General features: G+C 34.9%; 3 protein-coding genes across 4 annotated transcripts in view; 1 reads left to right on the top strand and 2 right to left on the bottom strand.

Moving 5' to 3' along the window:
• Positions 1-21,471: 21,471 nt before the first annotated feature.
• On the bottom strand, positions 21,472-29,473 carry LOC132550407 (PR domain zinc finger protein 4-like). Its single transcript, XM_060214469.1, has 10 exons — positions 29,431-29,473; positions 28,523-28,639; positions 26,612-27,532; positions 26,019-26,234; positions 25,456-25,590; positions 24,845-25,006; positions 23,726-23,838; positions 22,950-23,160; positions 22,441-22,722; positions 21,472-21,932 (listed from the first exon to the last, which is right to left on the bottom strand). Exons 1-10 carry the CDS (start codon positions 29,471-29,473, stop codon positions 21,472-21,474), a joined length of 2,661 nt encoding a protein of 886 aa, XP_060070452.1.
• Positions 29,474-37,008: 7,535 nt separating this feature from the next.
• Positions 37,009-50,767, top strand: LOC132550395 (uncharacterized). Its single transcript, XM_060214457.1, has 7 exons — positions 37,009-37,964; positions 38,287-38,413; positions 45,105-45,270; positions 45,763-46,774; positions 47,199-47,316; positions 48,386-48,540; positions 49,105-50,767. Exons 1-7 carry the CDS (start codon positions 37,009-37,011, stop codon positions 49,208-49,210), a joined length of 2,640 nt encoding a protein of 879 aa, XP_060070440.1. The 3' UTR covers positions 49,211-50,767.
• Positions 50,768-65,395: 14,628 nt separating this feature from the next.
• The window catches only part of LOC132550383 (pyruvate dehydrogenase E1 component subunit alpha, mitochondrial-like), a 9,739-nt gene continuing 3,045 nt past the window's right edge, over positions 65,396-72,089 (bottom strand). Inside the window, exons 2-10 of one of the 2 annotated variants that reach the window (XR_009554217.1) lie at positions 71,245-71,313; positions 70,710-70,883; positions 70,114-70,240; positions 69,151-69,242; positions 68,048-68,296; positions 67,505-67,641; positions 67,030-67,138; positions 65,679-66,798; positions 65,396-65,600 (exon numbers count right to left, since the gene is read on the bottom strand). Coding sequence is in view for 1 of the 2 variants with exons in the window: in XM_060214443.1 (XP_060070426.1) it covers positions 66,634-66,798; positions 67,030-67,138; positions 67,505-67,641; positions 68,048-68,296; positions 69,151-69,242; positions 70,114-70,240; positions 70,710-70,883; positions 71,245-71,313 (1,122 nt within the window). In the remaining variant the exon portion in view is untranslated. Of the gene's footprint in view, positions 66,799-67,029; positions 67,139-67,504; positions 67,642-68,047; positions 68,297-69,150; positions 69,243-70,113; positions 70,241-70,709; positions 70,884-71,244; positions 71,314-72,089 lie in introns of both variants that reach the window. The other variant, XM_060214443.1, reaches the window with a different exon arrangement.

Below are 72,089 nucleotides of genomic sequence, written 5' to 3'. Positions count from 1 at the left end.
ACAGATCTGTGTAATACAAATAGCTTTGTCTACAAATTGTTTTTAAAAACTTCCTTTTTAATGAAAGCATTTACCAGAAATTCATATCGCCAACCTTAACCAGACTGTAAAACAAAAAGAGAAAAAGATCAGAGATTTCCTGAATGCAGGTCTTTGTAACATAAATGAGAACTTGATACATCTCAGGGTTTTACAAAATGATAATTTAACTTATGTTAAATTATAGTTTATATACAACTTTATTTTGTACCTTTCATCATTTTAATCTTACTGATATATATTTTGTTTTAGTTTATTTTCCTTGTTTTCTTGGCTTTACACATCTTGTGCCTATTTTTTCATTTGTATCTGTTTAATTCTTGAGGGGTTTGTTTTTGCCAGGGCCTGTGTAAGTCTATCTAATGAAGCTAGGTTTACATTTATATGCTAATTAGGGGATTTTGGGGATTATTGACCAATCACCATTTACCCCTAGAGGGGTATGCGGTATTGCAGTTTTCAGACTTCAGTATTGTTTTTCTGATGAATGGTGGTGTTTGTTTGTCGCTTATATCTTCAATTATTCTACTCTTTAAGAGTTACGTTGACAACGTTACTGAGGTGTTTTGTATACTGACACTAATCATCATAATCTGAGGTGTTTTGCATACTGACACTAGAATTATAATCGTCGATACTCACTGTGTCTTAAAGTGTAACTTTCAAGGAATGAAATAGGCCTTGGCGCCATTATTCTCGACGACACGAAGTTTGCTTGGACCTACCTCATCACAGAACTTACGATGAATTGTTCTAATTACGGTATTTCAATGTGATTGTGTCTCAATCGTCGTTTTTCGAACTTTTACTTTGATACGGACTTACATTTCACCTATCTGCGTTTATACCGTTCGTGTGTGTTTGTTCGATCCCAAATGTGTGTTACTCGGACTCTGTACTAAGAACCACACTGGCTTTGCTGTCCTACGAACCAACCTTTGTGTGCTCAAGTTTCGTATTTCGCCTCTTCGCTACTTTATTATGTGTTGACTCATACCAACGGAAACCGTTCATGTGTGTTTACATACTTGCGTATGTGAAATAGGCCGTGACTTTTGCGTGGGTGTTTGAGCTATATTAGGCCTAAGATTTGTATTTTGTTTGTGCAATATGGGGCCTAAACGCTCTTCTCGTAGAGCTGCGCCATACGATCCCGAACTTTTGGAAAACTGGATGCTTTCACGTTTAAGAAAAGAACTTAAATCCCGAGGAATCGTATTCAAAACAAGTGACAAGCGCATGGTTCTCGCAAAAAAATTGAGAGACGCTATAAATTCTACGGGTCGTGTGCAAAGCATCACTGGAGCAGGTGCGCGATCCCATAGTTCAACGGGCCAAGATGGCGGCACACAAGATGGCGGCGCCCATAGTAACTCGGGAAATAATACTGACAGCAACAGCCATTTATATCGTATGGTGTCCAGTTTAGCCGACAGTGTCGCTACTCTTCAGGAGAGTTATTTACGGTTGGAAAATACTTTCAATTCGTCTAGAAGTGGTACGGGGCTGTTAACGTCTCCAGCGGCAGCGGCAGGTAGCGAGAGTCAGCTCATTCCAGCGCATCGACCTCACACTTGGATAGGGCGGCATCCACAAATATGTTCGACAGAAACAACATGCTCCCATCGGGGGCACTCACTCACTAGTAATTTTGTTATTCCTAGTTTCGTTCCTTTTTTGGGTCTTAATTCCTGGGGAATTTTTCCCCCAATACTTTTTTAGACTTATGTTTTATTATGATTGCTTATCAACTTTGTTTTGATAGCATTTTCATTTTTACTAAATTTACTAGCCTCTTGAATCGCTCAAGAGTGCTGTCTTACCAGCTCTTAAATTACTTATGTCTATTTCTCTTGAATCGCTCAAGAGGTATTAGTATACCAGTTCTTAAATCGCTTAAGTCTGGTTTTCTTGAATTGCTCAAGATGCTCTTAGCTTTTAAATCACTTAAAAGCTTCTTATACTGTATATAGTTAGCTTATTGAGTGAGTAGCCCCTGATACGCCAAAGTTAAGTTTTGATTTTTATTTCCTTTTATGCTATCATCTACGGCATTGTATATTCTTCAAGTGTAATAAACAGGTAACTGTTTTCAATGCGTTTTGGTTGTGTATAAATACCATCACCACTTGTCTTTGTGGGTAGCTGCTTTCTAACAAAAGTGTGATATTTTTTAACCAAAACCACAATCTGCCTGTCATGAAAGAACAAGAAAAAAATATCCAGGGTAACCTTAATAAAGGTCACAATTTGGTTGTTAAGGACAAAGCAGATAAAATCAAGGACACTTTGTGTGAAGAAGGAAGTAAAACAAATCAGGGATATCCTCAAACAGATTGCACCACCAGGAGAAAAGACAGAACTACAATAATGTACAAATTTCAGTTGACAGGTAAGTCTTAATTAATTTAATATTTTTTTTTTTTTTAAGTTTTGGTTCCTTACAGCTTTCTAAAGAAAGTGTGATATTTTTTAACCAAAACCACAATCTGCCTGTTATGGAATAAAAAGAAAAAATTATCAAAGATATCCTCAATGCAGGTCTGTGTAATACAAATAGTTTTGTCTACAAATTGTTTTTAAAAACTTCCTTTTTAATGAAAGTATTTACCAGAAATTCATATCACCAACCTTAACCAGGCTGTAAAACAAAAAGAGAAAAAGATCAGAGATTTCCTGAATACAGGTCTTTCTAACACAAATGGGAACTTGATACAGCTCAGGGTTTTACAAATATCATCGCCACTTGTCTTGGCAGGCAGCAACCCTACTAGCATGGAAATTTATTTTATTTGAGTTTATACACAACATATCGTCATCCTTATTTGCTGGCTGGTGTATGTAAGCATGGGTGTATAGGTTATAAATTGATGTAGGTTATTAGTACAGACTTATTACTGACGATAGATATTAGTTTGTTTACATTTATGTAGGGTATCTAAATTTAGTATGACGTATAGGTTCACGTGATCAGAATCAACCAATGAGAGCAGTTGTTTGTAAGAGAGAGAAGTGTTGAATGTGTAGAGAGAAGCAGCATGTGGGCAGGTTTATAGTGGCATTGGACAGTTATAAAACTTTTTCTTCGTCGGTTTTCCTTTGGTATATGCAAGGACGAGAACTACCATTCAGATTGAATTACGGTAATGCGATAGCCAGATGCTGTTTCGTGGTGACCTCCTTTCACAGGCTCATCCAGCTTCAGCTTCAGCATCGCCATATTCACGCCAAGTGTTACGATCCTTTAGTCTATGATACGGCATATATTCTGTGATATATTTATCCAGCGGGCTCAGGTTTGGATAATTTAGACTGTTTCCTCGGCATTGTTTTCATCAGACTCTTAGGCCTATTATGGCGCCCAAACATCGAGCATCTCGCCGCAGTGTACCTTACGACCAGTCTCGTCCAGAGAATTGGCTTGAGGCCCAAGCAACAGAGCAGGCCTGCTATACCATACAATCGGCTATGACTGCCTTTAACGGCACTGCCAACTGTAACACTATAGTGTTAATGGTTATTTTTATGAATATTATTCTAAATATTAATTCGTTAGCAAGCTAATTTGTGATGCTAGGGTATTCCTCCTACTTGTGTATTTGTGCAGGTGTAGTACTATCATCAAGTTGCATAAATGTTGATCAAGACGTTTATCGGGATGAAAGGGGGCCGCGACACTTGTGCTCAAAATTGGATAACTCTATATTGACATAATCACCTGTCGAACCTGTGATATTTGATTTACCGTTAACTTTGTTTACAAGTACTAAGATTAGTGTATCGAATGGTATGGGCTAGTTAGATTGTAGGTACTGCGTGGTATGATAAGCACGGGGAAACACAACGTAATCCTATTATAAAGGTTACCCCGAAGTCATATGACCAGGTTATCTTATTGACTGTTAAGCAAGAGACCGATAGGGATGTTGATAAAAAGAGGATGTTCAGAGTAGGGTGGGGAGAGAGGCCCAGGACGACTGACTTGACAAGATCTTGCACGAAGCCATTAAAAGTTATAGTACCAACAAGAAGCTCTTGGTCGTTTTGTTACACAACGTTCCCCCTCAGCCTTCGTTGTCTTCAGCATACGTGAGGACAGCGTATGGATATTCGGCGGAGTCATTGCCATTCGTGGAGACGATTGCTCCAAACTTAAGAAAACAGATTATAGACGGTAAGGATGTCAACTTGGCCAGTTTACTAATTCCTTATTTTCAAGGCCCATCTATAGCAGTTACTGACCCATGCATCAATAGATCACTTACCATTGGGGAATTCATTCAGGCATTCGGGATTTATAAGAACATTTTGTGTTCAGCACACCCCACTAGGAGGGTAGAGATGGACCTTTATGAACGGGATATTATTGACATGGCCACACGATACAACGGTAAAGGATTTTATGAATACCATTGTCAATTTGCAAAGCGGCCTGCTGCACAACTGAAATACCAGAACATTCTTGTTGATTGGTCTGTTCGGAATAACACATTGTTTTGTAACATTTTTGCTAATGTTAAGCCCAACAGCTGTCAACGTTGTTATCTTCTTGGGGCTCTCACTTATTGTTGCTGTACACATAGCAAAAATTTTTTGTTTGGCCAATAGAATTCCAGGAAATTCTCTTCCCCATTCAGATAATAACTAAATTTTACATGTTCAATCGGATAATAACATGTTATCATTTAAGTTTCGGATCAGGTTAAATTACTAGGAAGTTAAGGTGTTATGTGAATGTTTTTATAAGGTATACACATGGTGAGTAGCCCCAAAGAAGAGCCAAATGTATTTCTTATGACAAATCTTGTTATGTAGTGTTTTAAATAATAAATAATATGTAAACCTTAAGTATGACGTTTCTTATGTTGTGTATAAAACCAGAAATAACTTAATGGAAGAGTACAAGCAGCATTAAAATCTCCACAAGAAAATCGTGACATTATTATTAAACTATTATTTATTTCGTTGTGAAAGAACAGGAAAAACAACAATATACTGAATGAAGGTCTCAATTCGGTTGCTAAGGAAGAAGATAAAATCAAGGACACGTCGTGTGAAGAAAGAAGTAAAACAAATCAGGGATATCCTCAAACAGATTGCACCACCAGGAGAAAAGACAGAACTACAATAATGTACAAATTTCAGTTGACAGGTAAGCATTTACCAATAATTTTTTTTTAACCTTAACAGCTTTAAAAAGAAAGTGAATATTTTTTAACCAAAACAAAATCAGGTCTGTTATGGAATAAAAAGAAAAAATTTTAAAGATATCCTTAATGAAGGTCACAATTCAATTAAAATTGGTTTGTGGGAAGAAGAAGATAAAATGGACACTTTGTGTGAAGAAAAACCAAAACAAATCAGGGATATCCTCAAACAGATCTGTGTAAACAAATAGCTTTGTCTACAAATTATTTTTAAAAACATCCTTTTTAATGAAAGCATTTACCAGAAATTCATATCGCCAAACTTAACCAGGCTGTAAAACAAGACGAGAGAAAAATCACAGATATCCTAAAAGCAGGTCTTTGATCGTGAAAAGCAGGTCTTTGTAAACACAAATGGGAACTTGATACAGCTCAGGGTTTTACAAATACCATCACCACTTGTCTTTGTGGGTAGCAGCTTTCTAACAAAAGTGTGATATTTTTTAACCAAAACCACAATCTGCCTGTCATGAAAGAACAAGAAAATAATATCCAGGGTAACCTTAATAAAGGTCACAATTTGGTTGTTAAGGACAAAGGAGATAAAATCAAGGACACTTTGTGTGAAGAAGGAAGTAAAACAAATCAGGGATATCCTCAAACAGATTGCACCACCAGGAGAAAAGACAGAACTACAATAATGTACAAATTTCAGTTGACAGGTAAGTCTTAATTAATTTAATAATTTTTTTTTAAGTTTTGGTTCCTTACAGCTTTCTAAAGAAAGTGTGATATTTTTTAACCAAAACCACAATCTGCCTGTTATGGAATAAAAAGAAAAAATTATGAAAGATATCCTCAATGCAGGTCTGTGTAATACAAATAGTTTTGTCTACAAATTGTTTTTAAAAACGTCCTTTTTAATGAAAGCATTTACCAGAAATTCATATCACCAACCTTAACCAGGCTGTAAAACAAAAAGAGAAAAAGATAAGAGATTTCCTGAATGCAGGTCTTTCTAACACAAATGGGAACTTGATACAGCTCAGGGTTTTACAAATACCATCACCACTTGTCTTTGTGGGTAGCAGCTTTCTAACAAAAGTGTGATATTTTTTAACCAAAACCACAATCTGCTTATCATGGAAGAACAAGAAAAAAATATCAAGGCTAACCTTAATGAAGGTCACAATTTGGTTGTTAAGGACAAAGGAGATCAAATCAAGGACACTTTGTGTGAAGAAAGAAGTAAAATAAATCAGGGTTATCCTCAAACAGATTGCACCACCAGGAGAAAAGACAGAACTACAATAATGTACAAATTTCAGTTGACAGGAAAGTCTCAATTAATTTAATATTTTTTTTTTTTAAGTTTTGGTTCCTTACAGCTTTCTAAAGAAAGTGTGATATTTTTTAACCAAAACCACAATCTGCCTGTTATGGAATAAAAAGAAAAAATTATTAAAGATATCCTTAATGAAGGTCAAAATTCAATTAAAATCGGTTGCTTAGGAAGAAGAAGATAAAATCAATGACACTTTGTGTGAAGAAAGAAGTAAAACAAATCAGGGATATCCTCAAACAGATCTGTGTAATACAAATAGCTTTGTCTACAAATTATTTTTAAAAACTTCCTTTTTAATGAAAGCATTTACCAGAAATTCATATCACCAACCTTAACCAGGCTGTAAAACAAAAAGAGAAAAAGATAAGAGATTTCCTGAATGCAGGTCTTTCTAACACAAATGGGAACTTGATACAGCTCAGGGTTTTACAAATACCATCACCACTTGTCTTTGTGGGTAGCAGCTTTCTAACAAAGTGTGATATTTTCTTAACCAAAACCACAATCTGCTTATCATGGAAGAACAAGAAAAAAATATCAAGGCTAACCTTAATGAAGGTCACAATTTGGTTGTTAAGGACAAAGGAGATAAAATCAAGGACACTTTGTGTGAAGAAAGAAGTAAAACAAATCAGGGTTATCCTCAAACAGATTGCACCACCAGGAGAAAAGACAGAACTACAATAATGTACAAATTTCAGTTGACAGGTAAGTCTTAATTTAATATTTTTTTTTAAGTTTTGGTTCCTTACAGCTTTCTAAAGAAAGTGTGATATTTTTTAACCAAAACCACAATCTGCCTGTTATGGAATAAAAAGAAAAAATTATTAAAGATATCCTTAATGAAGGTCACAATTCAATTAAAATCGGTTGCTTAGGAAGAAGAAGATAAAATCAAGGACACTTTGTGTGAAGAAAGAAGTAAAACAAATCAGGGATATCCTCAAACAGATCTGTGTAATACAAATAGCTTTGTCTACAAATTATTTTTAAAAACGTCCTTTTTAATGAAAGCATTTACCAGAAATTCATATCACCAACCTTAACCAGGCTGTAAAACAAGACGAGAGAAAAATCACAGATATCCTAAAAGCAGGTCTTTGATCGTAAAAGCAGGTCTTTGTAAACACAAATGGGAACTTGATACAGCTCAGGGTTTTACAAATACCATCACCACTTGTCTTTGTGGGTAGCAGCTTTCTAACAAAGTGTGATATTTTTTAACCAAAACCACAATCTGCCTGTCATGGAAGAACAAGAAAAAAATATCAAGGGTAACCTTAATGAAGGTCACAATTTGGTTGTTAAGGACAAAGGAGATAAAATCAAGGACACTTTGTGTGAAGAAAGAAGTAAAACAAATCAGGGATATCCTCAAACAGATTGCACCACCAGGAGAAAAGACAGAACTACAATAATGTACAAATTTCAGTTGACAGGTAAGTCTTAATTAATTTAATAATTTTTTTTAAGTTTTGGTTCCTTACAGCTTTCTAAAGAAAGTGTGATATTTTTTAACCAAAACCACAATCTGCCTGTTATGGAATAAAAAGAAAAAATTATTAAAGATATCCTCAATGCAGGTCACAATGTAATACAAATAGTTTTGTCTACAAATTGTTTTTAAAAACTTCCTTTTTAATTTCAAGTATTTACCAGAAATTATATCACCAACCTTAACCAGGCTGTAAAACAAAAAGAGAAAAAGATGTGTTTCCTGAATGCAGGTCTTTTAACACAAATGGGAACTTGATACAGCTCAGGGTTTTACAAATACCATCACCACTTGTCTTTGTGGGTAGCAGCTTTCTAACGAAAGTGTGATATTTTCTTAACCAAAACCACAATCTGCCTGTCATGAAAGAACAAGAAAATAATATCCAGGCTAACCTTAATGAAGGTCACAATTTGGTTGTTAAGGACAAAGGAGATAAAATCAAGGACACTTTGTGTGAAGAAAGAAGTAAAACAAATCAGGGTTATCCTCAAACAGATTGCACCACCAGGAGAAAAGACAGAACTACAATAATGTACAAATTTCAGTTGACAGGTAAGTCTTAATTAATTTAATGATTTTTTTTAAGTTTTGGTTCCTTACAGCTTTCTAAAGAAAGTGTGATATTTTTTAACCAAAACAACAATCTGCCTGTTATGGAATAAAAAGAAAAAATTATTAAAGATATCCTTAATGAAGGTCACAATTCAATTAAAATCGGTTGCTTAGGAAGAAGAAGATAAAATCAAGGACACTTTGTGTGAAGAAAGAAGTAAAACAAATCAGGGATATCCTCAAACAGATCTGTGTAATACAAATAGCTTTGTCTACAAATTATTTTTAAAAACGTCCTTTTTAATGAAAGCATTTACCAGAAATTCATATCACCAACCTTAACCAGGCTGTAAAACAAGACGAGAGAAAAATCACAGATATCCTAAAAGCAGGTCTTTGATCGTAAAAGCAGGTCTTTGTAAACACAAATGGGAACTTGATACAGCTCAGGGTTTTACAAATACCATCACCACTTGTCTTTGTGGGTAGCAGCTTTCTAACAAAGTGTGATATTTTTTAACCAAAACCACAATCTGCCTGTCATGGAAGAACAAGAAAATAATATCCAGGGTAACCTTAATAAAGGTCACAATTTGGTTGTTAAGGACAAAGGAGATAAAATCAAGGACACTTTGTGTGAAGAAGGAAGTAAAACAAATCAGGGATATCCTCAAACAGATTGCACCACCAGGAGAAAAGACAGAACTACAATAATGTACAAATTTCAGTTGACAGGTAAGTCTTAATTAATTTAATAATTTTTTTTTAAGTTTTGGTTCCTTACAGCTTTCTAAAGAAAGTGTGATATTTTTTAACCAAAACCACAATCTGCCTGTTATGGAATAAAAAGAAAAAATTATTAAAGATATCCTTAATGAAGGTCACAATTCAATTAAAATCGGTTGCTTAGGAAGAAGAAGATCAAAATCAAGGACACTTTGTGTGAAGAAAGAAGTAAAACAAATCAGGGATATCCTCAAACAGATTGCACCACCAGGAGAAAAGACAGAACTACAATAATGTACAAATTTCAGTTGACAGGTAAGTCTTAATTAATTTAATAATTTTTTTTAAGTTTTGGTTCCTTACAGCTTTCTAAAGAAAGTGTGATATTTTTTAACCAAAACCACAATCTGCCTGTTATGGAATAAAAAGAAAAAATTATGAAAGATATCCTCAATGCAGGTCTGTGTAATACAAATAGTTTTGTCTACAAATTGTTTTTAAAAACTTCCTTTTTAATGAAAGTATTTACCAGAAATTCATATCACCAACCTTAACCAGGCTGTAAAACAAAAAGAGAAAAAGATCAGAGATTTCCTGAATGCAGGTCTTTCTAACACAAATGGGAACTTGATACAGCTCAGGGTTTTACAAATACCATCACCACTTGTCTTTGTGGGTAGCAGCTTTCTAACGAAAGTGTGATATTTTTTAACCAAAACCACAATCTGCCTGTCATGAAAGAACAAGAAAATAATATCCAGGCTAACCTTAATGAAGGTCACAATTTGGTTGTTAAGGACAAAGGAGATAAAATCAAGGACACTTTGTGTGAAGAAAGAAGTAAAACAAATCAGGGTTATCCTCAAACAGATTGCACCACCAGGAGAAAAGACAGAACTACAATAATGTACAAATTTCAGTTGACAGGTAAGTCTTAATTAATTTAATGATTTTTTTTAAGTTTTGGTTCCTTACAGCTTTCTAAAGAAAGTGTGATATTTTTTAACCAAAACAACAATCTGCCTGTTATGGAATAAAAAGAAAAAATTATTAAAGATATCCTTAATGAAGGTCACAATTCAATTAAAATCGGTTGCTTAGGAAGAAGAAGATAAAATCAAGGACACTTTGTGTGAAGAAGGAAGTAAAACAAATCAGGGATATCCTCAAACAGATTGCACCACCAGGAGAAACGACAGAACTACAATAATGTACAAATTTCAGTTGACAGGTAAGTCTTAATTAATTTAATGATTTTTTTTTAAGTTTTGGTTCCTTACAGCTTTCTAAAGAAAGTGTGATATTTTTTAACCAAAACAACAATCTGCCTGTTATGGAATAAAAAGAAAAAATTATTAAAGATATCCTTAATGAAGGTCACAATTCAATTAAAATCGGTTGCTTAGGAAGAAGAAGATAAAATCAAGGACACTTTGTGTGAAGAAAGAAGTAAAACAAATCAGGGATATCCTCAAACAGATCTGTGTAATACAAATAGCTTTGTCTACAAATTATTTTTAAAAACGTCCTTTTTAATGAAAGCATTTACCAGAAATTCATATCGCCAAACTTAACCAGGCTGTAAAACAAGACGAGAGAAAAATCACAGATATCCTAAAAGCAGGTCTTTGATCGTAAAAGCAGGTCTTTGTAAACACAAATGGGAACTTGATACAGCTCAGGGTTTTACAAATACCATCACCACTTGTCTTTGTGGGTAGCAGCTTTCTAACAAAGTGTGATATTTTCTTAACCAAAACCACAATCTGCCTGTCATGAAAGAACAAGAAAATAATATCAAGGGTAACCTTAATAAAGGTCACAATTTGGTTGTTAAGGACAAAGGAGATAAAATCAAGGACACTTTGTGTGAAGAAGGAAGTAAAACAAATCAGGGATATCCTCAAACAGATTGCACCGCCAGGAGAAAAGACAGAACTACAATAATGTACAAATTTCAGTTGACAGGTAAGTCTTAATTAATTTAATAATTTTTTTTTAAGTTTTGGTTCCTTACAGCTTTCTAAAGAAAGTGTGATATTTTTTAACCAAAACAACAATCTGCCTGTTATGGAATAAAAAGAAAAAATTATCAAAGATATCCTCAATGCAGGTCTGTGTAATACAAATAGTTTTGTCTACAAATTGTTTTTAAAAACTTCCTTTTTAATGAAAGTATTTACCAGAAATTCATATCACCAACCTTAACCAGGCTGTAAAACAAAAAGAGAAAAAGATCAGAGATTTCCTGAATGCAGGTCTTTCTAACACAAATGGGAACTTGATACAGCTCAGGGTTTTACAAATACCATCACCACTTGTCTTTGTGGGTAGCAGCTTTCTAACGAAAGTGTGATATTTTCTTAACCAAAACCACAATCTGCCTGTCATGAAAGAACAAGAAAATAATATCCAGGCTAACCTTAATGAAGGTCACAATTTGGTTGTTAAGGACAAAGGAGATAAAATCAAGGACACTTTGTGTGAAGAAAGAAGTAAAACAAATCAGGGTTATCCTCAAACAGATTGCACCACCAGGAGAAAAGACAGAACTACAATAATGTACAAATTTCAGTTGACAGGTAAGTCTTAATTAATTTAATGATTTTTTTTAAGTTTTGGTTCCTTACAGCTTTCTAAAGAAAGTGTGATATTTTTTAACCAAAACAACAATCTGCCTGTTATGGAATAAAAAGAAAAAATTATCAAAGATATCCTCAATGCAGGTCTGTGTAATACAAATAGTTTTGTCTACAAATTGTTTTTAAAAACTTCCTTTTTAATGAAAGTATTTACCAGAAATTCATATCACCAACCTTAACCAGGCTGTAAAACAAAAAGAGAAAAAGATCAGAGATTTCCTGAATGCAGGTCTTTCTAACACAAATGGGAACTTGATACAGCTCAGGGTTTTACAAATACCATCACCACTTGTCTTTGTGGGTAGCAGCTTTCTAACGAAAGTGTGATATTTTCTTAACCAAAACCACAATCTGCCTGTCATGAAAGAACAAGAAAATAATATCCAGGCTAACCTTAATGAAGGTCACAATTTGGTTGTTAAGGACAAAGGAGATAAAATCAAGGACACTTTGTGTGAAGAAAGAAGTAAAACAAATCAGGGTTATCCTCAAACAGATTGCACCACCAGGAGAAAAGACAGAACTACAATAATGTACAAATTTCAGTTGACAGGTAAGTCTTAATTAATTTAATGATTTTTTTTAAGTTTTGGTTCCTTACAGCTTTCTAAAGAAAGTGTGATATTTTTTAACCAAAACAACAATCTGCCTGTTATGGAATAAAAAGAAAAAATTATTAAAGATATCCTTAATGAAGGTCACAATTCAATTAAAATCGGTTGCTTAGGAAGAAGAAGATAAAATCAAGGACACTTTGTGTGAAGAAAGAAGTAAAACAAATCAGGGATATCCTCAAACAGATTGCACCACCAGGAGAAAAGACAGAACTACAATAATGTACAAATTTCAGTTGACAGGTAAGTCTTAATTAATTTAATGATTTTTTTTTAAGTTTTGGTTCCTTACAGCTTTCTAAAGAAAGTGTGATATTTTTTAACCAAAACAACAATCTGCCTGTTATGGAATAAAAAGAAAAAATTATTAAAGATATCCTTAATGAAGGTCACAATTCAATTAAAATCGGTTGCTTAGGAAGAAGAAGATAAAATCAAGGACACTTTGTGTGAAGAAAGAAGTAAAACAAATCAGGGATATCCTCAAACAGATCTGTGTAATACAAATAGCTTTGTCTACAAATTATTTTTAAAAACGTCCTTTTTAATGAAAGCATTTACCAGAAATTCATATCGCCAAACTTAACCAGGCTGTAAAACAAGACGAGAGAAAAATCACAGATATCCTAAAAGCAGGTCTTTGTAAACACAAATGGGAACTTGATACAGCTCAGGGTTTTACAAATACCATCACCACTTGTCTTTGTGGGTAGCAGCTTTCTAACAAAAGTGTGATATTTTCTTAACCAAAACCACAATCTGCCTGTCATGAAAGAACAAGAAAATAATATCCAGGGTAACCTTAATAAAGGTCACAATTTGGTTGTTAAGGACAAAGGAGATAAAATCAAGGACACTTTGTGTGAAGAAGGAAGTAAAACAAATCAGGGATATCCTCAAACAGATTGCACCACCAGGAGAAAAGACAGAACTACAATAATGTACAAATTTCAGTTGACAGGTAAGTATTAATTAATTTAATAATTTTTTTTTAAGTTTTGGTTCCTTACAGCTTTCTAAAGAAAGTGTGATATTTTTTAACCAAAACCACAATCTGCCTGTTATGGAATAAAAAGAAAAAATTATCAAAGATATCCTCAATGCAGGTCTGTGTAATACAAATAGTTTTGTCTACAAATTGTTTTTAAAAACTTCCTTTTTAATGAAAGTATTTACCAGAAATTCATATCACCAACCTTAACCAGGCTGTAAAACAAAAAGAGAAAAAGATCAGAGATTTCCTGAATGCAGGTCTTTCTAACACAAATGGGAACTAGATACAGCTCAGGGTTTTACAAATACCATCACCACTTGTCTTTGTGGGTAGCAGCTTTCTAACGAAAGTGTGATATTTTTTAACCAAAACCACAATCTGCTTATCATGGAAGAACAAGAAAAAAATATCAAGGCTAACCTTAATGAAGGTCACAATTTGGTTGTTAAGGACAAAGGAGATCAAATCAGGACACTTCGTGTGAAGAAAGAAGTAAAATAAATCAGGGATATCCTCAAACAGATAGCACCACCAGGAGAAAAGACAGAACTACAATAATGTACAAATTTCAGTTGACAGGAAAGTCTCAATTAATTTAATATTTTTTTTTTTTAAGTTTTGGTTCCATACAGCTTACTAACAAAAGTGTGATATTTTCTTAACCAAAACCACAATCTGCCTGTCATGAAAGAACAAGAAAATAATATCCAGGGTAACCTTAATAAAGGTCACAATTTGGTTGTTTAGGACAAAGGAGATAAAATCAAGGACACTTTGTGTGAAGAAGGAAGTAAAACAAATCAGGGATATCCTCAAACAGATTGCACCACCAGGAGAAAAGACAGAACTACAATAATGTACAAATTTCAGTTGACAGGTAAGTCTTAATTAATTTAATAATTTTTTTTTAAGTTTTGGTTCCTTACAGCTTAAAGAAAGTGTGATATTTTTTAACCAAAACCACAATCTGCCTGTTATGGAATAAAAAGAAAAAATTATTAAAGATATCCTTAATGAAGGTCACAATTCAATTAAAATCGGTTGCTTAGGAAGAAGAAGATCAAAATCAAGGACACTTTGTGTGAAGAAAGAAGTAAAACAAATCAGGGATATCCTCAAACAGATCTGTGTAATACAAATAGCTTTGTCTACAAATTATTTTTAAAAACGTCCTTTTTAATGAAAGCATTTACCAGAAATTCATATCGCCAAACTTAACCAGGCTGTAAAACAAGACGAGAGAAAAATCACAGATATCCTAAAAGCAGGTCTTTGATCGTAAAAGCAGGTCTTTGATCGTAAAAGCAGGTCTTTGATCGTAAAAGCAGGTCTTTGTAAACACAAATGGGAACTTGATACAGCTCAGGGTTTTACAAATACCATCACCACTTGTCTTTGTGGGTAGCAGCTTTCTAACAAAGTGTGATATTTTCTTAACCAAAACCACAATCTGCCTGTCATGAAAGAACAAGAAAAAAATATCAAGGGTAACCTTAATAAAGGTCACAATTTGGTTGTTAGGGACAAAGGAGATAAAATCAAGGACACTTTGTGTGAAGAAGGAAGTAAAACAAATCAGGGATATCCTCAAACAGATTGCACCACCAGGAGAAAAGACAGAACTACAATAATGTACAAATTTCAGTTGACAGGTAAGTCTTAATTAATTTAATAATTTTTTTTTAAGTTTTGGTTCCTTACAGCTTTCTAAAGAAAGTGCGATATTTTTTAACCAAAACCACAATCTGCCTGTTATGGAATAAAAAGAAAAAATTATCAAAGATATCCTCAATGCAGGTCTGTGTAATACAAATAGTTTTGTCTACAAATTGTTTTTAAAAACTTCCTTTTTAATGAAAGCATTTACCAGAAATTCATATCACCAACCTTAACCAGGCTGTAAAACAAAAAGAGAAAAAGATCAGAGATTTCCTGAATGCAGGTCTTTCTAACACAAATGGGAACTTGATACAGCTCTGGGTTTTACAAATATCATCACCACTTGTCTTAGCAGGCAGCAACCCTACTAGCACCAGAAATAACTTAATGGAAGTGTACAAGAAGCATTAAAATCTCTACAAGAAAATCGTGACATTATTATTAAACCTTATTTATTAAACCATTATTTATTTCGTTGTGAAAGAACAGGAAAAACATATCAACAATATCCTGAATGAAGGTCTCAATTTGGTTAAGGAAGAAGATAAAATGATCCTGTCATACAATTCTCCAACAAGATGGAGATTTGATCTAATTTGCCAACAAGATGCAATTCCATATCATTTGCCAACAAGATGCAATTCCATATCATTTGCCAACAAAATTGGGATTTTCTATAATTTGCCAACAAGATGTGATTTCATATGATTAGCCAACAAGATGTGATTTCATAGGATTTGCCAACAAGATGTGATTTCTTAGGATTTGCCAACAAGACAGGGTATTTATATCATATGCCAACAAGACAGGGGTTTTATACTATTTGACAACCAGACAAGGTTTTTTTATCATTTGCCAACAAGACAGGACATTTATATTATTTGGCAACAATACAGGGGTTTTATTTATATAATTTGCCAACAAGATGCAATTTCATATGCTTTGCCAACAAGATGTGATTTTCTATAATTTGCCAACAAGATGGGGATTTTCTATAATTTGCCAACAAGATGTGATTTCATGTAATTTGCCAACAAGATGGGAATTGGATATTTTTTGCCAATAAGTAAGAGATTTTATATTTGCAAACAAGAGTTTTATATAATTTGCCAACAAGATGGGGAATAGGTATAATTTGCCAACAAGACGGGTAAATCATATGATTTGTCAATAAGATGGGATATTTATATCATTTGCCAACAAGGAGATTTCATATTTGTAAACTGAATATTACTTGCCGATAGGACAGGGACTTCATATGATTTGCTAAAAAAGATGCCAACAAGATGGGATTTCATATGATTCGCCAACAAGATGGGGATTTGATATCATTTGCCAACAAATTTGATATTATTTTAAAGAACATGGGGATTTCAGATGATTTGCAAACAAGACAGGGATTTTATAATATTTGCCAACAAGATATGATTTCTTATAAATTGCAAAAAACACCAGGATTTCAAATATTTTGAATTTATAACTGTTAAATCCTAGTTCATCAAACTGCGATGATGTTGTACATCTATTCTTCAAACTTTCGATAAAAAAATTAAGTCACATACCAGACCAGATTTAGTTGGTGTGGATAAACCAATGATTTGCACACTACTAATATTTTCTTAAAGCCTGGTCATGCTAACTTTCATAGATGGTTAACTAACCAGGTAGCTCACTTGTAACCAGAGCTAAGTCAATCTTTTAGTCTCATTTTTCATACTGACATTATAATCACATGATCAGTAAAAGTTTTAGATTTTATACATTTGCTGCATCACTTTCAAAAATGGCAGTGACCTATACAAATGTAATCCATCACGTGATTACACCTTCATAGTAATTTTCATCTTGACTAAAACTATCATTTCACCAGTACCTTAAGTTGGTTGTCGGAAATTAAGAGACAATGAGCTGTTAAACAGTTAAAAGACAGGAAGTTCATCCATAAGACTGAACAAGAGAATGTTGTCTCCATCTTTGTCATCAGAAGATCTCCCACCTAAATCATGGGAAATACTGGATGAAGAGAACCCAGAATACTTGACAGATGACCAGTTAAGACAAAAGTTAATGCCTCATTTGGTATTAAAACAGCTGTTGGAGATAACACACAAAAAGTGATGTCAAAGCTGTATCAATTGAATATTGTCTCCAAATCAACAGACAACCTGACACCAGTTCCAATCCAGTCATATTGACTAACATCAATCCATCAATATGGCAGACGTAAATCAATTAGTACAACAGGTTGAGAAACTCAAGAACATCATCGCAATCCAACAGGGAGGACTCTTGTAACAAAATAAGGGTAAAAATTTCATAACCAGTAATTTTTATAATTGATTGTGTATTTGTATTCCATAATTGATAATGATTTCAATCAATGTAAGTGGGATACACTATGTCCATTTAATGTGTACATTTATAAATCACATTTATAAATTGTATATACGCTGCAAGCTGTAGGTCATCCTTTGCGACCAGCTAGTTGCGTCAAAAGATAAGTCAATTAAGACCACTTTGACCATCGGTCAAGTCAACTAAGACCACTTTGGCCATCTGTCAAACTAGCTTTCATTGTAATGGGAATTCCACAACGCAATTCCCGAATGCTATAAATAAGGCGCCCTGACCAAGCTAAAGGAGTGCTGGTAGGGAGGTGCCCACAACAGGTCCAGAGTGCTGGTAGAAAGGTGTCCAACGAAAGGTACTATCCGGAATCAAGCTGATGTCCATTTGAAGTACTAAGCCACGAGACTGTTGCTTGGACAATACCAGTGCTCCGCTTCTCAAATACCACCAGGGAAGCGTAATTTTGTAAAACTGTTATCCTGTATAATGAACTCACTAAAACAGACGAAACGAACCTGACATTCCTTACTCTTGTCAATATAACAGTGTTATACTCTACCAGATTTGGAAAAAACCCTTTTAAAAGTAATTATACCCCTCAATATACATCCATTGACTGGTGATAAGAAGATAGACTAAAAAAAGCAGATAATCATTCAAAATGAAGGTTTTGAGGGGTAAAACCTCTGTTTAAAAAGTGTCTATACCTACCCGCATCATTAAACATTTAGGCAATATGCTCTGACTACCATCACAATAGACCATACCAAAAACTTTTCCCACAACAACACACCCTGTTCTACAGGAAGTACCTGCAGCCGTGCCTAACCAATCAAGTATGTTTTCAGGCAGCATTTTTCACCACCACAAACCTTTTTTGATGAGGAAAAATTTGGACAGTCAAGTTGTTTTGTAACGACAGATAAATTAAAAAAGTGACGGAAATGCGACAAGGATACAAGTATTATTTACGATCATGATGAATGCTTCAGACGTCACATGTGCAATGCTAAATTCATGCTAAATGCCCAAGTCTGTACCATACAGGATGAGATTGGGAAGTCCGACAAACAGATAATCAATCAAACAGTGCCTTCCAGCAAAACTACTGAAGTATGTCTGAAGCTTTAGAAAGAGCAATGCTAACCAAAATCATTGAAGACAAGATACAACTAGATTATACCACAGTGTGAAACACAAAGCTTTCATATACATTATTCAGTTCATATTTGTTTTTTGATTTCTAATTCGTGTTATTATAGCATATTAAACATGGACTTCAGTTGTGCGTCTCTATACCCATGTGTAAATGTGTGAACAATCTAAATACAATTGATTCAGGGATAAATGAAGAGTCATTTCTGTTGTAGGATACAAAATACCATGGAACTGCATCACTATCATTATCAGTTATTCCATAATCTAAAGGTTTCCTTATCATGGCAGTAAATGTCATGCTTGATTCTCCAATGGGTGATGTGTTTTATGAGCAGCTCAGAACTACCAAAGCTACCACTGATAGAATGACTGTGTGATTCAAGTTAATCCTTGTAACATTTAAAGCTGGATGCAAGATCAAAACTAAGCTGAAAAGAATGAACCTACCTTAATTTGAACTTCCACTGTTTCAGAAATCTAACAATGACTTAAATTCTTTTGGCTGATACACTTGGCTGTCATCTTGTTATCACAAGTTCACCGATGTTCTCTTCAGAAATCATCACTAACACAGCATACTAACATACTTCATTCATACACAATTTTAACAGAAACTCCTCACATTTCACTTTCAATCACATCACACACTTTTCAACATCGACATTCTGAACTACATTCGTTACAAATTCTTTCATAAAGCTACAGAGCCCAGTCTACCAAAAATGTACGTTTTTCACAGAGAAATACTGCATAATTTAACAAAAAGTGATTTCCTTTTTACCAAAACCAGTTTCATATGTTGTTTCTAAGCAAATTTCAATTTAATTACATGTTATAGACAAGAAAATGAATGTTATTCTACTCTTAAAAACTTCACAAGAAAAGTGAGATTTTTCATAAAATGGTGGAAATTAAATTGTATCTATTCATAAAAGATACAGGTTTCTTGAAGCTTGACAAAACCACTGGTAAGATAAGCTCTCAGCCAATACTTAACTACTTTCAGATCATGTTCTGATTGTTCAACACTACTCATCCTTTTAAAGAGTAATATCTAAACAAATGCAAATTTCCAAAAAACTACAAGATATCATCGTAACAGTGGACAACCCTTTTGGATGTGGATGGTGTGCTGAACAACAGATGTATATTGTGTATAGAAACTTTTGTAACTTTTGCCTTCTTTTTGCTGATCCAAAATTTGTAAGTTTTTAACATTTACTGATACATAAAATTTAAGATTAAAGTTTTAGTATCAATAAATATATTCCCTGTATAATACAAGCACGGACTCTGTTGCACATAGGAAGGGTAGAATTTAGTACCAAAATCAGCTTTAGTACCAGGTACAGCTATAATAAATTTTCTTTTGTGATGCCTTTTTTAAATGTCATCACACGTTGTAAATGATGAAACTTGGTTCAGCAAAATAAGGAACATAACAGTCAACACCAACATATACCCGGACATTAACATCAGGTAAAGAACCATAACAACATTACTTTCCTGTCTGTCGCTTGTGTTTGCTCATGCATTCAATCACTTTTATGATCGCTGTAAAATCATAGAATCTTCTCTTAGTCTTGTCATGTTTTTGATGCTCTAAACAACACTTTCATTTTGCTGTTCTATTGTTCCATGATTAACAATGTGCTGCTGGAATTCTCCATTGAATAACTTTCCACCAAACAACATCCTGTTCTTGTCCTTGTGCTGCAACTTTTCAAGGACTCTTCTCAAAATCTAGAAAATAGAACAATCATACTATTTTTTTTTTTTAAATTGCAAGTTTTCCCACAGTACCATTATTTACTGATGTTCTTCACAATAAGTGATTTAATAACATATAAGCAGATCACATGACACACACAACTTGTACAACTTGTAGTACATAGTCACAATAGAAAGATTAATGTTGGCAACCAACACCTTACCATCTTTGGTACACATAATAATTGACACATTAGACAAAAATCAAAATGTTACCTTGGGGGACTACTTAGTTGTGAATATAACAGCTGAATTTGCAAAATGAGTATTCACTGTTGTTAACACTTTATATCATTTTGTATTCTGACTTCTTCATATAGATACTAAATCTTACCTTAGCAGATATCATTTAACATATTGCTTTGAAGGAAGCATGGAAACTTTTCCAAGACAGCCAGGATCAACAACCATGACCTGCAAGTCAAAAGGTTTTTTAGGAATATACAGCAGGGAAAGTATTTACTTTTTCATTCAGTAATTCAATTTCAAAATAAAAACAAAAAACTATTTATCAAATCTTCAATACTGCTCTGATAAATCATAAATTATACTTATCAAATGAAAATTCAGATCATAATCGAGTATTGATTAGTTATGAATGAAATGCATCCAGACCTTATCTGATGACTGCTGCATATGTAATGATTCAAGAGGAAACTATACAACAAATATATATTCATGCTTCCATTACGAAAAGCACATTTATTTGTATCAAAGAACTTTTTATATATAATTACCTTCAGTAGCGATGAAACAGCTTTTCTCTTAACATGAATATTGAATCATTTTTTTTTTATCTACCACAGGTTTCATATAGGGAATACAGAAAAGCTGGGTTGTTAACAAAGTAGTTTGGATATTGCAGCAGGTTCCATCCATACAGAATCATCTGAAAACATTCCATAAGAGGTAGCAAGAACGTTCCAGCTCCATTGTTACATAAGATCATCCAAAAACAAAAGCTGAGAAAGTGGATATCTACGGAGTAGCAGTGTTGGTTCCTAATGTCCTGGAAGCAGAGGGACCTGCTGTTAATTCATTAGCTATTTCTTCCAAGTTGAGATTTTTCTCATGTTTGTTGAGATAGATTTTTGTTGTTGCTCCTTTACAGATTTTAGAGTGTCGCTGTAGGTGGTATTTGGTATAGAACCGCTTCTGACATTTCGGGCAGGCATGATTCTTCTCCCCAGTATGCATAAGTGCATGCCGTTTATAGTTCTGAAGTTTGTAGAATATTTTGTTGCACTCAAGACACTGGTAGATCTTCTCCTTTGTGTGTTGATACTGATGCTGTTTGCGATCAGATTCACGGGCAAATTTTTTTACGCAGAAGTTACACTGCAGATTTTTCTCTCCTGTATGTGTTAACATGTGGGTCTGCAGATGGATCTTCTGTCGGAACTGATTTCCACACTGGGTACAGGAAAACCTCTTCACATCTACAAAACAGTCCAGAAAAAACAAATCTCTCTAAATTACATCTCAAATCAAAATATTAAAACAAAATGCATACATCTACAGAAAAACCTTGCACTTTAAAAGAAAATAAATAAAAACCTTTAACATGTTAGTATTAAGATCGCTATTGATATCACAGTGGATATACCAGTGATCTGTGTAAGTTTGTTTTTGCCGTTATTCATAATTTCAACCTGAATAAACAAAAGATTCTACCTCATGATAAAACCATAATAATTTTAATTGTGCAGCAGTATGTCTTTAGAGGAATTGTTCTTAGTAAAACAATAAAACTTGTAAAGCTAATTGATTATTGTGGCTGTAAATATAGTACTTCTTTACTATACTTACAGCCAATTATCAATTTGCTTTACAAGTTTTACAATATTTTCCACATACAGTGTTTGTTTCTCTTTCCCAATGAAAAATCACAGGAGTAGTTTCCTCTCTTGTTTAAGGTTGTTTACTGAGAATTATTTTGTGACTTACTACTGTGGGTGAGCAGATGTTGTCTGAGATTACTTTGGTCTGTGAACCGCTTCCCACAGTATTGACATGTATGAGGCTTGATCCCCATATGAATATTCATGTGGTCATTCAGTTTAGCAGAGGATGTGAATCCCTGTTCACACATGTTACAGTTCCACTTCCTTTTCACCACATCCGCATGTAGGAGTTTCTGGTGAGCTCGCAGGTTTAGACGGCCCACAAACACTTTACCACATACGTAACACATTTTGATTTTCTTGGTCTCTGGACTTACAGGCACTCCTTTAACATAAAACATATCTGAAATTAACATTCTACTGTATGTCAATGCAAAATAATCACATATTTTTCCAGATCAAAAAATAATATTGTTAATTAACTGTCAAAAGATTGTTGTCTCCTCAATGCAGTATACTACAGAATTATCAGGAGTCATCAATGCAGTGACGAATATATATGTAATGTTACTGAAGGGACATGATTCCAGCAGCTAAAAAAAAACATTGTACCTAGAAAACGAGCGTAGTCCTTGGAGTACCAGAAAAGTAACTCTTCACCAGGATAAACCTGTTTTGTGGTGAAGAAGTATATCTCAGAACCTAACTGTGTGACAACCATGTTCTGGGAGGCCTCTGTACGTGCCATTTGTACAAACTTGAGCCAGTTACACTCCTGTTCATCCTCAAGGTCATACTGGTCTACCTTGTCACTGTAGATCACCTACAATGTAATACACTATTTTATAGAAATGTTTTTCTGCCATCCATTTCTACATTCAGATGTGCCCTAAATTTGTAACCTTCACAGAAACACTGACAACATAAAATTTTATTTTTCTACTAGTATTTATTAATTCACTGAAGATATTGTAGGATAAAAAGATGTACATTCCTCGACAAAAAACACAAATAATTGTCTCGTCTAGCCTCCTTTGTGAATATGGTATTTTAAAGCAAACAGCAAAATACACTAAAATCTGCCTTTTCCCCCCAAAAAAACTCCAATTGCAAAGTCGATCATAATCATTAGCATATCAATGCAATAGATATTATATTTACAGGGAGCACCATCTAATGATGAAGGCTAGAATTCTACCTGATAACAATCTTGTTTACCTTTTCAATAAAGACCACATGATCGTGTAAGGATTTAGGACCCACAAGTCAAGCCAGGTGACATACATAGCTTACATGTCGCTATATAATGAAACATCAAAATTACACCATTGAGAAAATATAACTACATCAATAATTTTGATATGACAATGGTTGTGTTTGCTGATCACCTTAAACTCTGGAAGAGAACCAAGCTTGGATTCACCAGGAGCAGAGGAGCTCACTTTTCCCACCAGAGGCCCAAATTTGCTTTTGGCTTTTAGTGCCACCTTTGACCAAACACCTGAAATAAAATTATTTTTAAACATCTCTGAACAAGCACACATTAAATACTACAAAGACGGAGGCCAGGTTAGAAATGGTAGGATTTTGTTTGATGTGCTATAATATATCTGTTCTAACCTGAATAAAAGCACCTGCATCACATCACTAAGTCTGCAAAATTTATTTTTCTCAATGATTGTACAAAAGACGCACAAGTGAATAGCATCTTCCTATACCAATTTTGAATTAAAGATAGTACAGCCAAATTATGAATTTAACTGCATCATAAAGCTTTTTGGTCCTACTGCGACTTAGTGATGCTAAGGGTGTGAATTTGGAAACCTAGTAATAATCCATTACAATTCAATAAATTTCATAACAATGGCAGTGATTTACTCAATTACCAACGAGCATTTAAATATGGATTGAGTTCAAACCCCTATCATTGCCTCTGAAGATTTCAGGTCAAGACAGGTTAGTAGCGATACCTGTACTCCACTTGTCTATAACATTAGTAAGTATTGTCTGAAGTTTTCAAGCAGACAAGTTGGTAGTGAAACCTGCTCCATTTATAACATTCTTGAGTATTATCTTTATAAATTTCAAGTAGAGAAAGATTGGAAGCCATGCTCAGCATCTCCTGACCGACAACATTCTGAATATTGTCTCGGAATAGTTCAGGTATAGACAGATTGGAAGCAATGCCTCGCTCTGCTAGCTTAACTAAAACATTCTTCTGAAGTATTGTCTCTAAAAATTTCAGGTAGAGAGAATTAGGCAATGATACCAAGGTCCTGGAAGAACTTCTTCAGAATGTCTCAGGTAGAAACAGCTTGGAACCTATATCTGGGCTGTGCTCACCTACAGCATTCTGAAGTACTGTATCTGAAGATTTCAGGCAGAAACAGTTGGGAGCAATACCCAGGTTTTGTTGGTAGAAATACCTGGGTGCTACTTTTTTTTATAACATTCTGAAATATTGCCAGGTAGAGACAGCTTGAAATCTATACCTTGGCTCTACTCACCTATAACATTCTGAAGTATTGTCTCTGAAGGTTTCAGGTAGAAACATGTTGGGAGCGATGCCCGTGCTCTGGTGGGTATAGGACTATCTGCGATGGCAGTGTACTCTGTGTCATGGATCAGACAAGGGTTAGCCTCTGATGCTGAATTACATCCCACACAGACTACAACACATTCAAAAAAGTTCATCTCAAATATACACTAAGTTAATAAGCAGACATCTTTGACTGATGTTGTTACATATAAAATTGTTTTCAATCAAGCATTGCTGAAAGACATCAAAACATGGAACTTTCACCTACATTTTTGTATTATTTGGTCCATTTTTTCATAATTTGTATCCCAAGTGCACTTTTTTAATCTTTTCAACTACACTCACTACTACACAAAACATGTCGGTTTATGTAAAGTTTACCATTTTGAAGATGATCTGCATTTCTCATAACAAAATTGAGGTTTCAGACTGTCTTTTTTCCCCAATCAAGTCCTTCACACACTGATTTTAATCACAGGTCCTATACCCTACTCTGAAAACATCCTCCTAAACACCCCAAAGCTTTATTTCCATTTGACAGGTAATGTAATTTCAAGTCTCCACATCTATTAGACTTACAGGAAACAAAGACCTCTGGGATTGCCAGGCCAGCCCCTATCACTGGTTCTACAGGGATGCTGACAGCTACAGGAGGAGTTTCTCGTTGCACATTTGCATCCCGCTTCCCTGCTAACTTCAGCACCAGATCTACCACTGCAACAACAGTCATAAAACAAGTAATAGCTGTATGAAGTAGACATATTTACAAATGTCTTTTGATAACATGGCATAAAATAGCAATTTCTCTTAAATATGAAAAATATAAAATCTTTTGGCTGAAAGACTCTGTACACTGCCGAGCAAATGGGGTATTGGATTATCTTGTTTGTAAGAGGAGTCATGCTTTCCTCAACAACACATTTACAGAAATCTGCAAAAGGGGCAGCTTGTAAAAACTAATATAGAAAAAAAAGCTTTAAACATAATATTTGGGAGCAGATTCATTTTGTAATATTTTTCAAGTTCAAAACTGAAGAAACAGAGATTTTTTAAGTATTACTTTGCATAATGTGTCATTTATTTCAAAAATTTTAAAGTGAAAGCACCATATAGCATTATATTGTATCATAAACTTGACTTACAATGACTGGGACATTGAGGATTGGGTCCTGCGGTTGGTAGTTGTATGAGCCCACTCTGGTTATTGATAGCACTGGAAATGGCTTCAATCTGACTGGCTAAGCTGGCTGCAACTGTTGAAGGGTCCTGATTGGCCAGGTCTTCTCGGATAGGTATATAAGCAGCTGCTGTTGCCAAGCTTGTCTGCATTTGCAAGTAATCCTGGGGGTTATAGCCAACTACAATAGATACAATACCAACAGCTGCAGTATTTCAATAATTTCATCAATAAAAAGTGATCATTCCCATGTTCACTCTTAACACCACTATGAAGCAGACGCAATGAGGATAAGCCAAACATTCCAAAGACATGTTTCTACATACTTGGGAACCAAACTAAAGTATGTATCTGCACACAAAATTGACAATTTTAATTTTTTACAAACCAAATTGCCGAATTTGTCATCATTTTCTAGAAAAAAGGGTTTTAAACAAAATCAAATGTGATATCACAGCACAAATATATTAAAAGTTAAAAAAAAAAAAAAAGAATCTTAAATGCTATCACTCTGAAGTAATTTTCAGGGAATCACCAGGAACTTCATCAGATATTTACCTACTGTCATCTCATTTCCAATGGCTACATCATTACACTTCTGCTGAGTGTTGAGACTAATGTCCTCCATGTGGTTCTGTGTCAACTGTGATGTCTCTACATGTTGAGAGGACAACTCTGTCCCATCTGTTTGATGGCCCAGAGCTGTGCTTGAACACAACATCTGGTTCTGAATGTTGGACTGCAATGTTGAGCTTTGTAAATCAGAAGGCATTTGGCACTGATCACCTACAGACATCAGAGGTTCTCCTGCATGTTGTCCATGCGTCTGAAGGGCATCAGCTGACTGATGAATGGTGAGTTGAGGGGCTGCATTGGTTGCATACTGACCACTGGCCAGGTCCTGATTGCCACACTGCTGGATGAATGTAGCATTAGACACTAGGGCTTCCAGATGTGGGCTTATGAGGTCAGGCCTAGTAAACTCATTACCACCAAGATGAACTGCTATTGCATCATGTACAGACAGGTTTTGTAGAACTGCAGGTGCCTCAGAGGAGGAAAGTGAAGATGACGGATGAACAACATCATTCTGTCTGTTATCACTGCCCTGTTCAGTGGCACTGGTCAGAGTCTGTGTCTGTGGTAACACTTGGGAATTGGTTGACTCTTGTACTACATTAGCAAGGCTATTGAGCGAATTGTTAGCAAGGGATATTCGATTCTGAATTGACACTAAATCATTTGGATTTTGTAGTTTGAGGAAGGATGACAGATCAAATGCAGGTTTGGCTGGTGGTTTTAGTGAGGCTTCTGACAAGTCTGTCTCCACATTAGGATGGGCTGGACTGGGTGTAGTATAATCCTGGATAGACGTGGCTTGAGAGGAATTAGTCAGAGGTGGTGCAGCTTGTGGAAAGATCTGCGATAGCGTTTGTAATCCACTCTGCTGGATTAACTGCAGTACAGGGGGCAAAACACCTAAATGATGTTACAAAAATATGATACAACAACCACATATTTCTCCAAACAATACATGAAATGAAATAGTAAAATACAGCAATGTGTATGTGCCTCTGGTACAACTTGAGAATTTGTCAACTGCTGTACTGCATAAGCAAAATTTTTTAGTAAAGTGTTGAAGTGGGGTTTTTTCCACATTGAAATTTATGGTCTGATAGATAGAAATATAAAAAAGAATTAAATTTACAACTGCATTCAAGTTAAGGTTTACACATATACAACTCATCAACCAAACACCTTTAATGATAGGACTTTCTATCAGAAGAGAATAATAGAATCGTTCACCCCCTTTAGGAAATCTCCGCCCGAGGGAGAAGATTATTAAGTTGTCAAACACAAGATTTGTTGAGTGTTTGATAGCTTCATAATCTCCCCCCTAGGGTTGGAATCCCTCTATCTCATCCTAAAGGGAGTGAATGATTATTTTCTTTTTACACTGTTTTCCATGTCCCAGTGTAAGATGAACTTCAAACAAAAACATGTGGATGGCTAATGAATAGTGACAAGGTTCACAGCTCAATACACTTAAAGCATTGTGATTTAATCTTACACAAAAACTAATTCTGTTATACTTGACAATAAGACACCAAATCAAAAATACTCTTATTTTAACATATTTATGTTTGATATAAATAAATTTCAATCTTGATAACACAGGATTTTCAGTTTTGAGGATAATACAAGACTTCAGTAGCAGACCAACTAGAGTAATTGTGACTACATAAAAGTAGTTCCACTTTCAGGTAACGTCACTTAAGCCGTTTTCAGAATGTGCAAAGAGCATGTATAGCGGTCTCAAACCTGGGGTGAGAAAAGTAAATCTCACACCGGGAAAAAATGATGATTTCCTGTCAAGGGTAACTGAAAAATTCCTTTCATCAAGTGTCTATAAGTTGGACATATTAAAAAAGAGCTTTTACAAGTGTCAAAAAATATGTATTTATATACCCATTTTGTTATCTCCTTTGTCCTTTTCAGGAAGGCTGACTGACAACATTATCGGCATAGTCTGGAGCCCCATTCCCTGTGGAAGAGTCAATGAGGCAGAAATCTGCCCTCCTGGGGCTAAAATAGAAAGTTTTACATGTTATTTATAACAAACTATATATATATGTCAGTAGATGGGTGATTATGCTTTTGGAAAGCAAAGTCCAGAGGAGGTGGTTATCTGGAAATGACAACACCTACACCACAATGTAGAGTCATGATGGAAACTAATACATTTATATGTATGACTACACTGACCATACACAACAAGTAGATGTAAAATGATTGGCTATTCTATCATCCAATTTCTATTGTTTGGGTTCAGGTCTCTACATCATACCCATATCTTATATACAAGTTTACAGACTCAGCTTGGGTTTCCTCAGACATCAGGGAATAAAACCTTACTTCCCTTGAAAATGGAGTCAAAACACATGCATGCAATGTTAAATCATGAAGACATGTGACAAGGGTGGCAAAATTCATTTCACTAAATACACAGCATAGATTTATATTCCTGTATCTTGGACATGAGGTGACCAGACTTTCATTTAATGGTCATCTCATCATATAGACTAAAATCTAATACAGAGAGGATAAGAAGTCCTGATTACACTATTTTAGTATTATTCCACTTTAATAGCTATATTTAACTATGCAAAGCATGCCCAAATCCATTAAATTTAGCTAATTATGGTACACACAACTAAAAGCAAGAGTAAAGCTTAGTATGTACATGTTCACAATACTGTTTTTACGATGCTTCAACAATTTTTACTATACCCCATTTACTCTTTTTGATCAATTGAAATCATTAGCAATGTATCATAACTTTCCTTCCAAAATGAATATCTTTGATATATACTTACCAGACATGTCCAGTGGGTTAGATTCAGAGTTTGGTGAAGTCATGGCCAAGCTTGACTTTGGTACCACAAGTTAAAAATGTAGACAGTTGAAATTTCACATCAAAGCATTTCAGCGACGTCATAGAATAAACTGCAAGAAATAATCAAGCGTGTTAAAATTATCAGTGATATTTTGAATACCAAGCATGTCTGCTGGTAATTTATTTATGTAGAGGTTTTATGCAAGTCTCCAATCTCAACGTCGGAAAGACAAACTTAAAAAACACAATTTTGTGTAGTTGATAATTTTCTGGTCATGTTTAAATTTTCTTCATATCAATTTTGTTACCTTGACATCGATAGGTCAGTTTGAATGGATTATTTCATCTTGATATGGGTTAAAGGTAAAACTTATAGATATGAAGTTGTCACAAAACATCACAATATACTTCAATACGGCATAGTGAATTCTAAACTGCCAAATCTAAATCATCCTCGAGAAGGCGGCTTTCATGTCTTGATTTTTGTTAACAGCTTTCATACGCATAAAAAAGCCATGCTGGTAACTGGGTACCTGTACACTTCTCAATCAGTGATATTACTAATAACAACCAGACAAAACTGATACTGTAATTGAGAAATGGGTGAAGGAAGTCTGTGGCCAAACTGCATAGTTATCAAATCTCATCAGTCTAGCCAAACTTTACATCATTAGGTAGTAATACAGTGTAATGAAGTATCGAAACTAGATTAATTTTTAATGGCAGTTAGTTGGTAAATTATCTTCATGATTACTAGTCAGTAATTGGAGCTGCTGTTGGAATTGTATAACTGGGCATAGAATGACTTGTATTAACCTTACACCTGATATCATTGATTACAGAAGTAATTCAAAATAATAATGTTTTGTTGTTAAAAACAGTCTGAACTACAATTAAATTTCATCATTTTTGGAAATTGGGCAAACCAATTGCATTGATTCTATACAGGTTTGCAATGTCAATTAAGAAAGTAAACTCATAGTAAAACATTAGTGATTTATCATGTTAAATAGAGACATCAAAGATTAAATCTGAATTGACCGGATGATGGGACACTTCCTCTTCTGCAAAAAGTTAAAGTTAAAGGCGTCTGAAAGATTGGTAATGATTTAGTCAATTCTTTTAATTACGAAGTATTGATAAAGTATACATCGATCTAAAGAATTATGCATCCAAGTTTAGCTTTCCAACGGACTTTCGACTGGTAACACGGAACTCTTTACCAAGTTTGAAACACGTGGTAGTTTGTAGAATCTTTTTAAAACATGTGTACAGGTCAGTAAATGGCTTTCAATCCAAAGAAATAGTTTCTTTTTGTCCCAAATGATCAGCTTACCCAAAGGTCTGGTAGATATAAGGCAGTTGTTGAGATGTGCATGTTTACTGTAAAATACCCATTATCCATAGGGCAAAATGGCCGCCATGTCGAAGCTAAGATAACACCTAAACAAGACGCTCTAAACTTTTACACGCTTCCGTAGATTCGTTTAAATACATAAATATATATTCGATTAGCTAACAATATTGCACATGGAAAATTTAATCTAGGAAAACTAACTTTTTAACTTATATTTTTGAAAAATGTTTCCAAGGTTCCGCCTATTTTTTTTTTAAAAATGTGCAAGCCTAGGCCTGATCCTGTTCACAGTCTCATTCCTGTCGTTGGTTCTCTTGCAGTTTAGCGTACCATCAAAATATTGTCAATGGCTGAGCATTTCCCCCCTTTCTTGCTTAGCGTTGCTTCGGTGCTCCACTCAATCTACCATTCTGCATACAATTTCCGAATTTGCAGTTTTATCCCAACTGTATCAATACTTCCGGTTACTGCAGAATTTAACTTCCGGTTAGCCTATCGTTGATTCTTGTCAAAATTATTGGCGTATTATTCATAACTATTTTTTCCGGATAAAACAATTAAATTATATTTGTGAGTGTGCGTTTTTTTTTAAATCGAAACCCGAAATCCCTCAAAATGGAAAAATCGTCGTGCTCATTTTTCTTTCTTAATAAAGATTGCTTTGACCACTTTTTAAGCCTAACTGTTATGCTTGCTGTAGCAGTACTATATATGTCCGGTACTGTAATAGGTACTTTTGGACTTTTGAGTCGCCTTAGACAACTATGGATAGAGATTATGTACGGTGACCGACATGTTTGCTTTTTCTGACTTTCACCAAAGACGTATATGTCACATATGTCTCTGCTTTCACTCAGGCAAATACTTTCGCATTGTGGATAGAACAACACTTTTATAATGATTTACTATAAACTAAATATGGTGTATTTAAGATCTAAGATGCAGATTTCAACGACAATCTTCTTCCTAAGATATAAACTTCATAGTGAACATACACCAAACAAGGGTTTCAATTTCGCCTGATGTTGATATAGCAGTAAACCAGAGGTTCCAAGTTAGAATCCTAGCGAAAGCAATGATAAAGATAATTTGATAAAAATAATAAAAGTAATATAATAAGTAATAGAAACGGTCTATAACTGCAGGAGAATGCGCATTTAAAATTCCTGCCCAGATTGTCACAGGTTTACATGGATCATTCAGACCGGTGACATACAAAATCATGACCTCTGGTGCAAAAGAAAAAAAACTGCAAATGTCAGTTTGTACTTTTATCAAATTTACAGTATTCGAAAACAGAAATACAGCTTTTTCCGGTTATATTCATTTGTCATGTTGATATATTTATATGCACATATTCTATTGTCGACGATTTTTACATATTTTTTATTATGTTCTGTTGAGATTCTAGCCAACACGTCAAGCTTCACAGAGCTTTTTGTGGTGCTATTTTACACATAATACATCATTCAAAAATATCAGGAACAGTTAGAGAGCGATGACAGGGCCTAGAGAGTTCACTACTAACAGGTAACTGTTTGACATTGAATAATTTCTTTAATCCAGCTGATAATTTCTCCTCCATACTATGTTTGTCCAGTTTAGGTATCAGGAACCGACAGGGGAAAGTTTGTCAAAGTCTAGATACGCTGTTCACAACATCTACATCAAACGTCCCCAGCGAGAAACATGAACTGTGTTCCGTCAGGTCTGAAAAAGTTTTGGTGTAAAACAAGCCACTCGCTGTCATCCTTGTGTTTAAATTGTGTTTAAATATTTCATCTCTGTAAGTCGTTGCAGTTTTTTTATGTCATTAACGTTGGGCTGGTCAGTCTGTAGTTGTTCCGAGTTTCTCTCTGTTAACTTTATTAAAGAATTGGATAACAAGAGCCTTTCCCTATTTAGTCGGTACGCCGATTTGTTAATTTCTAGATAATCTTAATTAGTTCCAGATCGCCATTTACCTTGTCCAAAACACAGGGGCCTGAGAACTTATTACAGGTGTATACTGACCCTTGCTGCTTCTATTTTAACAGTGTTGCAATTTACGGTCAATTTGGCCACTTGAAACCACACGTAAACGTATCTGTTTTTGTTGTATTTTTTTTTTACAAAAAACAAACATTTTATTGTAGGTTTGCCGTTGCCTACATCACTATTGAATTTTTCATATTAAAAAAAATCTACAAATTTTGGAAATAGAGCTCAATATAGTTATCACATATAACGTGTCTTTATAGCTATAGTGTAGGGTTCGAGAGGAAGATGGTACTGGACATGTATGATATTAATCAAAATGACGTTACTTGTGAAATCTCCACAGTATTACTGAAGAAGAAAGATCCGATGTAATAAAACGACAGTGATTGTCTTATCAGTATTCAAATAATTCAGAATGGAGTCATGACATCATACCACATGATATTTTACCACTAAAAACGTATATTTGTTAATACTAAAAAGTGTCAATATTCCTTACAAACTGTACCATATAGACGTTTCGTCCTTCTACAACTCACGTAAGTGCTAACGGTCTGTATAACGTTGGGACCTAGGAGGTGACTGGAAGATGCTGGTTTAACTTTTGATTTCACTTTGAGTTAAAATAATAATCATATGTCTTATGTTATATATCTATGTATAAATAACCTCTGTATTTTAGTAACATCCCAGTAGTACTTACGTAGAAGTGACAGTTCAAGGCAGAGACAGGCATTGCCTCTCTATCTACTTTGTTCCGATCGACCGAACAGCACGTCAAAACTGGACGAAAGTCAATTTTATCGACTGGTTTGTATGGTGTCACGTGACCCTGAACAACACGCACCCACCTTCGTTTTAAATGCAAAGCACGTGCAATAAAAAGTGCATATGTATTTGGTTGATTTCTGTTATAGGAGCTTGGCATGAATCTAGGCAACACGAAGCATATACAAAAACAATGCATGTGATCTCAAATAATTATATTGTCGAAAAGTAAAATATCCCTTGGGTGTTTACGAAGGTAATCACTGATGTAGTCAATATGTCTGATGGTAATACAGGTATCATCTTATTTGATCTAATTTTTATTTCAATTTTCAAAATCATCGCCGAATTTTTACAATTTGACGATGCAAACAATTAATTCTGCTCGACCCGAAACTCAGGAAGTCTATCGTGGTTAATTATTCTATAACTGTTAAAAATAACAGCATTTGTCCCCAAACCACGTGTTGATCTCCCAGATTTACTGTCATTCGTTTCATTCTGTCAGTACAGAGTAGGTACAGTGGTAAGCTGAACAGACTTTGGGGGCTGACAATGTGAAAACTAATGTGACATCTGATATACTATTAGGATCACCAACAAGATATCGAATCTCAATAAGCCCCTTTCTCGTCAATATTTTACAATATAAATAAAACAAGATGGACTGTTTAAATAAAATACAGCATACACACACATATACTGTAATACCCCTCCCTTTCTCTCTCTACATATATATATATATATATATATATATATATATGTGTGTGTGTGTGTGTGTGTGTGTGTGTGTGTGTGTGTGTGTAGAGAGAGAGAGAAGGGGAGGGGTATTACAGTTACAAATATCAAAACTTTTAAGTTAACCAAAAAGTATATGAATTTCATATTGTCTACCCCGAATCAAGTCACAATCACCATTGTTGAAACTAACCACTATTCATAACATTTCAAGTTATCAAAATCTATCACATCCAGTGTCATGAAATCCATCCTGGTATAACACATATCACACACAATTACCGCCCGAACCAGGAAAAAAAACCCAGAATTCAGATTTTTTTTTTCAATGTATACATTACTTGTAATTTAATATATTAACTGTCAGTCTTAGTATGATAGAAGAGAGAAACATATGTGGAACTGAAGAGAGAAAGTAATCAATCAGTATTTGTAATAAACTGAAGGGTGGATTGGATTACAGGTTCAACGGTATGAAATCATTTATCTCGTCAGTTAAAACTTTGGTCAGTGTAATTGTTACAGGGGAGGGGGGATATATCTTCAACAGGATGTCTATAATTAATCGAATTAGCATGAAATAAATCTTGATTTCGTGTGCTAGACCCGTTCCTTACTCTGTCCATACTCTGTAGAGGGAAAGAAGGACTTACCTATGAGTCGCAAACGGTAATTAGGTATTGGATAACTGTTGGCATGCCGAAGGTTAAATTGGTGAACTGTTAGGTAAAGAAGTGTCTCCTAGATCAAAAGTGGTTCCCATCCACTGAGCCCATCTCATACCTGACAACAACAATGGAACGACATAAAGTTTGAATACTCTATATGATGATTTACTCATTAGCAACTTCTGTCCACTTGAACTCTCATGTGCCTACACATTTTACCTTCATAAGTACCGCATGGCCGAATTCATAATTACAAGCATTCTGATCTCTTAGAGTTACTGCCCTTAGTTTCACTCTGTCAGTACAGTATGGTATTTCGATAAGCCGTGACATCTGATGAGTGCCAAGAATGGATAATAATTTTGAATCTGTTCTAAGTGTAAGAAGATGGATAAAAATATAATAAATATGTGTCATCTGCAAGTAGTTTTGAGAGGCTCGGTAAATTATGAGATACTTGTATGTCACTGATACATAATGTAAATAATACAGGACCTATGACAAAACCTTGACGAACACAGGCCGTGATTAAAAGTTTGAAGAGAATGTTTAGTATCATCTACCAATACTTGCTATTTTCTTAACAAACAAAATTTTAAAGTTTCCCACTTACACCATGGTTTGTTAGTTTCACCTCCAGGCCCTTGTGCCACACACGATCAAACGTTTTCGAAATGTCACAATATGTGAAAGATATATAGGATGTTTTACCATTCTAATAGTGTCTGATGAAGAATTGAGATAAACAAACCGGTTGTTAATTGGCTTGCCTAAGGACACAACTACGACACCACAAGATTGTCCGTAATGTTAGCTTCCTGAGTGTAGCCTTTAACTTGGTTACTGTGGATAGTACGCGGCAGGCCTTCCGCATGATGGTCATCTGATTTTTTTCATAAATATCGACGGCTTCAACAATTAAAAGTATGCAAAAAAAGTGTAATTTGAAAGTAATTTCGAGAGTGTTGGTTACGTTTGATTGAACAGTTTTGAGTAAATAGGATGAGAGAAACATTGCTAAGTGTTATTTCGGCGTTTTTCGAAATGTAAATGCAAACGTCGAGAATATAAAGAAAATGTCAAAAACGTGAAAAGGGTGTACGAGGTTATTCAATTTTGACTGTATCAGAGTCAGAGGGACTCAATCTTCCCAGGTATATCTAACATGAAAATACTTTATATAGTAGTTGAGACAAAACTATTACTCTGATGTTGTAATGTAGCTTCTGGTATATTGTGTTGTTTCAACAATTACACTATAAATAATCAAAACCGAACTTAACCTAATGAAGACATGTAGATTGCAAAGATTTGACGAATAGGATTTCGGTTATTCGATTACCCCTTCAATGGGCCCCACAATATCCAGATGTAATTAACTTCGCCACCTGGTGGAAAACGCGCATATTTACCTGAATATTTGGGTCACGCGGCAAATAATTGAGTCATCACTTCCACAGGTAAACAAAATTACTAAACTTCGGGATAAATGAAATAAATACTTAAATAGTTTAACTTTTATTTTAATGCATCTATTAAGAAAATTATATAAAACATTTGTTATAGATGATATATTTCATTTCCTTGTTTACATAGGATCCGGAGTTAATACAATGATCGAGGCCCTCTTAAGGAGACCGGCCGCAGATAACATTATATTTACAAAATCAAAATCAATTTTATTTCAGGAGAATTGAGTTACAAACGAACAACAGAATCTACCATCTTTAATTTGAATGATATATGAACAACAGGTGTTAGTCTTGTGTGTTGTTTTGTTTGACGCTACCACCAAGTCATTTTACATCTGCTTACCTGTCACCCCTTCGAATGCCTCGGTCACAATTGTATACACACCTGAATCACACCTGAGGCATGCGCAGTAGATGAAAGCGTCGTTTACCTTATTTGAATAGGTGATCTAATTTAGGACGCCATTTTGATTCAACTCGAAGCGACAACACATTACCCTTTGTTAATTTTAAGAAGATAAGTTAGGGGAAGGAGATGGGATCATAGGCTTGAGAAAACCGATCGAACTTCTACAATGGGTTTGTATATGCATATCATATTCGTTGGACTAACTCTGACTCTTTACGCGTCATGGTGCGGAAGTGTCTCACAATCGGGCGTTTTCCACTGGTTGGCAGAGGACCGATTCGATGAAATTATGGACAGAATGTCCTCTGTTACTGCCGATAACTGTAGGTCTAAACCCAAAGAGAAGCTCCGGCTTCCCATGGAAACTGTTTCACAGTTACCACGGTACAATATGTTACTGAGTACCGTAATATATTCAAATAGATCCCAACTACTACACCTGCACAACATGGCTCTCAATCGAGCCTTTTTCTACAGTTTCATATACCAAAGACAGAACAGATCAGAGGATTTTATGAACCAGCCAGGTCTTCAGTATCTCTATATGGCCGCCACCGCCGATGTAACTGGAAGTCAAGGGTTTATAAACGGTTCTGCTATGTACTTTGACAATCATTGTAATTACCCTCAATGGTACCTCTACAATGGCGTGGAATTCAACAAAACACTTCCCCTGTTTGGACCTCGCGCGTGGAGAACGGATGATTATAATGAACCGACGAATTGGTTACGAGAGCCTACTAACAATACTGTGGACATTCATGACTATGGAGCTGGAACGATGAAAAATTACACAAGTGATGCTTACAAAGCCGCCCCATGGTACTCTGCATGGCTCCCGGATAACGACAAGAGTCAAGACTCTCTCCGGAAGTTTACCTATTTTGTGAACGTGAAGTTTTCCAACGCCACAAAACAATTTACTCATAAGGAGTTCGAGGGAATCGATTTTTTCGGGCCTCCCCAACCCGGACAATCAGACAGAGATGTGTCCCTCCCGGTCGAATGGACCATGCCGTACTTCGACTGTGGCCGATCCAACAGGTGGATCGTCAGCGCTCATTCACCAGTAGTCGAATATATGCCTAGATACTCCAACTGGACCCATCTCCGAAGACCTAGGTAAATTTACTAGTATCAGATATCTACTTCAAACACGTGTAAAGATTCCATATCTACTGATTTTTTTGTCAGAATTCGTCAAAATTTGTCCAATTTTATTTGAGATATTTTCTCTAAATCAAAGTTCTGATCCAAGAGTAAAGTCATAAGTACAAACCGAAAAACAAACTTATATCTAAGCCCCGCATTTATTACTGAAGTACTAGTTAATATCTGCCTGTTACCCTCCGAAGTTTTGTCCTGACACTTATTTTTGTAAGGCAATGTCGTTTTATAAACATAAATGTTGTGGTATACATTATTCTGACACCTTGTCTTGCAGGTTTGTGGCGGTGGTGACCCAGGATATAGAGTTTGAGAGGATCGACTTCAACCCCTGCCCCAAGAGTGAAGGAAATCCCGACCCTAACTACTTCAAAGATACCGCTAGGTGTAAACCTACCACCATGGTAAGCATTCCTTGTCCCTCATTATAGTACCACCTTTGACGACAGAGAAGGGAGCATGTGCATGCATAATATCCCCTTGCAGGGGGAAACAGTATATGTTAAATAATATAGCGACTACCTTGGCTAAACATTTCCACCACGTGCACTCCAACACATTTGTCAGCAATATTTCATTCCATTAGTTATGTTTACGAACAAAAGTTTACTGCACTATGTTAGAGTCGAGACCAATTGTATGACTACTGTTCCCGTTCATTTTTGGTCACATGACATTATTCCTATTGTATTACTAGGACGTCACAAATCCAATTAAACTTCTGATTGTACTAGCTCATTCATTCAATCATTTTATTTTTCCGTGAGCCATCCGACTCATAGGTTAAATAATATAGACATAATTACATAATGTGGTACAAATATGAAAGAATGTTATACAAATTAGGTTAAATGGAGAGTAAGCTTACAATGATACTGTAGTGTACAATTAGCTCTATCAATCACTAAATTCTATGCGTTTCCTTGAGGCCTGATATAAATATTTCCCAAAATTACATAATTCTTTTACATTATTGGTGCTCAGTAATATCGTAAACTTAAAAACATTTGGACTTCTGTAACAGAATTGTTTGATTTATTTACGTCTCAGATTTTGGTAAAAAGGACATTTTAGGATAAAGTGAAATTCGTCCTCTATATCACCTGAGGTACAACGAGTACATGATCTATTTTGGCAAAAAACATTACAACAATGTCACCATCATACACTTTTTTAATGGTGACACTACATGTATACTAGTTTTCACGCTATCAACGAGCTGTATTCGTTTTTCATATATATCAGTATTGGTTTTGTGATATGTAACCGCTCAAAGGTGATCTTCAAGCAAAAAGTGCGAAGTACCATTTTCGTTTTGGCATGTCACGGCTTGGGAGGATAACGCATAGCCTTATTCACCAGGACGGACATTCATGAGAAAGGGCAAATGTGAAATAGTGTCATGAGAGAGATTAAAAAGGAAAATGTCATTAGAAATAGGAAAGTATACTTTAAAGATTCCAAGATTAACCGCCTCTTACGATCACGCAATGTAGACAGCAGGTACAATGAAGTCTCTGTCTAGTTTTTTTATGGCTTGTACATACTCACGGCCACAACGTTGTTGTTATCCAATAGCAAACACTTTAAATATGGATGGTTTTACATTAAGAAATGGTTTTTGTAAGTTACTACAGATAGAGTACTTGGGCTTAAATACTTAAGTACTTGATACTTAAGTGTGGTATCGGTAAAATTACTTGTGAAATATGATGTCGTTTGACGGCGTCAGTAATCTTGAAAGTAACTAAATTGGAAGCTACAAGAGATGAATGAAATGTGGTACGTTATGAGTTTAGTAAACGTGAACAGAGTTAAACTACTTATATATAGGAATCGGTAAATTCATGAAGTCTTACACATGTTCGTTACGAGTCAAATAAAACCAACAAACTGAAGTAAGATACTTGATATTTAGGAATCGATAAAATGACGAAAAAGAGAAAGTTTATATTGTGTAGGTTTGGGAAATTCATAGAGTATTTTACCTGTTCGATTAACAGTTTTTAAAACAACTATTCCAAAAGGACATGTAGAGGAAAATCTTAAGATCGTAGATCGTATGGCTAACTAGGACAGCTGACAACGTAGACCTGTTTGGACAACGGTGAAAAATACTTGTGTATGTTGAGACAATCAGGAAATGCAATATAGGGACCACCATTAAAAAAATCCACAAAATAAGTAGGAAAGCTCTGCCAGTTAATGTTAAATTATATCTCCATAACATCATCGGTTGAATAACTTGCTTCCGGCGGGTGTTTTTCATTTTTGTCGGTTTTCAGGTAAGTGGGAACCGCATTGTTTATTTTTAAAAATCCTGTTGTATTTTACTGCCTTAATTGCTATGCAGTCATAATCAATTATTTGATCTACGTTACTTTAGTATGATTGCATAAAATCACCCTGCGGATTAGTTGTTCTCTAACCAATAACACGCTAACGTACCGGAGACATGCGGTCTCTGGCGGCTCAATGACATATTAACGTATGGACTGAAATTGTCCATTGAATTGACACATACAATACAAGAAGTGCGTTACGTTATGTATCGACATCCCTGCATTCGGCAAAGGAGCATGTACAATAATACTCCCCTAGATATTCTACACAAGTCCACGCTCCCAGAATCATTGTAACATGCCCCTGTGTTTCAACTTGGTCAATATTGTCATTGGTTGGACTTCATCATATCGTATAACATTATCGATACAAAGCTGTCGAACTTATTGATATCGCCATAACAGTTGATGGGTTGAAACGAAGGGAAGTAACTCTGTGAGATATGAATGTTATTTATATAACTTTGTAGTGCTTTGCTCAATAACTCTGTCGTGTAAATTGTCCGAATGGGACATATCAATATGACGTCGTGTAAGAAAAAAACAGCTGAGTACTGTCATCGAATGCATTTATCTTAACATCGGAATCGTTACACTGTTAGTATCGAGTTTGATTAACAAAGATAGGCAAGTATATAAACTTATTGTTCACGACGACAAATAGGGCGACTGACATAACTAAAATTCCAAATAACGTGTGTTATAATTATATGAAGATTAATGATGAAATTGTACCGAGTCATGTACATGTTGAATATTCAACGGAGGGGACACTCAATATTTTGAATTTGCATAGAAACAGCTCCTTTACCGAAAGACACAAACTGATTATAAATGTATAACATCGTAAAGGTATGGCGTCCATTGTGATATTTTTACGCGTGTAAATTTATGTAATTTATTACTGTTTATATAGTTGTCTTTGCAAATCTTCATATTTGGAGGAAATAAAGATAATAACTTCTTCCGATGACGGTGCTTTACACTTTGCTTCGTCGCCACCATCTTGATGATGTCCCCCACGCACACAAGGATGAGTTGGTTTCGCCAGATCTAATAATCTTAATTTGAAATTTGAAAATTAGATCATATATACTGGGCTACCTTTTCAACTTATGATATAGTGGATATACGAAAAAAAGCGTCCAATAACCATTCGAGATTTCATCATTAATATATGTATGTCAATCAGGACATGGACTGGTGTTAGCGTGTTGCCGAGGTATGTTGGTTGCCATAGTGTTGCATGAGGTTTATGGGCTATGTTGATTACTATCAACAACCTATTCCGTGCCGATACAGTATGGCAGACGACCTCGGGGTTTATGATGAATGAGAGACCACTGTATTATCGACCAAGTGTTCGACTGGTCGCACCACGGCCGTGCGTGGCAGGCAAGGCATTGTCCAACCAGAATAGACCGTAAATTATCGTCGTATAGTCACAAATCTATAATTAATGAACTGAAGACAAAGCGAAAACTAATAAATACAGCGGTGCCCAACGGCTTCATTACAAGTTAATATCAGACGTAACAGTACACACAACTTCTACAAATATTAGGATTATCCGGAATTAATTCCTGATGAACGCGTGTACCTTTGTGATACAGTGGGTCAACAAAGACATGAACTGTTGCAGTAACAGTATATATTGTGTTTAGGATTGTGTTTATAGAAAGTCATTATGGAAACCACCATCATTCTTCGATATCATATCGGTGTGTTTATCTAAATGTATGGAGGAAAATTGTTATTGCCATGGCAACTACGTATGCGTAACAACCGCGGTTGACCATTACCAACACCATTAGGGTTTAATTTATATATCAATATCATGCTGCTTGGTCGGCCTGACGGGCACGTTCTGTCAACACAGAACAGGTATTCGCTACAGAAATGTACGTTTTGGGCGGTGGTGGTATGGAGATTCATTTCCTTATGATACAATGTATCACGTGAGATGGATCTTTTATTAACTGGTGAGTTGTCACGTCCAAGCAAAAGTCATCGGATTATGGTTCATTTTTCTTTACCCGTATATGCACTTGATGCATCGCTGCTCGTGTCCATATTCTCAGTAACGGAATGAAGTTGTGGCGTTACGATCGAAATACAGCTCCCTGCTACTAGCGTATCCAGAACTTTTAAAATGTGTGTGTTGGTTTTATTATACTGATAAAGATGTCGGCGCCTGGTGTGAATGTTATGGAACAATATTTTAAGTGTGTCTGAAAACCATAAGGAAAATTAATTGTGAGACAGTTTCTGTGTCGAAATATCTCACCTGTACCGGATTTTGAATGTTTTCAGCTATGTGCGCATGTTACGTTAATATTGATTCTTGTCTCGCCCGCGAAAAAAGACGTGGAAGCGAGACTAATGCGTTTCATCTCGGGCGTCTTTGTCAGTATTTCACTTTAACGTTTTGGGTTTAGATCCGGTTTTTTTTTTGTTAGATTTGAGTGGGCACCTCAACAAACTCATCCCTTATAATAAAATACGTTACTTCACGGTCCAACGACTCTGAAAATTAGGAATGCTAGGATTTTGATTTTGAGTTTAACTCAGTTTCTTATTAAGTAAACATAGTGACATTGTAGAATAGACGTGTAAACTTCAATAATACATCTGAACTTGTCAAGTAAATTATATTAGTTGATATATTTATTCATAAAAAAAAGATAAGGATATGAGAAATAGCAAAATCTTTCTAGCTTCCTTTTTATTCTATATTAGATTTAGTTTATATTCATATTGTAACAAGTAATATGAAATATCATCAGACAGGCTTTCCTTTCTCTCCTTGGCAAGAGAGGTATTTTTGGGGTAAATATGGTGAATTTTGATAATTGAAGAATTTATATTAGAAAAAAAATTGATATATAATGATTGAATCATGACAACAGCATATCTTTGGTTATTGATTAGACTGAGGGACATTTATTTTGCAGGTGGGTTTTATGAATTTTTGTTTGTTTTACATTTTTCGCAGAAAAATAATAATCTAACCAACGAAGCGAGACATATTTGCGCCTAATTCTTGTATGGGTCTGACAGTCTCAGTTTTAACAATTTACTAGAAATTTTTATTCTTGATTTCATTTATGAGCACTCGCTTTCCTTTCTAAACAATTCTATGAAACGTTTTATTTGTGTTCTAGAAAAAAAAATCATGATATAACCGTGTCCTATGTCCTTTGACAGAATTAATGTCGTACTTGTTTTACTATACTTTGACGCATCAATATTAGCTTTGCATTTATCTGAATGAACCAATATTGATTTGATCAAATGCAAGTTAAGATGTGAGTGAAATATGAATAGCGACAACTTAAATTGTGAATTTAAATTGTCTAGTAAACCGCATCAGTACCCTATTAGTTTAAGTGGGATAAAAAGGTAATGGTGTATGAAAGGGATATGATAGAGACAATCCGCATGATTCCCCTGTTTTGGGCCCCAATAGAAGTGCCTAGCTGAGTAAACGTTTAGGTGACCACGATCATATTATTCGTGACGACGCTGAACACCCGCCAAATGCAGCGTGGTCATATAGTTTGGACAGAAGGTGAGATGAACATCGTGGAAAACGTGTGTTGTCATGAAACATTGCCTTGAATCGTTTTAAGACCAAAATTTAGATGTTTCTTTTGTTTGCTAATGCTAAATTATACCGACAGTGCGTGTAAACTCTTCGACAAGCCTATATTGGCAGAGGCTTGAGATGAGAGGAAGAACAGGATGTTCACCGTGAGCACTGGTTTCTCTAGTACAATGTTAGGCATTACATATTTCTAAATCTTGTGTATTAACATAAAGTGACACATAATGACGATTTGCTGGCGAATAAAGATACGTGTATTTAATTTGTAAATACTATTATCCAACGACAAGTCTTTAAAACATGCGTTTATATCCGGAACAAGGGTGTGGCTGTTTATGATTCCCGTCTTTTAAGAAATGGAATTTGCTTCATCCTGACACTTCCTTAATATGCAATCTTGTGTAAGGCTAGTAAAAATACTCAGGAGTACAGTTATATTGTGGAAAATAACATGCTAGCTATGTATGATGAAATAACATTAACATCGTGAGACCGAATTAAACATGACTCATCAGTATGTTTTTGTCCGATCAAGTGTTCTGAATTGTTCCATGAATAAATAAGTTAACATTGAACATGCAATATGTTGACACAAAATTTACAGAACCCTGGTATAGGTAGAACACTCTTGGATCAAGAAGTTGCTGGTCAAGGCATGTAGAGCAATTTCCATCGCTTCATCCTCAGTTCCTTTTACATAAAATATGTTGCAGTACTACATTGCTATATTTTGTAATTTCACTAAAGATATTATCTGAATTCCTATATATGGTCACATGACATCCATATATATCTTGCTATATCTGGGCAGATCAAGAGAGAGGTAATCAATTTAGATTTTAAAAAAATCAGTCTACTCATGTACATAATCCTGATTTTTCACTGAAAGTTTAGAAACAGACATGATTAAACATATTTCTAACCAGTACATATTATAAATTATTACAAGACTTGTTTCAAGCCAAGAAGATAGATTAGGTATTTAATGTATTCGTTCACTGTTTAAGAATGTTTAAAAAAAGACATTTAAATTGGAAAAACTTAACACTAATGTTATGTTGTAATGTTTCAGTTGTGACAAGTACAATTTTATCATTGTATGCCACATTTTTACTTGTATATCAAAACAACCATTTTCTATTTCAGTGTGAGCCGTTGAATGGTTATGGATTCCGACGGGGTGGCTACCAGTGTGTGTGTCGACCTGGCTACTACTTTCCCTGGTGGCATGGTGGGCCTTTCCTGGGAGACGAGATTGAGATCGCGACAGAAGATGAATACATGAATAACTTTGATTGCCTACCTGTGGAAGGTAAAAAAATATTGCTGTTTAGTTTTAATAAGAAATAGCATTGATACTGTCAACTTGTTATAACTGGAATGGTTGTGATTTTTTTGTCTTAAATACAAAAATTAGTGAAGAAATTTAAGAATCTTATAAAGATCTTTATAGTTAACATAGTCCGATTACAAATTCCTTTTAATGTTAATCCCTGTCATGCTCTGGGGGTACATAGTGATAAGCAGTTACCATGTCTGTCCTTGGGAGGTTACCAATTAGTGTTTATAATAAAATGTAAATAATTGAATTGGTAAGGACATTCTTGTTGGAAGACATTTTTTATCTGACTTTGTGATGCAGATTACAATGATATGATGAAACTGCTTCTACATTCGAAAAGGTACAATTTTGAGTTTCATTCTGTGTTAATATTTTAAGTTTCTAAATTCATCTGTTACAACTAATAATGACAATATTCAGAGAGAGTTACACACTAAAAGGACCATTTTGTCTTAATTACAGAGCTTCAGGTGATTCCGAATGAAATGCCCACATTTGTGCAAAGGAGAAGAAAGAGATCAACACTAATAACTAAGAAATCCACCTTATTTAAGATCATTACATCGGGTCAGAGTCCTAGAGCAAAATTAGTAGCCAGAAGATCTGTTCCAAAGGATAAGATGAAAGAAAAACTCAGAAATCGTCGACATGTTCCGAGATATGATGGACAAAGTAAAAAAATTAGGAATAAACGGGATCTGTTTGATGCGGAAAAGAGAGTTAAAATGGACAAGATTTTGTTAAGAAAAGCTCAAACTAATGCTGCAAACTGTAAAACCAAAATGCCACATGAACTTTTCCTCCCAGGAGATGTTGCCTATGGTGTTGAGAAACAATTTGAGGCACAAGGACGTACAGCAGTTCGTTTAGCACACTTCCTGTCGGACTTCTTGCAGAATGTCGATGAGTACGAGAATTTTGGTAGTATGACTGGTGACCGACGTCTGAATGAAACACATTTGTTTGGAGAAGTTCTTGCCAATGTCATGGCAGACTTCAGAATCCTTGGCAGTGGTGTTTTCTTTGAGCGCTACAAATTCCGCATGTCTCCACCAATAAATAATACTGATCCACGATACAACAATGGAATAGTGAGAGAGTTCTTTGGCCCATACTCATGGAGGAAGCAAACCAAGACTGGTGATGGTTTAGATGAGTTTTTTGCTGTAGACTCTGCTGGATACTCTAACTTCTACACAGACGAGGTCTGGTACAGAACTGTAAAGGCAAGATGGCAGACCAATTTCCATAGTCTTGTCAAGTACACAGCCAAACCCATGGTGAGGTCAGATGTGAATGGTACTAGTCTGGTCAGATTTGAGTACTATCCCATCCAGTACTATGCTCCAAAGTATGAACATGGTGAATGGCTGAGGCCTGAGTTCAAGTGTGATGACCGCATCATGGACTGGGTGGTTACTTACGTGGTTCCTTTCTTTGGATTTAATGAATTGAAAACCATGCTTGAATTCAAGTAAGAATTTGAATTGTCAAAATGAAATAACTTTTGATGTTAATGAAAAAAGCATTGTTACAATATCTTTGAATTTATTGAATATTTGATGAGCAAATCATGTCAGACAATTTCAAATAATCAAAAGTAAATCTTTGCTAATAATGGTAAAAAAACTTTCAACTCGTGTACTGCTTTTCATTGTAGAATTTTGTAAAATCGCACTTAAGATGGGTGTCGAGTAGAATGAATGTCAAGGGAATGTTAGTTCTTATGTAGCACATTTCATATCTTATGTACGAAAGAAAACTTTGAAGGATTTGTTAGAGGTCCAGTGTAAATGGATAGACTCTCTACAGATAGATGGGATATAATAAAATAAATAAGTGACTTTTTAATAAATCATATACTGTAAAAAATACTAATTGTAAATTTAATTTTGCAGAGGAGTAGTTAAAGTTGATGTCAAGTTGGATTATCTAGACATAAATCAGTGTCCACAGGACTTCTATGTAGCCAACGCTTTCAAAAATACAGCCAAGTGCGACTTCAAATCAACTTACGTAAGTAAAATATAAAACAAAAAGAAAATCATTCTCTCTGATATGGACAACATATCCTTTTCATAATTTTTATTTGTGTTTCATTATTTCTTATGCTTTATCATGGAATGTCTTGATTTGTAAGTTTAAGTGTGGTTATAAATTTCAGTGTGGTTAGATTTTTGTGTTTATCTGATGCTTGTCCACACCTTCCAGCCTGTTGGTTTATAATATTGAATGCTATATATAGCTGTTTACCCTGAAAAGGATTGTTTGATATCAAGTATCATTTTGCTGTGATTTGTTGGTGAAAGAGTGTCTTGATCTGGTGAAAGGATCTGATTGGCAGGAGGAAACAAATGAACATACATGGTCAATGTCTCTTGGTTTCCTTGAAGGCAGTTGTCATTGACTTAAATTCAGTCATACATTTAGTACTGCATACCTTACTGGTTTCAGTGATTAAAGTGGTCTGATCTCGGGTTAACTTTTAACTCGGATATGTTTTTTTGTCTTGGTGTGAAGTAGAGAATCACAAAGCTTGCTGGTTTCAGTGATGATAATGGTTTGGTATTGGGTTAACTTTGAACTGGGACATACTTATTCATCGTGGTATAAAGGCATTCATTTACAAGTCGATGGAGTCTTGTCAGGATGTCATCTGAAACAGATTTCTGGTCAGTCGTCCTTGGCACTGGCGGAATACTCACCTTACATTGCTTGTGAGTATTCTCTGGTGGCAAAGATGAATGCCGGAGCGCTCATCACTAAGCTTTTGAGGTGGAGGTGTTTTCATACTTGGGACAAAAAAGTGTTTTGAACATAAACTTTCATTGAGATTGAATAAGCATTGAAAGGTTTGTTGTTGGTTTGTTTTAATGTTTCTTGTTTTTTTTTTTTTTTTAACAAAGGCTTGTTTGGTGGATTTGGCTGTGAATATTCTGATTCATTTTTAAAAATGCCTATTCATTGTGATAAAAAGTCCAGAGGAAAACAAAAAAATGTAAAATTTTGTGTGCAATTTGGATGAATTGTATATTTTTAGAATTTGAAATGTATAATATATTCTTTTTCGCAAAAATCATTGTAGTGTATTCCCCTTCCTGGGAAAAGATTCCAAACTGGTTCCTACAAATGTGAATGTCGTCAAGGATACGAATATCCATTTAATGACCTTGCCTGGTTCTATGATGGTCAAACTATGGAGGAAGAGTATTCAAAGAAATTGGCAGGAAAACCGAACAGGTAATTATTTTGGGGGGTAGAAATGCTAAAACATGGAAGTTGTGATAAAAATATATAAATGGCTGTAATTGATGTAATGATTATAATGCCATCAATGTAGAACTTTCACAGTGAGATATATTGTTCTCCTTTAGAATATCTGGGAAGTAAATATTTTTGTGTCAAGGTTGATTAGGGTCATGTTATACTTAGTGTTGTTAGTGTGTAGGCCATTACATACCAGTAAGTCTCTACCTATTTGGTATGATTTCAGAAGCTTTGTATGAATAATAGGGTGATTTTAAAATTATGCTGTGGTTAATTGAACAACTTCAAATTTTGTACTAGAAGATACCATTTTTTCCCCTCGCTTAAACATGTATTGTATTTCAGTAGATAATCATACTGTAGCGTATGAACAGATGAAAGCACCTGCCATTTGTTTTAAAAATTGACATTCTGTCACACTTGTGATGATATTCAGCATAAAACCATTCAAAGTCAACAATTATTCTTGAATGCAGTGTATCGTTCTCAAACTTAACAGGATCATGGCCATTATAAATCATTGTTTCTGTATTTTAGGTTCGGGACTCTGAAGTGTCGTATAGCTGGTGCTGCTTCCATTGTTGCCAACTGGGCCTTAGTTACAGGATCTGTACTCGCCTTCTTCTTCCTAAAGCGACGGTAGATGCTGATTCGACAATACTACAGGCTTCTTTCAATTCAGGAACATTTCTACAGCACTACAAAATGAGTCCATGTAAAAGTGCCATACTGAAAACAGATCTTCTTTACACTGAAATATGTATCTTTATGGTATTTTCATCAGAAGTGCTTTTTCTTTTCATGTAGAGTTCTCTTTTTAAATGATTACCAAAATCCAAACTATCTTTTAGAAATACTTTCAAAATATATCAGAAGTTTGATGTTACACAAATAACTGAAAGCTTGTTAAATGTAAGGATGGAAATGCAAATTATACAAATTCATAAGAGAACTTTTTGTGTACAAAACATGCATTCTGTCAACACTTAATCCTAAATCATAGTGGATGTTAAAAGAAGAGAGTGTGTGTGCATGCATGTGAGAGAATGGTACATGTATCGAGTATATTTTAAACTAGGATACAAATTTTCTATGCAAATGTGATATTTTGTATCTTGATTGCAATATGTCTAATCCAATTGTAAAAAGTTGTATATATTGTAAATAGGTAAAATGTATGTATATATTTTTGTAAAATCATAGCTCAAAGCAATAACTCCATCGTTCATTTATCATTTCATCATTAGATATTTTATTTGAAATAGGACAGTTTCAGAGAGGAAATATCAAGATTATCTATTCTCACAATTCAAGATTAAGAATTAATGGGAAGATTATTATCAGATAGAATATCACGGGGGGAAATAATTAGAATGAAAAAGAGATGTTTTTTTGTATATAAATTTATGGATTTAAGAATTAGGAATTAAAACTTTTTCTTTTAAAAGATAAAGCTCTTGGCGTGTTGATACCTTTTCTTATACCAGTTCGTTCAGCGATATTAAGAACATGTGACACTTAAATATATTCATAATTTTACAGAGTTGATACCATCAGTAACAACACTATTGGAACATGTATTGAATATGAGATTACATATTGCTCTGTAGTTAAAAATAAAGACATTCTCATTTTGGTATCACTGCTTTACATTGCATCATGGGGAAGCTTTGCTGTAAATATCAGGATTAGGCATTCAGTGGGCATAATTTACATAGAACTTAAAACGTGGATATAGGAGCGTTAATAAATTTAATCAGTGTCTTATTTACTCTGGTATGGTCCTGTCATGTGAATGAGTTTGAGAAGAAATAGACTACAGATTGTTCTGAAAGGTTTCTGTTGAGGAGGGAGGGATATATTACATACTAAAATTGTATTGATATAGTGAGTATGTGATAAATGTTTATTACTGAAAATAACAAATCATCATAAGAGTGCTGAGAAAGTGTGTTGTGGAGTCGTGTCTACATGCAGTCTAAATTGTGATAGCCCATTACTACTTCTAGAGTTATCTACCTTGAAATTACCCGGAAATCATAGTACATTTATAATAAATAATTTATTGAATGAAAAGTTTTTTTTTCTAATAAGCCATTTTTTTGTCCCGTCAACTTTTTTTTTACTTTTTGTTGGGATACAAGTTTTACTGTACCATATATTTTTACAATTGTTTTGGAATTAATTTTGCTGCAAAAAAAAAAAAAACTGGTAAATTTTTGTCTTGATTTTGAGAGATAGAATTTTGTTATCCTTCAATTGATAATGACAATAATGGGGTTGATCAGTGTAGGGCTAGTCATTATAAATCTTAACTTTTTATAGATATCATGTTATTTACATCATGTACATATACATGTATATATCATGCTTTTTTCTACAACAAAACACTAATTTTTTTCATTCAAGTCTTTGAATGAGGATTAATTTGTATCATTGATTTTAATAATAAAAAAATGAAGATTATGTTGTTATGATTTCTTTCCTTGATGTAAAGTATTACTCTAGGTAATTACAGCATAATTTGCTGTGAAACTTTTTTTAATGAAAACTTTCATTAATGTCGGAACTGACCCTTAACACAAGTATATTGTAACTGTTGTGGTGTACATTGATACAACCGAAAAATTAAAACCCAGATTTTGCACATTGTCATTACAGTGAAGTATATGACAACATGTCTATTAACACCATATAAAGCACTAATTCCTTACGTCTAACAGCGTTTATCCCCAGTCTCAAGCCCATGCAGTTAAACATGAAGTTTCTCTTATCCAGCGGAGATCACAAGACACAGGAATATAGAAAATGAGGTATATATGGTGATTTTGTTAGTGGATGGATCACCGCGTGGACAGCCAGGTGTATAAAAAGACCAGTTACAGTGTACTTGTATTTCTGTACACAAAGATCACATCTCTACTATTGGCCTTTCATTGCACCAGTATCTATTAACAAGAATTTACAATATTCCTGTATACACTGATTAGTTACAGTACACTTTTTTCTACAGACTAGTCACAATTCACCCTGTATCTACAAACGAGTCGCGATTCACCCTGTATCTACAGACGAGTCACAATTCACCCTGTATCTACAAACGAGTCACGATTCACCCTGTATCTACAGACGAGTCACAATTCACCCTGTATCTACAAACGAGTCACGATTCACCCTGTATCAACAGACGAGTCACGATTCACTCTGTATCTACAGACGAGTCACGATTCACCCTGTATCAACAGACGAGTCACGATTCACCCTGTATCTACAAACGAGTCACAATTCACCCTGTATCTACAAACGAGTCACGATTCACCCTGTATCTACAGACGAGTCACAATTCACCCTGTATCTACAAACGAGTCACGATTCACCCTGTATCTACAGACGAGTCACAATTCACCCTGTATCTACAAACGAGTCACGATTCACCCTGTATCAACAGACGAGTCACGATTCACTCTGTATCTACAGACGAGTCACGATTCACCCTGTATCTACAGACGAGTCACAATTCACCCTGTATCTACAAACGAGTCACGATTCACCCTGTATCTACAGACGAGTCACAATTCACCCTGTATCTACAAACGAGTCACGATTCACCCTGTATCTACAGACGAGTCACAATTCACCCTGTATCTACAAACGAGTCACGATTCACCCTGTATCAACAGACGAGTCACGATTCACTCTGTATCTACAAACGAGTCACAATTCACCCTGTATCTACAGACGAGTCACAATTCACCCTGTATCTACAAACGAGTCACGATTCACCCTGTATCTACAGACGAGTCACAATTCACCCTGTATCAACAGACGAGTCACGATTCACTCTGTATCTACAGACGAGTAACAATTCACCCTGTATCTACAGACGAGTCACGATTCACCCTGTATCTACAAACGAGTCACGATTCACCCTGTATCTACAGACGAGTCACGATTTACCCTGTAACTACAGACGAGTCACGATTCACCCTGTATCTACAGACGAGTCACGATTCACCTGTATCTACAGATGAGTCACGATACATACCCTGTATCGATTGACGAGGAAAAGTACATCTGTATCTACAACCGAGTCATAGTACACTCTTATTTACAGATGAGTTTCGGTACACCTCTGTATATAGGCGAGTTACAACACACCTTTGTTTACAGTCGAGTGACGTAACATCTGTATCTGCAGACAAAGACGAGTTGAGTCAGAATACACCTGTATCTACAGAGGGTTTATATAACGTTTCTGTCAATAAGTTACAACAAACTTGTATCTACTAACAAGTTACATTACACCTGTTTCTACAGACGTGCTACATTACACCTGTATCTACTGACAGGCTAAATTACACCTGTATCTACTGACAAGTTGCATTACACCTGTATCTACAGACAAGTTACATTACACCTGTTTCTACAGACGTGCTACATTACACCTGTATCTACTGACAGGCTAAATTACACCTGTATCTACTGACAAGTTACATTACACCTGTATCTAAAGACAAGTTCTATGACACTTGTATCTACTAACAAGTTACATTACACCTGTATCTATTGACAAGTTACATTACACCTGTATCTACTGACAGGCTACATTACACCTGTATCTATAGACAAGTTACATTACACCTGTATCTACTAACAGGCTATATTACACCTGTATCTAAAAACAAGTTACATTACACCTGTATTTACTGACGAGTTACATTACACCTGTATCTACTGACAGGCTACATTACACATGTATCTACTGACAAGTTACATTACACCTGTATCTACAGACAAGTTACATTACACCTGTATCTACTGGCAAGTTACATTACACCTGTATTACAGACAAGTTACAATACACCTGTATCTACTGACAAGTTACATTACACCTGTATCTAGTAATAGGCTACATTACACCTGTATCTAAAGACAAGTTACATTACACCTGTATCTACTGACAGGCTACATTACACCTGTATCTACTGACAAGTTACATTACACCTGTATAAAGGCTACATTACACCTGTATCTAAAAACAAGTTACATTACACCTGTATCTACTGACGAGTTACATTACACCTGTATCTACTGACAAGCTACATTACACCTGTATCTATAGACAAGTTACATTACACCTGTATCTACTAACAGGGTATATTACACCTGTATCTAAAAACAAGTTACATTACACCTGTATTTACTGACGAGTTACATTACACCTGTATCTACTGACAGGCTACATTACACATGTATCTACTGACAAGTTACATTACACCTGTACCTACAGACAAGTTACATTACACCTGTATCTACTGGCAAGTTACATTACACCTGTATCTATAGACAAGTTACAATACACCTGTATCTACTGACAAGTTACATTACACCTGTATCTACTGACGAGTTATATTACACCTGTATCTACTGACAGGCTACATTACACATGTATCTACTGACAAGTTACATTACACCTGTATCTACTGACAAGTTACATTACACCTGTATCTACAGACAAGTTACAATACACCTGTATCTACTGACAGGCTACATTACACCTGTATCTAAAAACAAGTTACATTACACCTGTATCTACTGACGAGTTACATATACCTGTATCTACTGACAAGTTACATTACACCTGTATCAACTGACAGGCTACATTACACATGTATCTACTGACAAGTTACATTACACCTGTATCTAAAGACAAGTTGCAATACACCTGTATCTACTGACAAGTTACATTACACCTGTATCTACTAACAAGTTACATTACACCTGTATCTACAGACAAGTTACATTACACCTGTATCTACTGACAAGTTACATTACACCTGTATCTACTGACAAGTTACATTACACATGTATCTACTGACAAGTTACATTACACCTGTATCTACTGACAAGTTACATTACACCTTATCTACTGACAAGTCACATTACACCTGTATTTACAGACAAGTTACATTACACCTATATCTACAGACAAGTTACATTACATTTGTATCTACTGACAAGTTACATTACACATGTATCTACTGACAAGTTACATTGCACCTGTATCTACTGACAAGTTACATTACACCTGTATCTACTGACAAGTTACATTACACCTGTATCTACTGACAAGTTACATTACACCTGTATCTACTAACTAGTTACATTACACCTGTATCTACTGACAAGTTACATTACACTTGTATCTACTGACAAGTTACATTACACCTGTATCTACTGACAAGTTACATTACACCTGTATCTACTGACAAGTTACATTACACCTGTATCTACAGACAAGTTACATTACACCTGTATCTACAGACAAGTTACATTACACCTGTATCTACTGACAAGTTACATTACACCTGTATCTACAGACAAGTTACATTACACCTGTATCTACTGACAAGTTACATTACACCTGTATCTACTGACAAGTTACATTACACCTGTATCTACTGACAAGTTACATTACACCTGTATCTACTGACGGAGACGAGGATTAGTACACTTGTATCTATCAACGTGTAACAAAAACCTGTATCAATAAATGTGTCGCAGTACACCTGACCTGATAACGAAGTACGAATTACGGTTCCGTTGTCTCTTATTTATTTAGGAATATTCGTGCATGCAGCTTATATTTCAAATATCATCACTTAATTACATAAAAAAAACACAAGAAAGTCATAACGGAACAAAATTTATTCCTGAGAAACAAGAATAACCTATATTTAATATGTAGATTGTTTTGTAATGAATAAACATGAGTGACTACAATGAAATTATCGAAATTTTACAGAAAAGGATAGCACATTTCTCACAGCTATATTCCACTGTACGATTTGGTGGTAAAGCTATTTCGGAGAGTTTGTCTGTGAGGATTAGTGTGTGTACGTGTCGATAGATCAATGTGAAACGTGGTAAATTTTTAAAATGCATTAAGTTCGCTTTTACACGCATGAATTATATATAGTACACAACATAGCACACCTATGTAATTTGGAATCCCTCAGTCTGAATCGCTGTATTTAAGGGACAATTATCAACAGGTATGCACTCATTGCATGCCACAACACAACCTGCAAATACACCATGTACACTGCTCATGCAATTCTCAGGACCACTTTAAATGTCACACTTTGACATAACAAGCGTTCCCTTGAGAAAGACTTTACGAAAGTCGATTTCAATTAAGTAATTAATTTTCCAGAGCAGACTTGATTTTAACATGTATTTTGAAAAGACTTAAAATTTAGCGACAACACTCTCATCATACTATAAATGATAGTATCGACCTATCGCTATATCCTTGTATAGACCGGTCGGATAGGGGTGAAATCTGGTAAACTTTTCCGGGCCACGGTAATGTTACCCCTGTGACGGTCCTCACTGAACTGAATAATTGTCAGCATTGTCTCTATAGCTTCCCGCCTCTTCACCACACGTTTACACTGCGCATGTCTGCACGCGGGAATGTGCGCCTTCAGTCCCTGGGCGTATAGATATATTTTCCTACATTTCGGATATCCCGGACATGACATCATACTTGGCATCTTTCCTCTCCAACACGCTCCTAAAACAGGAGAACATTATCACTGATATGCGGTCAAGGCCACACGATTTCAACTTTGGAATGATTCACGTTTGTATCTAAGTTGTAAGGGTGAAAACGATGAAAATAAAATCAACGTTCATACCTTCCGAAATGAATGACTACTACAGTAAGTATGACAATGTCAAGGTAAAAGAACATGTCGATTTCATTGATAACCATATATTGTTTGAATGTTAATTATAGAAAAAGAGAGCAAAAGATCACACGTGAATACTTAAAATGGCAGTCACCATTCACATGGAAATACCAAAAAAGGAGAGTAACATTCACGTGTAAATACCAAAAAGGATAGTAACATTCACGTGTAAATACCAAAAAGGAGAGTTACATTCACGTGGAAATACCAAAAAGGATAGTAACATTCACGTGTAAATACCAAAAGGAGAGTAACATTCACGTGGAAATACCAAAATGGGTAGTAACAATGACGTGCAAATACCAAAAAGGAGATTAACATTCACGTGTAAATACCAAAAAGGATAGTAACATTTACGTGTAAATAACAAAAAGGAGAGTAACATTCACGTGTAAATACCAAAAGGAGAGTAACATTCACGTGTAAATACCAAAAAGGATAGTAACATTCACGTGTAAATACCAAAAAGGAGAGTTACATTCACGTGGAAATACCAAAAAGGATAGTAACATTCACGTGTAAATACCAAAAGGAGAGTAACATTCACGTGGAAATACCAAAATGGGTAGTAACAATGACGTGCAAATACCAAAAAGGAGATTAACATTCACGTGTAAATACCAAAAAGGATAGTAACATTACGCGTAAATAACAAAAAGGAGAGTAACATTCACGTGTAAATACCAAAAGGAGAGTAACATTCACGTGTAAATACCAAAAAGGATAGTAACATTCACGTGTAAATACCAAAAAGGAGAGTTACATTCACGTGGAAATACCAAAAAGGATAGTAACATTCACGTGTAAATACCAAAATGAGGTAGTAAATACAAAGGAGTAACAATGACGTGCAAAAAGGAGATAACATTCACGTGTAAATACCAAAAAGTAACATTCACGTGTAAATACCAAAAAAATACCAAAAGGAGAGTAACATTCACGTGTAAATACCAAAAAGGAAGGAGAGGAAATAAAAAAGGATAGTAACATTCACGTGTAAATACCAAAAGGAGAGTAACATTCACGTGGAAATACCAAAATGGGTAGTAACAATGACGTGCAAATACCAAAAAGGAGATTAACATTCACGTGTAAATACCAAAAAGGATAGTAACATTACGCGTTAACAAAAAGGAGAGTAACACGTGCAAATACCAAAAAGGAGAGTAACGTTCACGTGTAAATACCAAAAAGGAGAGTAACATTCACGTGTAAATACCAAAAAGGAGAGTAACATTTATGTGTAAATAACAAAAAGGAGAGTAACATTCACGTGTCAATACTAAGAACGACCCATTCTGGTGTTAATATAAAAAATGAGAGTAACTTTCTCATATTAATATTTAAAAGGAAAATAACATTTATTACTACGTTTAAATACTGAAGTCTACATTCGCCATTTACTAGAAAACACTAAAAACAAAAGTCACTAATAGTCACGTGTAAATACCAAGAAGGAGAGTAACATTCTCATGTAAATACCAAGAAGGGGAGTAACATTCATGTGTAAATACCAAGAAGGAAAGTAACATTCACGTGTAAATAACAAGAGGGAGAGTAACATTCGTATGTAAATACCAAAAAGGAGAGTAACATTCGCATGTTAATAAATACATACGTATATATATGATGCATATAAAAGCATTACTTTTAACTAAGTATATTGGTGTTATCGTGGTTACTATAGAAAACATAAAATATGTTGGTAGAAGTGTCACGGTTTTTGTTATGATAAATAAATTATCGTGGTACGTAACTTACAGATACAATAAATAAATCATCACGGTAAAATCTTCAATGTTACTAGTCCTGTACGTAAATTATCGTGGTTATCGGTACAATACGTAAATTATCGTGGTTATTGGTACAATACGTAAATTATCGTGGTTATTGATACAATACGTAAATTATCGTGGTTATTGGTACAATACGTAAATTATCGTGGTTATTGGTACAATACGTAAGTTATCGTGGTTATTGGTACAATACGTAAATTATCGTGGTTATCGGTACAATACGTAAATTATCGTGGTTATTGATACAATACGTAAATTATCGTGGTTATTGGTACAATACGTAAGTTATCGTGGTTATTGATACAATACGTAAATTATCGTGGTTATCGGTACAATACGTAAATTATCGTGGTTATCGGTACAATACGTAAATTATCGTGGTTATCGGTACAATACGTAAATTATCGTGGTTATCGGTACAATACGTAAATTATCGTGGTTATCGGTACAATACGTAAATTATCGTGGTTATCGGTACAATACGTAAATTAACGTGGTTATCGGTACAATACGTAAATTATCGTGGTTATCGGTTCAATACGTAAGTTATCGTGGTTATTGGTACTATACGTAAATTATCGTGGTTATTGGTTCAATACGTAAGTTATCGTGGTTATTGGTACTATACGTAAGTTATCGTGGTTATTGGTACAATACGTAAGTTATCTAGGTTACCGGTACAATACGTAAATTATTGTGGTTATTGGTACAATGCGCTAGTTATCATGGTTATTGATACAATACGTAAATTATCTTGGTTATTGGTACAATACGTAAATTATCGTGGTTATTGATACAATACGTAAGTTATCGTGGTTATTGATACAATACGTAAATTATCGTGGTTATTGGTACAATACGTAAGTTATCGTGGTTATTGGTACAATACGTAAATTATCGTGGTTATCGGTACAATACGTAAGTTATCGTGGTTATTAGTACAATGCGCTAGTTATCGTGGTTATTGATACAATACGTAAATTATCGTGGTTATTGATACAATACGTAAGTTATCGTGGTTATTGGTACAATACGTAAGTTATCGTTGTTATTGGTACAATACGTAAGTTATCGTGGTTATTGGTACAATACGTAAATTATCGTGGTTATTGGTACAATACGTAAATTATCGTGGTTATTGGTACAATACGTAAATTATCGTGGTTATTGGTACAATACGTAAGTTATCTAAGTTACTGGTACAATACGTAAGTTATCTAGGTTACCGGTACAATACGTAAGTTATCTAGGTTACCGGCACAATACGTAAGTTATATAGGTTACCGGTACAATACGTAAGTTAAGGTGGTTATTGATACAATACGTAAGTTATCTAGGTTACCGGTACAATACGTAAGTTATCTAGGTTACCGGTACAATACGTAAGTTATCTAGGTTACCGATACAATACGTAAGTTATCTAGATTACCGGTACAATACGTAAGTTATCTAGATTACCGGTACAATACGTAAGTTATCTAGATTACCGGTACAATACGTAAGTTATCTAGGTTACCGGTACAATACGTAAGTTATCTAGGTTACCGGTACAATACGTAAGTTATCTAGGTTACTGGTACAATATGTAAGTTACCTAGGTTACCGATACAATACGTAAGTTATCTAGGTTACCGGTACAATACATAAGTTATCTAGGTTACTGGTACAATATGTAAGTTATCTAGGTTACCGGTACAATTCTAAAATCATCTCATGGAAGTTTAATGGGAAACTATCGAGATATAAGAGTCAAGGGTTACTAGTGCAATGCGTAACGTACGTGGTAAAAACACCGTGGTTATTGGAGATTACGTGAATTTCGTGGTCAATTGGAACGTGAAAAACATTTTTTTCTTTTTAAACTGGAATACATGTACATTAAATATTGATTTTAATCAGGTTTCATATCCATGTTATCTACAGCCATATATAGGCAAGAACTTTTCCCAAAGATATTTTTTATATGAAATGTGATCATGAAAATGAATTTATTCAAAACTTTTTCAGTTAACATATCGTTACTTTCGTTAACCGTAAACAGATAATGATAAAGTTACTTACCATGTTGGTCAGGTTAATTAACAACTATATCGTTATAAAGTCCAGTAATTACTACTTTGCAGTAGTCATTAGTATCTAACAATGTCAGAATTGTGGATACTAAATTATGTCTATGTTGTCATGCTGTCGAGACCCGCAAAGGTCTAAAACTCTAACACATCAATTAAATTATAAGTAATTTGATATAATCAATCTAATTGATTTTGGCGATATTAAACTGTATCGAATCAGATATCAACTCACCCTTTGTGCTAGTCGAGGTAGGTCCTGACCCAGAAGTGTAATTTTCCAATCTAGTTACTCTACATTAACACTCACAGCCACTGTTATATATCTATAACAAGGTACATATATATACAATACACAAGTTGTGGATTTTTTCCGTATGTCAGTATCATTGTATTGATTTTTGTCGAATATCTTATAATTAAACTATAATCCATTGAGTGTAACAAAGGTGTGATATTGATAAAGATCGGACCTGAATGGCTGTTTAAAATACCGAGTTGTGCTGGTTGGTCAATTTTAAATGCGTCTCTATAACGCGTTAAATATGGGCGGCTACCAAGTGTTGACTGGAACTGTAACAAACTCGCAGTCAAATCAGATTACCAGCAAATACATACACTGACCCAACCACATGGAAACAGTAAGGCCACACTGAAAAGAAAATCAAATAATATATTCATAAACTTACCCTCGAATAGCATAAACTACAGCTATCCATCGGTTCCTTTCTTCTTACGTTCATCTTCACAGGGCGATTGACTGGTAGGTAGGACGTCAGTTTGGTAGGTCTTCGGTGTATGAGGACATTTTTCAGTATGCTAACACTATAACGTGAATGTAGAGAAGAAACTGTATGTGCTGACGTGGTAGTGTGCTAAAAATGTTGTCAATTGACAAATAAATGTGATACTTAATTTCAAACACAAAGTTATTGTTTATTTACAGCTCATTAACAATTAAAAGCCTTATACCTCGAATAAGTGTGAGAATCTAATCGTTTACAAAATGATAAATCCCCGAAACAAATGAGTGAATACGAGGGTACACATTGTTGACGTCGTTGATAATAACTGATTATGGACACTTACGTGGCGGAAGAAATGAAATAACAATTGTGTTTCAAGTTTTTGAAAGGCCGCCAATGTAATTATCTAAATGTTCCCAACAATTGAGTATTTTGGTAAACATTCGTAATTGTATAATGTATGTATCAGGTATTATCTTATTGATTACGACAACAAAATACAATAAGTAAACAATGGGACTTTACTAGTAACTTAATTAAACACGACGTTGGCTGGAAGTTACTGGTAATAACACTATCCCTATACTCGGGGTCGATAATCAACTATGGTTTGTAACAGCCTTTTGAGAAAGGGCTTAGTAACACTATAGAAAATTTACGTGTATATAACGACCACCTTCTCAACGTGGTCAGAAACTGATATCGCCAACATTATTAAAAATATTTTGCAATGCCAAAAAATATGTTATTTCTCAGTATAACTAAACACAATATGAATACTAGAAAAATAATATTTCACGACACATATACATATCGTCCACCGGTTTGCCTTTGAACTACCTTCGCAATATATTTGCATATATAATGCACAATAATTCTTACGGTAGGAATCCTTTAATCTGAACACATGACTATCCTTTTTTCAAGCAACCATTGATGCGATAGCGCTGGCACATTTAACGCATTAGCTAACTTTGTCTGCGGTAAATTTCAGAGAAAAAAATTGCCAAAACGGCAAAAATTACAGCAGATAATATAATAACACAAACATTTTTATCACGTGGCCTTATTCTCAAATCGACACTTGCATATAAATTATACGTTATCGCTAGGTCTGATATACGTGTATTGAAATGTATGATCCGTTATTGTTACTTATCTTGGGTTCTGTCAAACCAAGCAAGAACTGCTAGTCTATCCGCCGGTGTGTATACTAACCAAGCGCCTAATCTCAGGATTATCGTCCAGTGAGGTCAACATAAACACGAACATTGGTCTTACCACTGATTTCCATTTATAGTTATATAAGAAAGCAAAACTTTAATGTGTAAGTGATGTTATAAACCATTTAATGCGGATTTGATAAGGACGAGGTTGATTAATCGTCACCTACCCGGGACGGCGAGGCAGGGCAGTGTTACCAATATGAGCTTTATGGAAATGGCTGATATTTGTCGAAGATAAAGAGGCCAAATTTAAAACAAATAACCATGTGATTTTGTGAACATATTAAACTTTGGTGACTGTTTAAAATCTGATTTCCTATCTTGCATTCCCACAGTTTTACACAAACATGTCCGTCTTTTCTCGGAGATTTAAAGTTACAATGATATTTCCACACGATAATTCAGAATAACACAATGGTATACATGCAAGTACGAATCCCAAGACCTATATACGTGTACTTCACATGTATTTAACAGTCCAGACGGATCAAACTCGTGGGATCAAACTCCGATTCCTCCTGAAGATCAAACACATGCCCTTTTTAGACCACACAAGGCTCTTTATTTGGATCACAGATAAAATATCTCAAATCCCACACATTTCAAATGCGAGACATAAAACTGCTAGTAATTTTCAAATACAAAATTCAATGTGTTTCACACTATCTGTAGTTATATATTCAAATAAAATCCCACAACATAGTTTTACATACATATAAATATTACATGACCACAAACAAGTTTACATTATCAATACTACGAGATCTAGAGATTGTATTACATCAAAAAGTCTTTAGATCAGATAATAGTACCCACAACACAATACAATGAAATGATTGTATTTCGACACCATTATTACGAGTTCCGATGAAAGAACTTTACCTCCGATATTACGAGAGCAAATTAAAATATTACATTTCCATTGTAACAAGAGATAATTGAAGTATTACACTTTCTATATCACGAGAGCAAACTGAAGTATTATTACACTTCCTATATCACGGGAGCAAACTGAAGTATTACACTTCCTATATCACGGGAGCAAACTGAAGTATTACACTTCCTATATCACAGGAGCAAACTGAAGTATTACACACCCAATATCAAGGGAGCAAACTTAAGTATTACACTTCCTATACAACGACGGCAAACTGAAGTATTACACTTTCTATATCACGAGAGCAAACTGAAGTATTATTACACTTCCTATATCACGGGAGCAAACTGAAGTATTACACTTCCTATATCACGGGAGCAAACTGAAGTATTACACACCCAATATCAAGGGAGCAAACTTAAGTATTACACTTCCTATACAACGACGGCAAACTGAAGTATTACACTTCCTATATCACGAGAGCAAACTGAAGTATTACACACCCAATATCAAGGGAGCAAACTTAAGTATTACACTTCCTATACAACGACGGCAAACTTAAGTATTACACTTCCTATATCACGGGAGCAAACTGAAGTATTACACTTCCTATATCACGGGAGCAAACTGAAGTATTACACTTCCTATATTACGAGAGCAAACTGAAGTATTACACTTCCTATATCACGGGAGCAAACTGAAGTATTACACTTCCTATATTACGAGAGCAAACTGAAGTATTACACTTCCTATACCACGACGGCAAACTGAAGTATTACACTTCCTATATCACGAGAGCAAACTGAAGTATTACACACCCAATATCAAGGGAGCAAACTGAAGTATTACACTTCCTATACCACGACGGCAAACTGAAGTATTACACTTCCTATACCACGACGGCAAACTGAAGTATTACACTTCCTATATTACGAGAGCAAACTGAAGTATTACACTTCCTATATCACGTGATTACATCTATAATGTCGTATGGATTTATTACACCACTAATCTCACGTTATTTGATAATTTATTACACTGCTAATTTCACGTGATCAAATAATGGTATTACACTACTAATCTCACGTGATCAAATAGTAGTATTACACCACTAATCTCACGTGATCTGATAATTATTACACTGTTAATCTCACGTGATCAAATAACGGTATTACACTACTAATCTCACATGATCAAATATTAGTATTACACCACTAATCTCACGTGATCTGATAATTTATTACACTACTATTCCCACGTGATCAAATATTAGTATTACACTAGGCGATAGTGATACGCCGCCAATGTCACGTACAAGTCGACAGTGGTTAAGTAATCAAATAATCTCACGCCCATGTATCTCAATATTATCTCAACAGCTTCAGTAAACAAGTTGATGTCAAGAGAACATACGAGCGTCACGTGATATCACCAGCCTTAGTGATTTATATGTCATGACAACGCGACAGTGTCACATGGTCTGACCAGCTAAAGTGAAGAAACTGACGTCAAGGTAACACACCAGCGCCAGCGACGTCAGTAAGCTGACGTCAAGGTAACACACCAGCGCCAGCGATGTCAGTAAGCTGACGTCAGAAGGATAGTCATTCTCTTGGTCTTAATAAGTTGACGTCAAGAAAAGTCAGCTGGCATCATTTCATAATTCAGTTCAGTGCCTCATCATACAGCATAAAACAATTATACTCGAGCATGATTATCCAGCAGACTTTAATGTCAGTAAACAAATATTATCACAAAACCAGTCAATACGATATATTTGCATGTGTCACTGGTGTCATATACCATAGAACGTTTTATATTGGCTTGCGCTGGCCAGAAATTGATTGCGATATCATAATACGGACAGGGGTATTAGTCATCAACTGAAAATGGCGCAACAAAATGGCTACCTCCATTTGATCATGTCCTCCACACGTGTGACGTTCATTTTAAACATGAACTGTTCTGAGTAATGTGATAAAGAAAAAGCATAGTTTAGAAACTCACTTCAAAGTTTAAGTTTTTTCTCACCAAGCAAAAATAAAAACCAAGACTTTTTAAATAAAATCACATATGAAATAAAACCTTATTTAAGATTCTTTACATGTATGTCTGTCAAACATTTCAAAATATACGATATAGCAAAAGAATAACTACCAGAGCATTGTTTTCATGGAAACCTTGACACTGTAAAGCAGCATTAAATGCAAGGAAATCACAACATACTTAAAACTGAAAATGAGGTAACATTATTTATTACAAGTCTGGTAGGTTCAGCTAACCACTTAAAGCATTATGGGTGTATGGACAGAGGCTGTACTGTCTTGTAGTGTGATAAAAAGAAAAGAAAACAAACATTCTGCACATCTTCTTTCTGTTTTAATACATTTGGAGACTAAAACTTTGTAAAATGAATATATTACACACACTGATATCCTCAGTCTTACTTCTGGTACCCTATTGTACTGTTGGTAGGTATTCAGTAGGAAAACAGGAACAGACCCCCAACTAGTGACGGGCATTATCATCAATAAAATCTCATGTACACAAATATTTCATTAGCTGATACATACTATATAACATACATTTCAATTCCGGTAGGTCTAAAGGACAGCCCTTTCTACCTTCCTCCCCAAAGACATGAGACCAGTGTCTGAATCAATCACCAGGCCTTAAATTTAAGGCTTTTTACTGGCTATTTGCAAGTAGAAATCCAAGAATTGCAAGTAGAAAAATTAATGACTTGCTTTTTTCAGCAAGTGGATTCATCAGATGCAAACTGTGAGTGCCTGTCTATTCCTAACATTTCACAGAATTAAATTGTTTTGAGTTTTGATTTTCAAAGTGTAAATATTTGGAAAAAGCAGTTCCTCTATAATGTTGATATATATTGGATGAAGCAGCAACTGACCAAAAATGTTAAATTCTAGGCCTGATCACTGGAAATGGAATGCCTTTATTTGTCATTGAACTTCAGAGATCTACTTGATAATACACCTGCAGTTTTGCAATGTCCTGATCACATACATGTGTATCAATTCATATTAACATTCAAAATTTTAAGTCCGAGATATAGTCACAGTATATCAATACATACAACAGTATACCCAGTCAAAAAGCATTAAATATAGCCTAAATTCTTCTATCTCAGACATAAACAAGGGTTGAAAAGTTTTCAATCAAATAACAAAATAAATACAGAAACAAAAACAGCACTAAATGTCCATTTAGATCGCACCCTCCTACAGAACATTATATACACAGGAGATTACAATACATAGAACAAGTTCCATGGAATTCATAGAGGATTCCAACACCATATAGCACTTTGTAACTTCATAAGTGGCAAAACGCATTCCCAATCGTTTTAACTCACCCATGATTATCTCCCTTTGTTTACCTTATTGCATCTTGATTTCATTGTCACAGTGAGTACTGTATATAGATATGCAGTAAAAAGTTGTGAAGTTTTAGTGTTCTTATACAGCTATCTGATTTTACAGCCAAACGCTAAAATTTGCAGATATTCCCACAAATATTGGAACAGTTCATAAAATCCTATCATGATATGATTGTGTTTTACATCATCCACTTGTTACTTTGAGGGTGCAGTTGTCATAGGATCACAACCACGTACTGTATAATCTGCTGGGGGTTGGTAATAAATCTGATTGTACAGAAAATCTGCAGAAATTTCTGTGTCACTTTTTGCAATCTCTGCTGCTTCTTCCACTTCCTTGCGAACCTCAGTATCTATTTTCTGTAAAAGCAACAGAGCAAAAAAAATCAAGGCATCGGTTTCCTTGTACAAATGGTTAATTTGTTTGGTCTTTAACACCGATTTGTTTCTCAGGTTAATTTACTGGTGTTGAAAATTTTTCGGCACTGACAATCTGAATATTTTTAAACATCACTTATGGAGATAAATTATGCTGATATATATTTATACATATGCTTCCTACCTAAATGATGGATTTGTTAACATACATACCTTGAGTTCTTCAGCAGTAGCCAGATTAGATGACAGTAACTTTTCCTTGAATGTGGTGATGGGGTCTTTCTTCTCACGTACTTTCTTCACCTCCTCTCGACTGCGGTAGCTGTGATGACAAATTTATATAGTATGACCATATCTGTCCATAATTATGTCTTGAGCATCTGTCACATTTTAGAGATGACCATATTATCATACCTTGCTTATGATGATGTGACTAATTCTGTCACAGTGTACTTATGATCATATGACTATATTTGTCATATCTTTTATTGCATTTAGCCCCAGTATTGATTGTCAAAAACAGCTTACATGAGATAAAGAGATAAAAAGATGAACAGAGAAACTTTCATTAAATTCAATACAGAACATCAAATTTCAATTTTTTCTTTTTTGCTAAATTAGCTCTTGTCACTATCCTTAAAAGTCTGAGCAGAACCTTTTCCGTAAATCACACTGTCCCAAGACTGACCTTGTACCAGGGTCACTCATACTGTGACCACCGTATCTATATGTGGCTACTTCCAGAAGGATTGGGCCGTTCTTCAGGGCATAGTCTTTACAGAATATCATAGCCTCGCGTACCGCTAGTACATCCATACCGTCACACTGAGTTTCACAAAAAGAAAAAAAAACTCAATATATTGCAAACGACATCCTCTTAATTTTACTTTGGTTAAATCAGTAATGTATCCAGATTGAATATATGACAATACATGTATTTACAAACAACAGTGACTGTGTAAGAATCAAATGTTAACATGGAGTTCAAATTGAATGGTAACAAAATCAATATTTCTTATCAGGATTAATAAACGTGACCAAAAGATTAGTCTCTTCTTAAACAATAATAAGTTCAGTAGAGTTATTTCCCTTGAAGCCAAATACACAGTAATGGCTATATCAGAAAGTTATTTCCCTTGTTTACTAGTAAATGTCATAGGACAACAATATTGATGAGATGAATACAGGCTCTTTAGTGCTTGACTTTCACTAATCTCACCAACACACCTACCTTTATGCCCGGTACATAATCACCTCGGGTGTAGTAATCAATACAAGCTGAGGCTCGTTCAGCACTGGTACCCATGCCATAGCCGTTATTCTCACATACAAATACACAAGGCAGGTTCCACAACTTCGCCATGTTAAATGTCTCAAACAGCTGTCCTTGATTGGCTGCTCCGTCTCCATACAAGGTCACACATATGTTCTTCTGCTTACGATACTTCATGGCAAAAGCGATCCCAGCACCCAGTGGCACCTATATATCAGACAGGAAGATTAGTCTAAAGTTAAAGACTTGGGTTTACAAACTTCTATTATCAAGGCTTATAGTACTTCAAGGCCAAGGCAATTCCAGCACCCAGTGGCACCTATATATCAGACAGGAAGCCTAAATCTAGTGACTGGGATTTACAGACATCTTCTATCCAGGCTTTTTCTAATATACACCAGGAGGAAGTACACGAGCCTCAACATCTTACATTGTACATCTGATGTTTATTTTAATAATTGACATTTTGTTCTTAAAAGTCAGATACACAGTTGTCCTCAATCATATATAAGTTCTTATCAATGACATATACATGTATTATTTAACATACTTGACCGGTGTAATCTTGAGTCTTAACAGACAATGCTTTTGACAAGTGATCCAATGATGATTAAGAAACAGAAATTGGCAGTTTAATCATCCATGAAAAGTATCTCATTAACAAGAAATTCTCTGTACTGACTAAAAATACCTGAACCTAGATGCTTTTTATGGGTATACCTGCTGGTAATGGTTATGAGGAACTTTTATTTTACACTTGACACTTGCTACCCATGTGGTAATTTGTTCAAAACAAGATCGACAACAATGAAAACATTATCTCTATATTATTGACAGTGCAACTATGGAATGCTACACAGTTTGGTGGATAAAAACCTATATTCCCTTCAATACTACCAGTGGGGGAATTGGAAATACCCAAACATCATGGAAGTTTGCATATACATACATATTTGCATATATCGACAATGGTAGTATAAGGATTATAATTGCAAAGGAATGACAGCATTTTGGAAAAGAATAAAAGTTTATACATAATCTGTGTCAACAGGTATTCTCACCTGAGCACCGACGATTCCATTCCCTCCGTAGAAGTTTTTACTGTACATGTGCATTGAACCTCCTTTACCTAACGAACAGCCAGATTTCTTGCCTGGAACATAAAGTAAAGAATGGAAATTTTAAGAATCATGTACTGATAACATGTTAATTGCAAGAAATAACATTTCAATCAATTTAACAGTGTTTTTAAAAGACTTTGTGGGCCTAAAGTTTTAATAAGTAAATAAATAAATCCTTCAATTTATGCATAGGTCTCTTTCAGCACTAAATCATAATATTATTCCACATGACATACACCAATTAATATATTTGAACAAATCATTAATCTGTAATCCAAACTAATCACAAAGTTAAAATAAAATTTCTGAAAAACAGAAAGAAATGAATTCAAGAAATAGACATGAAACAGAATACCAGGTATGTAATGTAAAGGAGCACTCTACACTGATTCATATACACCCAATTAGCTGTAGAGACCACCATTTACCAGCCAATAAATCAGATTTTTAATGTATTCATTAAACTACCCAAAGCCACACTTTTACAATGTAAATAATGATATAACATACAATAAGATTTAACAACAAGCTATAGTTTCCCTAGCTATTCTCAAGCTACATCTGTATGTAACCTGCTAAAGGTAAAGGGATAGCAAAACAGCTGTAATACTGTTACAATTATAAATATTGTAAACACATACAGTTCACATTTTAGCGGTAATCTGATTCTAGTGCTTTTCCCACTGAAAGTATTGCACTAAAATATTATTGTGCTAATAGCAGTTTCTATACACTGCTTATATGGCAATCATTTATGATGCACATATTCATCATTGTGCTAATTTTTCATATGCATGAACAGGAGTGCTGTCACTAGGAACATTGGTCTGGTTAACAAGACAACTGGATCAGAAATTGAGGAATGCCAATTATACAGACTTTACCCTATACTTGATGACCTACCAGTGAGCTCGGCCAGAACTCCCAGTATAGGGACACCACGAATGTATGTCCAGCCGTGAGCTCTGTATGCTGTAATCACTGCATCATCAGGGGTAATAGCTGCTTCCATACCAACACAGCAGGCTTCCTGTAACAAATTTCTTCATTTTAGGTAGGGTAAAACGATAATCAACAACTCAAAGAAAAAAACCAGGTACTCTACTGGAAACAGAACTCATAACAAAACAGGTACTTTACTGGTGGCAAGAGTATTGATGTGTCATAGCGCAATGGATTGTTATGTGGGCGGCTGTAAGCACTATGCAATAGAATTACTTCCATTTCCTGTTGTAAATTCCAGCTGTCATTATTTCAAGCTGTAACTTCTGACATAGAAAAAGAATAATAATTAAAATATGTAGTCCTTTCCAGGATAAAGGTAAAAGTTGCTTAAATACCTGTCCAAGGTTGAGGTGAAATTTGTTTATATCTGTCCAGGGTAGACTTGAAATCTATTTATATCTGTCCAAGGTATATGTGAAATTTGTTTATACCAGTCCAGGGTAGAGGTGAAATTGGTTTTAATCTGTCCAGGGTAAAAAGACATATGTTTATACCTGTCCAGAGTACAGATGACAAAAGCCACGGATTTGTTTGGCTTTGTACATGTTGCCAGCTGTTGTCTCCATCCTCCTAATGGTCTGCATGTCTCGGTAAAACTTGATGCATTCTTCCCTGCTGGCAGACACTTCAGTAGAGGGACCCATGTCAAGTCTGTGCAGGTCAAAATCCTGTAACATTGAGTTGGTGAGTAGTTCAATATCATTGTAGATGTGTAAACAACTAGTTATTAGTTAAAAGCAATGTTCCTGTAGCAATTGTTTTGGAAGGTCTGTGCCCATAGATGAAACATACTAATGTTAACAAAAAATGTTACTGGTATATACATAGTTCTGTATTTCAGATTTACTTACAGAATGTGAAGAGATGCAATATTCATTGTTTACAGATAGATTGATAAATTATTGTCCCAAACTTAAAAGGTGTTTGATTTATAACTTATAAAAAACTTTGCTTGCTGTAAATGGTTGGTTGGTTGGTTGGTTAGTCACATGGTTGATTGGTTGGTTTGTAAAAACATGCGAGACTAACCTGTGTTGTGAACGTTGAATTAGCAACTGTTGAGTATTTGCCATTGCACAGGGCTGCACCACACTTCCACTGCAAAACAAATTACAAGAATTTTGTGTAACTTTCAATCATGGAAATCATATCATTATTTTCCCCTTCAATAGAAAGTAATCTACACTCTATATATCAGGAGGTTAAATCAGCACTTTTCAATATGTCTATGGGATTTTATTTCATTTCTAAAGGTACCAGAACATCACTTATGTATCTGTTTCAACAGTTTCACATATATCAAAAGAGAGTTTGCATTTGTGCCTCTTGTCACATTTAAAGCATGTAATATACAGACTGATAATGATTCTTTAACCATACTATGAGTTTGATATCCTACTCGTTATGTGTTCTTTCTATTACAGAAACCCATTAATGACTCAATATTTTAAGGAGTGATTAATTTATCTCTATTACTATCTTTTCTACAGTGCTGGTCACTGAGTAAACATAGGTTTAGTTTTGATGGATACAGAAGATGACATCTACATCACAGAATCATTTCATAAGCAGATTAAACACAAAGCAACATAAAAGTCAAACTAATTTTGCAAAATACCACTGGTAGGCATAATATGGGAAATATAACAGAGAATAATGTCGGTAATGTAATAAATTATCATTCAAAAATTGAGAAAAAAACACACAGTCACATGCACTACAGAATGCACAGAATATTTCCACCATAACACAAGATTTCATCATCTTATTGAGATCAGAGTAGAGCAAAATTGGTTGAGCAATACAAAAATATAAAATTTATAGTTGTGAATATAATGTTGAACTATTTTAGAACAGCTGAATCAAATGTAGCT

Source organism: Ylistrum balloti, unplaced genomic scaffold (genome assembly GCF_031769215.1).
Source record: "Ylistrum balloti isolate Yb309-2 unplaced genomic scaffold, AGI_CSIRO_Ybal_v1 Utg370122, whole genome shotgun sequence".
NCBI lineage: Eukaryota > Metazoa > Mollusca > Bivalvia > Pectinida > Pectinidae > Ylistrum > Ylistrum balloti.
The sequence above is the reverse complement of the archived record's forward strand: the minus strand, read 5'-3'. Positions and strand labels throughout refer to the sequence as shown.

Bases quoted from the DNA above. Each gene is read 5' to 3' on its own strand.
- LOC132550407 (XM_060214469.1), bottom strand. From the start codon at position 29,473: ATGACTTCACCAAACTCTGAATCTAACCCACTGGACATGTCTG. The intron at 26,235-26,611 runs GTAAATATCTGA...TATCTATTGTAG, and splicing joins TGGAAATGAGATGACAGTAG to TTGGCTATAACCCCCAGGAT. The intron at 23,839-24,844 runs GTGAGTAGAGCC...ATTTTATTTCAG, and splicing joins AATACTTCAGAATGTTATAG to GTGTTTGGTCAAAGGTGGCA.
- LOC132550395 (XM_060214457.1), top strand. From the start codon at position 37,009: ATGGGTTTGTATATGCATATCATATTCGTTGGACTAACTCTGACTCTT. The intron at 38,414-45,104 runs GTAAGCATTCCT...TTTCTATTTCAG, and splicing joins GGTGTAAACCTACCACCATG to TGTGAGCCGTTGAATGGTTA. The intron at 45,271-45,762 runs GTAAAAAAATAT...TCTTAATTACAG, and splicing joins TGATTGCCTACCTGTGGAAG to AGCTTCAGGTGATTCCGAAT.